Source organism: Homo sapiens, chromosome 4 (assembly GCF_000001405.40).
Source record: "Homo sapiens chromosome 4, GRCh38.p14 Primary Assembly".
Classification (NCBI taxonomy): domain Eukaryota; kingdom Metazoa; phylum Chordata; class Mammalia; order Primates; family Hominidae; genus Homo; species Homo sapiens.
Genome location: NC_000004.12, coordinates 131,094,182 through 131,166,270, shown reverse-complemented (window position 1 = coordinate 131,166,270; position 72,089 = coordinate 131,094,182). Strand labels below are relative to the sequence as shown.

The 72,089-nt window shown below is 34.6% G+C and overlaps 1 long non-coding RNA gene across 1 annotated transcript; it reads left to right on the top strand.

Moving 5' to 3' along the window:
• The first annotated feature begins 30,019 nt into the window (after positions 1 to 30,019).
• On the top strand, positions 30,020 to 61,567 carry LOC105377422 (uncharacterized). Its single transcript, XR_939196.1, has 3 exons — positions 30,020 to 30,099; positions 54,717 to 54,795; positions 61,430 to 61,567. It is a non-coding gene; the product is annotated as an uncharacterized LOC105377422 (long non-coding RNA).
• The last annotated feature ends 10,522 nt before the right edge of the window (positions 61,568 to 72,089 follow it).

Below are 72,089 nucleotides of genomic sequence, written 5' to 3'. Positions count from 1 at the left end.
TTTCATTTTCTGTTGACTATTCATCTTAGGTTTTGCACCAATGATACCCTGCATCAAACTTCGCATAAAAATCTAATATGGGGGCTGTTTAGGAGGCTTTTCAGTTTTTCTACTCCACTTTATAGGTCTTACCCAAGGAGCCAGGAACCCAATGTGGGGTCCAAGTACGGTAAAAAGTATATTATACTAATTACATACTTGGTGACCAGGGAAATAGCCACTGACAGTGCCTATAGATTTAGTGAACCCACTGTGAGCTGACTTTGCTGAGGATTCCATTTCATTACCTGAATACCATGTGCACTTGCAATGGTACTATAGAGTACTTTATTCTTTCAGTTTGAAAACAGATAAGGACAGGAACACTAGGCAAGGGATCATGATCTGCCATTGGATTAACTATCTTTGGCCTCCTATCAGTTTTGTTTAGTTTATTCTGATGTTAGAAGCTGAGTAATAACACTTTCTGGCTGCCATCAATTTTGTCCTGATTAACCATCTCCATTATCTTCTTTTTCCTTGAGCCCTGTGATGGTTGATTTCATGTGTTAAATTGGCTAGGCTTTCATGTACAGTGTTTGGTGAAACACTGATTGAGATATTGCTATGAAGGTATTTTTGAGATGTGATTAATTTTTAAATGAGTGTACCTTGAGTAAATGAGATTATTCTCTTTAATGTAGTTGGACCGCATCCAACCAGTTAAAAGACTGATGTCTCCCCAAGTGGAAAGAATTTTGCTTTCAGACCCAGGAATGTAACATTAACTCTAGCTGGAGTTTCCAGCCTACCAACCAGCCCTAAAAATTTCAGACTTTCTAGCTATAATAATAGCACGAGCCAATTCCTTAAAATAAATTTCTGTCTGTAGCTGTATATATGGCTAGATATAAATGCAGAAATTTATATGTGTGTATACACACACATGTACACACACATCCTTTTGGTTCTGTTTGTATGGGGAACTCTAATACGGGCACTTTTGGCTGCTACTCTGACCTTGTATATAACGGGTAAGCACCTCCACATGACCTCTGTTGTTTCAGTATCCTCTCATCCTTTTTGTTATAAATGAACCAACTTCTCTAATGGCCTCCTTTGTAATTAACCACGGCTTATAAAGGAGAAGCATTGCTAAAATAATGATTTGAACCCCTTTTATTAGGGCCTTATTTTGGCTTATATCTTGGGGCTTCCCATGTGACATTATTGCCTGGTGGCTTTTCTGCCTTAACACGTACTCTAACATGGACTGAACCTTCCATTCCTTCAGTATTCGTAAAAATTCTGGCTTACTCAACATTTTCCATGCTTCTTGGGGCCATGATAGCAACAAATTTACACTACCTCATGGAACCCTTGCCAGAGTGATAATCTTATATCTCAGAAGAGGGCTCCTAAATTAATGAATTCTCCCTCACCCACATTTCTGTTCCAACCTCCTAGGTTAAATACCCTCAAAATTTAGTTCCATGCATACTCTCGGTGCTCATGATAACCCATGCTAGCCAGGTTTTGCAGCGGTTTTGTAATACTTCTTTCCCAAACCCTCATCGAGTTCAGTATGTCCCCAGTTGCATAAAGCTGCAACTTCTCCCTCGTTACAAGCCTAATGACCAAGAGTGGGGATAGGGTCAGTTCCTTAGAGGGACATATATTGTCTCACAGTAGAGAAGACATTCTTCAGTTTACTTAGGAAAAGAGGTTTTTGAGTCTTAAGTGGAGAGTTGAGCCACTTTTCTAGGGACTGAAGATACATGAGAAATTACAATTTTGAGGGACAACTCAGATAGCACCATGCCATATGTTTGAGTCCCTTTATTTTCCAAGCAGACTTTGTACATTGGCATAAGAAAAATAACTTTTTTTGAGAGTTTAAATTTCTTTGGAATTCAGCTACTCTGATGATTAGGGCTAATCCCTAGGCTTTTTCTGCCCTTCAGCTACATGAGATAAAAGCCTCTTCTTAAATTGTCAAGAGAACTCTTTGGTTTTCACATAGGTTTTCATTTGCCTATTAATCTCTCTCAGCCTTTTGTTATCTTTGCCTAGAGTTCAGTGAAACTTAGCAAAAGACACTCAATTCCATTTTCTTTGCAATTACTATTTCCCCCACATTTTTCAAACAATTGATAAATCTATACCAGCTAGTGCATTCTTCTGCACAGGTGTGCTATGACAATTCATACTCAGTAAAGTTTTACAATTAGAATATCACGTTTTGTGAAGGTCTGTCTGAGATCAGCCTGCTAACAATGATGAGGGGCTCACTGCTAAGGGTAGTGCATAATCTAGATCTAACACCCCATCTTATCACGTGCTTTCCCAGACCACCTTTGGCACAAATGTTTGCAGATTAGCTTTTATGACAGGCACTACAATGAAGTATAATGTGTACATTAGTTTAATACCACATCATAACAAATACCACAGACTAGGTGCATTAAACAACAGAAATTTATTGTATTATAGTTCTGGAACTGGCTGGGCTGGTTTCTCCAGAGGCCTCTGTCTTGGCTTGCAGATGGCCACTTTCTCACTGCATCCTCTCTTCTGTTCATGTGGCACCACAGCTGTTTCTCTATGCATCCTAATTTCTCCTTATAAGGCCATTAGTAAAATTGAATTGGGCCCCACCCTAATGGTCTCATTTCAATTTAGTTACCTGTTTAAAAGACATATGTCCAAAGACAGTCACATTCTCAGGTACTGGAGTTAAAGCTTCAACATATGAATTCAAGAAGGACACAATTCAGCCCATAAAAGTGTGGAAGTTATTGCTTGAAATGTCTTTGGAATCAAAATATGTGGAAGGGAATGAAAAGAAGTGGGATTGGAAAGAAGGAGAATACAAATTGCTGCATTGCGGGCCTGAAGGATAACCTTAGATTGCCCCAGGAGTAGCTTTGAAGCAGTTTTAACCACCAGAGTTGTGCTGTATTGGGCCAAAGTTTCCAGGCTTTGTAGCCTTATTTAATCAGTTATGAGATGCATGGACCTCAAAAAGCACATGACTCTGCAGCTGAGGCATTGCCTGAAGGAGCTTAGGGGCAGAGACTACCTGCTGACAGCACTCCCAGCATTTGAGGCAAAAAGTCGCACTTTGTAGTAAAATATGGGTAGCATGTCATCTTCCCCGTCACAATCCTTCTTCCTCTAGGCTCATTCACATTTAAATTTAACCATATTATATTTCCAATTGTAATTTTTCATGAGAGAATCAAGTACACAAAAAGTTGATTATTAATTTTGAAAAACCCAACTTTCTTCCTAGATTTATACTACTTATAAGTATGGGGACATGAACTTCTCATGTTTTTGCAGGTAATTAAATTTAAAAATATGATATAATTTATTGAGCGATATTAGTCTAAAATTGTTGCAGGAAGTCCGGGACCCCAAACGGAGGGACCGGCTGAAGCCATGGCAGAAGAATGTGGATTGTGAAGATTTCATGGACATTTATTAGTTCCCCAAATTAATACTTTTATAATTTCTTATGCCTGTCTTTTCTGCAATCTCTAAACATAAAATGTAAAGATTTCATGGACACTTATCACTTCCCCAATCAATACCCTCGTGATTTCCTATGCCTGTCTTTACTTTAATCTCTTAATCCTCTCAGTTGAGGAGGATGTATGTTGCCTCAGGACCCTGTAATAATTGCATTAACTGCACAAATTGTACAGCATGTGTGTTTGAGCAATATGAAATGTGGGCACCTTGAAAAAAGAACAGGATAACAGCAATTGTTCAGGGAATAAGAGAGATAACCTTAAACTCTGACTGCCAGTAAGCCGGTGGAACAGAGCCATATTTCTCTTCTTTCAAAAGCAAATGGGAGAAATATCACTGAATTCTTTTTCTCAGCATGGAACATCCCTGAGAAAGAGAATGCGCACCTGGGGGTGGGTCTCTGAACTGGCACCCCTGGGCGTGGTCGTCTCTTATGGTCGAGACTGCAGAGGTGAAATAGACTCCAGTCTCCCATAGCGCTCCCAGGCTTATTAGGAAGGGGAAATTCCCGCCTAACAAATTTTGGTCAGACCAGTTGATCTCAAAAACCCTGTCTCCTGATAAGATGTTATCAATGACAATGGTGCCCGAAAATTCATTAGCAATTTTAATTTTGCCTGGGTCCTGTGGTCCTGTGATCTTGCCCTGCCTCCATTTGCCTTGTAATATTCTATTACCTTGTAAAGTACTTGATGTCTGTGACCCACACCTATTCGCACACTCCCTCCCCTTTTGAAACTCCCTAATAAAAACTTGCTGGTTTTTGCGGCTTGTGGGGCATCACGGAACATACCGACATATGATATCTCCCCCGGACGCCCAGCTTTAAAATTTCTCTCTTTTGTACTCTGTCCCTTTATTTCTCAAGCTGGCCAACGCTTAAGGAAAATAGAAAAGAAACTACGTGAATATCGGGGCAGGTTCCCCAATACAAAATATGACAATGTTATTTACAAAAAAAATCTCTAGCATGTCAATAGTTTAGGTACTAGAGAAAATCTAAATCAAGATGTAATAAAAACAGATATTTTATCTGATAATCAGCATAGTTAGAGGTAAAATATTTTCTGTCGTTACATAATACATTACTCATCAATTCTGAAATAGAGCTTCAAACAGCATGAATAATTTGTTTTCATATCTCTTTAAATCATTTTTTATTATCACTTGGCAGTTCTTGCAAGACCAATAAGCATTGAGTTCTCAATTCTGAAAACAGCAGGGATTTTGCTTGGAATTTCTAGTACATAATTAATGGGTCAGTTATAAACACAAAGCAGATTCAGTTTGTATTATCCAAAGACAGTTTGAAATGGCAGGTGTTTTAATGCTTCCTAACATCTCTAATAATTCTTGGCTTGATGCTTTAATGCCTGAAACTATGTACAATGAAAACTCATGTTGTGAAAATGCCACACAGACATTATAAGTCAGAGGCATATTTGCAAAGACAGCAGGAAACTAGAAAAAATAAAGTCAGTGTATTTCTAAATAACCTGCCTAGAGTATGATCTTAGCATACCCTAGCAAGATGAACATACTGGAAGTTCTGAAGAGAAATTTATTTTTTTATAATTAGTAGAAAAAAGAGATAAATTGCCTCATTGTTAGATTTATAATGATGTACATTTTGAATTATGGGGGATAAAAACAGGTTTCAATTTCATTGTAATAAATTGAATGCATTCAGTATTTGTGAATTTGAATTGTGTGATCATGAGTAGATGTGCTGTATAGCACCTTACCTTCAAACCTCTCAGCCTATTAATTCTCAAATATGATTTTTTAGCTTATTGCTTTTTAAAATTAATCTGTTAATCTTTTTTCCTTTTTTTTTTTTTTAAGGCACGATCTCACTTTGTCACTCAGGGTGGAGTGTGGTGGCGTGATCGCAGCTAACTGCAGCCTTGACCTCTCAGGCTAAAGCGATCCTCTTACCAAGACCACAGGTACACATGATCACACCCAATCAATTTAATTTATTCTTATTTATTTATTTATTTATTTATTTTTTTAGTGATGAGAGCCTCCTTATGTTTTCCAGGATAGTTTTGAACTCCTGGGCTGAAGCAATCTTTCTGCTTCAACCTCTCAAAATACTGAGATTACAGGGGTGATTGCACTCAGCCCAATTTCTAAATGACATCTCAATTTCATTTTTAACTTACTTTTTGAAAATATATTATTGGAAAGATTGCTCTATGATGTTTTTCCCAAATAAATGCTAAGTAGAGATGACTTAAAGTTTATAGATACAAAGTATATACATATAGTTGTTTATTGAGAAAAATTTGATGTTTTTCATCATAATGATTTATATAATGTTTAGCTGTAAAATATTCAGTGTCTCTGTCTATATGTCTATACAAACATAGAGGTGAATTCTTTCAAAGCAAGCACAGAGGGTATTTGGATGAGGTAAACTTTCATAAACATAAATGTGTAATTTATGATTGGTATATTAATTATAGGTTGCAAGCATATTTACTACCATTGGCTTAGACATAATAGTGGTAAAGTTACATGACTTCACCGACCTAAAATGTAATAACCAATAAGGTTACAAAATAGCAATGCAGGATCCATTGGTTGTGTTTGTTGTGGTTTAGTTAACATAGAAAAGTGAATGTACAAATTAAAATTTGCAATATTCCATAAGTAGCATCAAGACATCCTTTCACTTTAAACTAGCCTGAGTAAAATATACTATTGGACATTAAAATGAAAATTACTTTTCATACCAAGAACCCACATGCCATACAACTTTTGATCCTAAGTAAATTATCCTATTCAACATAACCTTCAAATGAAAATATAAATCCCCTGTAAATATATCCTTACTTGTTCCATTATAAGCTTCTTCTATATCCTATGGTGCTTCTCTATATGTTGGACACTTATTTCCTTAAACACATCTTGTCTGCAAATGTGAAAATATCTAAGCCCAATTAGATTTCAGCCTATGTATTTCAAAGGTTTAATAAAGAGCCATCTTGTTTGCTTAATCTTTGCATGAAATTGCAAATATGTAAAGTTACACTATTTAAGTGTTGTGCACATATATTGAGAATTACATTTTACTAACTGAGCAAGCATCAGTGAGAGAGAGAAAAAGATAACCTTTACTAATACATAACCAAATGGTCAAAGGTATGGATTTCAGCAGTTATAAAGAGCTATGGCTTCAGGTGTATCTTAGATGTTAAACTCTACTGAAGAAACAGCTCCTTTTTGGTTCTTTGCTTGGTTGCATGAGACACTAATTCTCAGCGCTGAAGATTATCTCACACTCCAGTGACTTTGGTGCCTTAGTGTAATCATCTGCTATGTACTTGTTCTGTGCTTCACAGATACACTGCAGGAAACAGAGCAGTCATAAAGGATAAAAAGCTATAAAAGGCTACAGGCAGCTTCATCCTAATACTTACCATTTTCTTTAGATTTCAAACAAAATCTCAAATTTTATTTTAAGAGTTAATTAAAAAAAAATCTGTAGATTAACATCTAGGGATTCTCCAAATCTGCCCCAACTCTTTTCTCTCACAATAAGTTCACTAGTTCTTGCCTGGTAAGACATTGTGGATAAAGATTTCAGATAACTTCTTGTTTCTTCAATTTTGATAGATGTAATTTAATTATAATGTGATAAAGAGGTTTGGAATTTATACTAGAATGGCACATGTAAATATGACTTTCCACAACATATTCTAAATTAGCGTATTAAAACAGTTGAAGACATTCAAACAAATATTCCACTATTATTCTCAATATCTTTATAGTTTACTAATAAAAAATTTTAAGTGGATTTTAAATAAAATATTCTTTGTAAGCATTTAAATATTACAAGATCAGTGATATGGTTTGGCTGTGTCCCCATTCAAATCACATAATATATATATATATATATGTATATAGTGTGTATATATATGTATATAGTGTGTATATATATATGTGAAGTAGATGGGAAAGTGTATATATATATGTCTCTATATATAGAAGTAGATGGGATCGTATATCTATACTTATATATGATAGTGTATATATAGTATATATATGTGTATATATATAGGTAGATGGGATAGTATATATACGTATATATATAATATATATATGTGTGTGTATATATATATACACACATACATACATACATACATACATGTTTTCCTTGCTCTTTCAGTTGAGAGGGTCTAGAAACAAGGACACCTCAGTAGCAACTAACGTTTGAACTCAGGTTTTGTTATCTAATATCATTTTCCAATAATAGGAACTAGAATTTCTTGGAGAAATGACTGATTCTAGACTAAAAAAGGGAATAGTTAAGATGAGCCAGAAAGTAAAGAAATACTTAATCAAAACCCACAATGATGAAGATATGTCAAAAGAACACAGGAACCAAATGAAAACATTCTCCATTCTTAGATGAATTTGAGAAATGATATAAAAACATAGTATTGGATTATAACCCAAAGTCTGTACTGATATTAGTAAATGCCTGAATAAATAAGTAGACAAACTGTCCATACAGAAAAAATCCACCTAATTTCTGTAGATACATCCCTCTCAAAAAAGAGGAACAACACTCTCTCTTCAGCATGGGCTGTGTGTGTGTAGGGACTTCTTTCTAAAAAGTCCAGTATAGAAAAAAAACAAAGGATCAATTCTACAGTGGAGAAACCTGACAAAATTATTTCAGCCAGGCCATCAAAGTCAACATCACAAGTCAGGTCAGTAACATATATCCTTGAGGTGATGTGATGAGATTGGCACTTTACCTCTCGACTCCTCTGCCTAAAAACCCATATCCCCAGTATAATCACAAAATACATCAGACAAACCCAACTGAGGTATATTCTAAAAAATACTTAACAAATATTTCTCACATGGATCAGGGACATAAAAAATAAGTAAAACTAGAGTAACTGTTACAGTCTAGAGAAACCTAAAGAAACGTTATGAATAAATGTATTGTGGTATCATGAATGGGATCCAGGAAACAAAAAGGGACATTAGGAAAAACCTTATAGATTGTAAACAGGTATGGACTTGTTATTATTTGTGAAAAGCCTACAATACTAATGCAATTTGTTAGCAATAGGGGACTCTGAATGAGGAATATATATAAATTCACTGTATTAGTTTCAAAACCTTTCTGCAAGTATAAAAGTTCTAAAATAACAAAATATTTTTTAAATTGCATAGATCTTGTCAAGTGGCCATCCAGAAGGTCATGATAATTTATATTTTTACTGTTTTTGAGAGGATGTATGTCTTTGCAACCTTGCCAATACTATTTTATTTTTTAAATGTTGTAAATCTTTCAGAAAAAAATAGTTAAAATTCACTGGTTTAGTGGGTATGTCCTTGAATTCTAGTAAGATAATTCTACTTTTAATACATTTTGTAGCCATTTCTATTTATTTTTATTGAAATAGTCACATATCTTTTGCCAAGTTCTCATTAATTTGATTGTCTCTATTTGCTAGGAGTTCTATACATAGTTTGAATTGTTAGTCTTTTCTCTATTGTATACTTTTCAAAAGTTTCCCAAAGGTTATCAATTGTTCTTTAATTTTTTATTAAAAACTTTAATAGTTTCCATGGCTTTAATATTTCCTGTTTTTATTTGCTTAAGAAGGTTTTCCCTAATCTTCTTAGGTTGGAAAACTTCACATATATTTTTCTGTAGAATAATTATTGACTTTTTAGTTCTCCTGGAGTAAATTTTTTGTTCATAACATATGATGGGGTCTAATTTATGGATAGGAAATTGATGTATTCTTTTTCCATTGTAATCTAAATGTTACAAACCTATATAAAAAAACTTTGTTTTGGCACTTTCTGTTTCTTTTCAGAAGTATATTTGTATTTGAATCTGGCAATTTCAGAGTGGATTAATGCTTAGCAGGTGTGATTTCATAATATATCTTTTTCTCTTGTAAGGTGTTTTTAATTGCATTATTTTCAAATATTTTTCATAGATATCAATAACAACATATAAATACTTACTTTATGGATTTTGCCTGTGATGTGGTAACTAAAAACTCATCACCAAACCTAAGGTTATGTAGGTGTTCTGTGTTTCTTTTGGTAGTTTGATAGTTTTGTGTTTTACATGTAGATTCCACTTTGAATTAATTTTTGTGCGAGTCATTTTTGAGAGTCATTTGTTGTTGGAAACACTATTCTTTTTTCACTGAACTACCTTTGTTTCTTTGTCAAAGATTAGTTGACTATGCTTGTGTGGGTTTATTTCAGGGATCCATGTTTTGTTCCATTAATATATAGATCTATACTTTCTCCAATACCACACTGTCTTTGTTACTGTAGATTCATTGTAAGTCTTGAAATTTTTGTGGTGTAAGTATTCTAACTTTGTTTTTTATTAATATTCTGTGTCTTATTCCAAGTCACTTACCTTTTCATATAAATTTTCAAATCAATTTGCTAATATATAAAAATAGCTTTTTTATTGCAGTTGGGTTTGTGTTGAGTCTATAAATCAAACTGACATTTTAACAATATTGGTTCTTCTAATCTATGACCACAAAAACCTTTCCATTTCATTAGATATTTGGAGTCTTTCATTAACATTTTACAGTTTGTGACATACGGATTCCATAAACATTTTGTTAGATTCATACCTAAGCTTCACTTTTGGTTGCCATTGTATATGTTATTGCTTTGCAGTTTAAAATTCTGCTTATTGTTGGAAATGGAAAGCAATTGACTTTTTGTATATTGAATTCTATCCTGTGACCTTCTAAAGACTCTCTCATTAGAGCCAGGTTTTTTTTTTCTCATCTAAGTTCTTTGAGCTTTTCAACATAGAAAACCATGCCATTGATGAATAGAGCTTTATTTATTTATTTACAATTTATATATTTTATATTTTTATATCATTTTACTTTTCCTACTGTACTAGCTATATATTCCAGTATAATGTTGAATAGGAATAACAAGAGAGTACATCCTTACCTTTTTCCTGATATTAAGGTAAAGAGTTTAGGCTTTCATCATTATGTACAATTTTTGTTGTCTGTAGGTTTTTAATATATTATTTTTTATAATAAGTAGTTCCCTTTTACTCCTAGTTTTTGAGAAATTGTCTATCAAGAATATGCAATAAATATTGTTGGGAGATTTTGCGGCATCTATTGATATAATCTTTTTTCTTATTCAGTCTGTTGATATGATGAATGGCTTTGATTGTTTTATAAATGTTGAACCAGTCTTGTATTACTGGGATTAACATTCCTTGGATATGATGTACTACCCATTTTGTATATCACTACATTTGTTCTTCTAATATTTTCCTGAGAATTTGTTTGTTTATGAGGAATATTGGTCTGATTTTTTTTTTTTTTTGTAATGACTTTTTCTGATTTTGTGTTGTAGTTAATGCTGGCTTATAAACTGAAGTGGGAAGTGTGTGTGTGTGTGTGTGTGTGTGTGTGTGTATTTTCTCCTTAAATGTGTGGTAGAATTCACCCACAAAATCATTTAGTCATAAGTTTTCTTTCTTTGAATAGTTTTAATTGTTACTTATATTTTGAGTAGATACGAAGATATTTAATTATATTTTTCTCCCTGAGTGAGTTTGGTAATTTGCAGGCTTTCAGAAAAATTGGTGTGTTTCATGTAGGTTATCAAGTTTTGGGGCATGGAGTAACTTGTAATATTTGCTTATTATCCCTTTAATGTCCATGGCAATAGTGATAAGGGCTGTTTTATTTCTGATTATGGTAATTTATGTCTTTCTCTCTCTCTCTCTTTTTTCTTTCTTGCTCCTTTTTTTTTCACTCTCCCTCCTTTTGTTAGCATAGCTAGAAGTTTATCAATTTTATTAGTCTTTTTAAATATTAGCTTTTAATTTTACTAATTTTCTTTATTGCTTTCTGTTTTCAACTTTATCGATTTATGCTCCAATTTTTATTATTTTATTTTGCTTGCCTCAGACTTAAATTATTCTTCTTTCTCCAGTTTACTGAAATATAATCTTTTGTTATTGTTCTATTATCTTTATTTCTTTAAGTATATGCATTTAATATAATAACTCTTTGTTTTCATTTTTGTCCACAGGTTTTGGTTTATAACTTGCACAGCCTTTGTTACAGTCTTTTGTATTAATGTTGGGTGTGTTAGTCCTCAGGGACGGGCCTCAGGAAATAGAATCTCTCTTACTTTCTCCTGACTTCCTTTCACCTGCCCTAAGGTAGGATTCTAATCTTCCTCCAGCTTTCTCACTGTAGGTATTAATGTCCTTCCCAGAGACAGCCCCACTCTATACCCTGGGGGAAGAAATACAGATATTGAGAAGCTTCCATGAAAACCCAAGAGGACTGAGTTCAGAAAACTTGCAGATAGCTGAACAAATGAAGGTCCCTGGAGAATGGCGCACCCAAGGAGGGCATAGAAGCTTCATGTCTTATCCCCTATACCTCACCCGTATCCTTTGTAATATCCTCTATAATAAACTGGTGAAAGTAAGTAAGTGTTTCCCTGAGTTCTGTGAGCCAGCTAATTAATCAAACCCAAACAGGTGGCCTTGGGAACCCCAACTCGAAGCTGGTTGGTCAGAAGTTCTGGAGGCTCAGACTTGTGACTGGTGTCTGGGTTGTTGGGTGTAGTCTTGGGTACTGAGCACTTCAACCTGTGGGATATGTCACTATCTCCCAGTAAGTAGTGTTGGCATTGAATTGGAGGACATTCAGCTGGTGTGCGCTGCTCCGTGTGTGGGAAGACAAGAGTCTTCTTCTCTGTTGATGATTGTTTGGGTGGTGTGAGAGTAGAGAAAAAACATTGTTTGAGAGTTTTTCTGAGACATCAGAGTTGACCTCTATTCATTATACAATGAATTTATCTCTTACAATTTTTCATATTCTAAATACCGTTTTGTCTAAAATTAATATATATGTTTCAGCCCTCTTTTATTAATTAGTGTTAGCATGGCATGTTTTTCTCTACTCCTTTACTTTGAACTTATCTGGACTTTTATACTTAAGTGGATTTGATGTAAACAACACATAAATAGCCTTATTTTCAGGGTTTTATTTAATCTGCTCTAGCATTATCTCTTTTTATTATTTCAGTTTACAAATTTTAAAATACATTTTATAATTTACATCATGAAGTCAGTTGTTCAGAGTGGTAAAAAATTTTGTTGTTATTGTTGAAAAAGGGATAGTTTTATCTTTTTAGAAGAATTGTTGAAATGGTATTCGTGGGGAATTGGTTTCTAGAGTCACCTGAGAATACCCAAATCCATGGATGCTCCAGTCCCTTATACAAAATGGCATAGTATTTGTAAAAACCTACTCACATCCTTCTGTATATTTTAAGTCATCTATAGCTTATTTATAATATCTATTACAATGTAAGTATTGTGTAAATCATTGTTATACTGTATTAAGAAATAATGACAAAAAATGTCTGTACATGTTTAATAGAGATGCAACTATCCTTTATTTTTTTCTAAATATGTTTGAATCATGATTGATTGAATCTGCAGATGCAGAACACACGGATACAGATGACCTACTGTAGAAATATAATCAACTGACTAACACAGCTCTGAAATTTAGTAGGAACAAAAAATAGTTCTTATTGTCACAATCAGCATGAGAATATATAATAATTTTGTGATATTTTAAGGAGGCAGATTTTCTAGAAGTTTTATGTAGGAAATACATTGATAAGGCATTCCTCTTTCTAGTTCAAGTAGGTTTCATTTTTTACCTCAGATAAGATCTAGTAAAATTTAAAAGTTAAAAATATCACATCAATTGCCTGTATAAGAAAACTACACAGACAATCTGCCAGAAAACAGTGTTTAAAGAAAAAGAGATAAAACTTAAAGATTGTTCACTTATAATGCCATTTCAGCAAATAAAGAAAATTAACAAAACATATCTGAAAATGACTATTAAAATCATGTACATAAATCGAAAATTTTGAAATTGCTGAAAGGGTACCAAAAACTGGCCAAAAACTCTATGCATGCCTTTGGAGATTTTCTTAGAAAAATATAACATGGGTCACCCACACAAAGGATAGAAACAGTTACATAATTTCTGAAGGGATGAAATGAGAACTAAATAAGAACAGAACATCTTGTAGCTACTGTTTTTCAGAGAGTTTTTGCCTTAGTGAAAAGTGTTCCAAATTAATTTTTATATAAGATTATAATTTTAACAAATCTATAGTAACACAATTATAGTTCTCATTCAAAGATTTTGATTAGTAATGCTCAACAAATTTTGTATTTAAAAAAATTCTATAAGTAAAAATATATCAGGTGTAACTGTGAGCTGATGGCTACATTAATGTGTTTCACTATAGTAATTTTGCTACAAATACAAATCTCAAAACATAAGTTTGTATATCTTAAATATACAAAACAAAGCTTATTTTAAAATAAATAAATTAATTAAAATATTATGTCAGAGCATTTTTAGGGAGGTGAAAATACTCTGTATAGTATATAATGATGGATATATGTCGTTATGTATTTATCCAAACCGATAAAATATACACAACCAAGAGGGAAACCTTATGTAAACGATAAACTTTGGTGATTATGATGTGTCAATGTAGGTTCATTAATTGTAGCAAATTACCACTCATATGGAGAATACTGGTAAAGAGGAAGGCTACTATGCATATGGTGGAGAGCAATGGGATATTTGGAAGGTCTCCATACCATCCTCTTATTTTTGCTGTGAACCTAAAACTGCTCTTCAAAAAAAAAGAAACTTAAACGAAAACATTACATCATTTATAAATTAATATATATACAATGCCATTTTGCTTTCTTCAAATGGTATCATAATCATCTTTACCATCACTATTACCATCATCAATATCACCATCATAGGTATTTATGTTGAATTCTGATCACATATTACATAGAGCTACAAGCAATTGCCATGCTTATAGTTAAAATTACTATCAGGGTGACTCATGCATGTAATCCCAATACTTTGGGAGGCCGAGGCGGGTGGATCACCTGAAGTCAGGAGTTCGAAATCAGCCTGGCCAACATGACGAAACCCCGTCTCTACTAAAAATACAAAAATTAGCCGGGTGTGGTGGCAGGTGCCTGTAATCCCAGCTACTCAGGAGGCTAAGGCAGGAGAATTGATTGAACCTGGAAGGTGGTGGTTGCAGTGAGCCCAGATTGAGCCACTGTACTCCAGCCTGAGCGACAAGAGCGAAACTCCATATTAAAAAAAAAATTACTATTTTTATTCTGATATTATGCTGGAGTAGATAAAATTATTCCAATCACACATGAGAAATCTGAAAACTTACAAAGCTTGTGTGATTTGTCTAAGGACTCATATACAGGGAATGGTGGAGACAAGGCCTATCTGACTCCAAAATCTGGCTCCTGAAGGGGTGCCTATAAGCCCTGTGCAACATGTCTCCCCATCAGTTTTTTTAAATAGAGAAATCCTTCAAAATATTAGAAAATATTTTTAACACAGAGATTAATAAACAATTTATAAAGACAGGTGAATGTTCAGTTTTCAGTTGCTATTAATTGTATGTGATCATATTCTTAACTCATTTTCAAATATGGATTATAAAATGTGTTTAATAAAAATAAAAAACAATGCAATTAACGAATTTGTAAGCTTTCTAGGAAAGTGCAAACTTGTATGCATAGCAATGATCTTCATTCTAATGTAAAGTAGTAAAATCGTACTGTAAAAAGTATGCATATTAAAATCCTCCAAAGAAATTAAACTGTTACTCTTTAGGGTCATAAGTAAACTAAAATAATCATTAGCTCTAGATGTATTATATCTGCAATTAATTACTTAACTAATTTATTTAATTACATTTACTTAAATATTACAAACATTACTTTGAATTATTATTTTATGTAAAAAAGGATGATGCAGTTAAATATAAAACAAAATTAGCTATAAAACACAAATATGTAATATGTGTGTCATGAAAAGTTTACATATACACATTTATTTTTAAAACGTTGTCAGAATAATATGCCTAGGTTTTCCTCACTTTCAAAAAGTATTTTGGTGAATAATCTGTAACATTCATTAATGAAATGATTTGTTATACAGTCAGCCCTCTATATACATGGATTCTTCCCCTGTGGATTCAACCAACTGTGGATCAAAAATATTCAGAAAATTAAAAAGGATGGTGCAGACTCGTTTTGTTATTTCTTCCTAAACAATACAGTCTAACAACTATTTAAATAGCATTTAGATTGTATTAGATGTGATAAGTAATCTAGAGAGGATGTAAAGTATATGGAAGCATGTGTGGAGGTTATGTGCAAATGCAAAGCCATTTAATATAAGGGACTTGAACATCCATGAATGTTGGTATCCTTGGGGATTCCTGGACCCAGTCTCCCACAGATATTAAGTGACAACTGTATTTCGCTTCAGTAATTATTCTAGGAAAGTGTAATTTATCTAATTGTTTTCAGCAAATTTGAAATAAAAATATTGACATTAAAATCACAAAATTTTATTAACAATTTATAGCTGTGTGATTTGCCCACATTACCCCATCGGTTTCTGAAACACTTGGTGTTTTAGACTTTCAATTTTAAAAATACTTGTAAAATGAAAAAGCTGATTAGGAATATGCAGCAAATCTCAGTTTCATAGTTTATTTTAGTGCCATTAATAGCATAAGTCTTTTGTTTTTTTGATTCGGGACTCTTTCTCTTAGAAATACTGCTGACTTCTTACTAAATCAATGTATAACCAACCATTTATTGAATTTCTACTATGAATTAGACGCTAGTAGATTCCACAGGAGATAACACAGCAGTTATTTTTCACAAAACATAACATAGTTTCTAAAATAGGGAAAGAAAAAAGTGTGCTTGAAATGTAAAACAAAATAATACACATAAAAAGTCCAAGTGTTGAAGAAGGAAAATACCTTAGCATTTTAAAATAAAGAAAACATTTCTTTTATTAACATATGATTGAGATCCAGAAAATTTCACAATTTGGCATTTTGTACACTATCTCTTTAAGTGTTATGATTTCCTCAACAAAGTGCTTTAATGTGGAATTTTTAGCTAAAATTTTTGTCTTAATGCTTTTAAAGATACTGATTGTGAATTTTTATGTTAATTTGAACAGAACAAAGAATGAAAACTGGCATATTGACTTCTTAGAATATGCTCACAAATGTAAAACGCTACTCTGTGTTCGTCCTACTTAACAATGCTCTGTCACACTTTCTTTTGTTAAAAGGCATACTATCTAAAATCGAACAATAAATTTCTATGCAAATAATAATAATAAATAACAAAGTATGATAGATTATATAAACATGGTGTAAAAAAATTAGTGCATGGACAAGTGTCATCTAATTTGAGCTCAGAAAAGGCCTTTGTCTTTCCTAGGGCTAAAAAATTAAAATTATTTTGGTGAGAGGATATTGTATTTTACAAAGAGGAAAAAATATGAGTACAAAGAGTAATGCTTCTTTGAGATAATGTATGACTTTATTTTGATCATTTTAAAATACAAAAGTGAAAAATATGAATTTATTGAACCAATGAATTTTAGACTCAGATTTAACTGAGTGAATTAAAATTTATTACTTTTGATAGAAAATGTCCTGCCATACAAATCACAAAAGTTTCAAAAGAGCTCACACTTTTATCTTCTGTACTTGAAAAAGATGATAGAAGAGCAGCTTTTGAAATTTATCATAAACATCTCAGGAGTCCACACTTCATTTTATGTCTGATTATACTAATATCTGCATGTTTAATACTGCACTGTGAGTAACAGATTGGTTTCAGAAAGCAAGAAATTAACAACAAACAAAGAAAATGCATTCAAATCCCTTGTCACTAAAATCAGTAAACTGACCAATTTTAAATATGAGTTGCTTTATTATGTAGTAATGAAGTTTATTTAGATTTTTGGCAACCAAATTACAGCTCAGGGGTTTATCAACCACTCTAAGAAGAATACACTTGCATTCTTTTTTAACTAACCCATTACTCTTCAGAAAGAAACATTTGCTATTGTTTTCTTGAATATTTAGTTTTCGAAACATTAGAGCTGTTCACTCTTCTCAATCTAACTGAATAATTAGATCTTTTGTTTTAGTACTTAATAGCAGAAAAGAAAAAACTGGCCTAACAACTTTTTCCTAGTACACATTTTCTTAAGAGAAATTAACACCATTATATTTTTTAATTCAGTTCTATTAAGCAAGCTCTACTAAATTCTAATTTTTTAGCATCACAAACACTTATTATTTCCAAGAGCTAAAAATCAGAGAAATAATAATTGTATAGTTTAAAGCAAAACCGAGTCCCAATCTACTCTGCTCATATTGTAAGGTTATCACATATATTTGATATCCTATTATGTCATAATTTTATGGAGGGTATGGCTAATGAGGATACAATATTTGAAATTATTTTTAAAGTAATATTGTAAAGAAAATCCAAGCAGGACCACTAAATATAGGCATTCTTTTTATATCGACTTTGTAGAGAATTTGATATCTATCATTGTTCTATATTTTTACTTCCTTGTTATATTTCTCTAAAGATGAAAAATTATTCTAGCCTTGTCAATCATTCCAACAGCGATAAGAGGGATGATCCCCTCTTCTCTCATTTTTCATTGTCACCGCCTTGCTTTAAACACTTAGCATCTCATAGCTATGCTATTGTCATGTGTTTTAATTGTTATCTGCATTTTTTAGCCACCTTTGCTTCTGTTTGCCAGGCAGAGAATTTCATCTTTGCCACCCAGAGTCAGGAGTTCAACCTCTGCCAACTTTGGCTAAACAAGAATCATTGTTACCCAGAACTCAAGAGAATCTCCTATGACCCTGCTGTGTTTGTCTTACTGATTTATAATCATAATGCTGTGAATTAAAATTCACATTACCTCTATTAATATCAATGAGGAAATAAAGTCATACATACAGTATGTGACCTGTCCAAGGATAACTACTAATTTAGCAGCAAATCAAACATATAAACACATAAAAAGACAACTTCAGTGAAATCGACTTTTTTAGATTTCACATATAAATATGATCCTACCAGAGGCTTGGGAGAGGAGGAGGGATGAGGAAAGGAGAGATGTTAATCAAGAGTATGAAGTTTCAGTTAGAAAAGATTTTTAATATTCTCATCACAAAAAAATATGGTAAATTGGTCAGGCACAGTGCCTCATACTTGTAATCCCAGGGCTTTGGGAGACCAAGGTGGGCAGGTTGCTTGAGTCCAGCAGTTGAAGACCAGCCTGGCCAACATGATGAAACCTTGTCTCTATTAAAAATACAAAAATTAACCAGGCGTGGTGGCATGTGCCTGTAACCACAGCTACTCGGGAGGCTGAGGCACGAGAATCACTGGAACAGGAGAGGCAGAGGTTGCAGTGAGCCAAAGTCACACCACTGCAATCCAAATTGGGTGGCAGAGAGAGACACTCTCTCCAAATAAATAAGTTGGCAAGGTATCTTTCTACAATGTATACACAGATATAAACATCACATTGTACCCCATATACATATGTATCAAAATATTATTTGTCAGTTAAAAATAAATAAATACGAAAAGGCAACTTTAGTATCTATCAAGAAATATAATTTAAAATAAATATTTTTAACTCATCAGATTGATGGGTTCAGAGTTTTTAAATATCTGGTTTTAGTGAACATGTGAAAAAATGAATATTTTCAGTATGTAGTAGGAATGGAAATCAGTACAACTTTTTTTTTACTTGCAACAGAATTTTTTTTCTTTATTTCTTTTTAAAAATAAATAAGACACAGGCGCAGAACGTGCAGGTTTGTTACATAGGTATACATGTGCCATGGTGGTGTGCTGCACCTATTGACTTGTCCTCTAAGTTTCCTCCACTCGCGCCCCACCCCACAAGAGGCCCTGGTATGAGTTGTTCCCCTCTCTGTATCCATGTGTTCTCAATGTTCAACTCCCACTTATGAGTCAGAACATGCAGTATTTGGTTTTCTGTTCCTGTGTTAGTTTGTAGCAAAGACATGGAACCAACCCAAATGCCCATCAGTGATAGACTGGATAAAGAAAATGGCACATATACACCATGGAATACTATGCAGCAATGAAAAGAAATGAGAGCATGTCCTTTGCAAGTACAACTTTTTAGAAGAAGAATTAGAAAATTCTCACAAAAAAAATGCTTATTTTTTTCATCCAACAATTCTACTTCTAGCAATATTTCTTATAATATATTCACAGATGTATATATGGGTTTATTTATGCATGATTAAAATTGTGCAATTTTATTTAAAGTAAAAAATTTATTATTTTGAAGCAGAAATTTACATAAAATATATTTTATATGTTTAAAAAAGAAACAATGGTTATACAATAGGCTTTTATAAATCTAAAAGCAAGTGGTAATATTTGAGATGTGAAGAGAAGTGAAAACGTAAGTACCCAATGAATAAACTTTCTTTTTATTCAACAGGATACACTTTATATTGTTTGGATACTAAAAGAAGTGTGCATTCCTTACTACTTTTTAAATAATTATACACGTGAATAAATTTCTAAGTAATAATAATAGACAACAAATATGAGAGCTTACATTACATGATTTATTTTTTTCTGTTATATTTCAGTATATTCATGCTTTGAGGTAAAATAAGGAACCTAGGAGTACACAACAGGATAAAATAAAGTTATATATATGTATTCTTGTATGTATACATTCTTATATGTATATGTATGTATGTTTATATATACATATTTATATGTGCATTTCTTTTAGTTTCCAATTCTTTTTTAATTTTTGTGTTTTATTTTCATAGGTTTTTGGAGAATGGGTGGTGTTTGGTTACATGAATAAGTTCTATAGTGGTGATTTTTGAGGTTTTGGTGCACCTATCATTTGAGCAATATTCACTATACCCAATTTGTAGTCTTTCATCCCTCACCCCCCTCCCACTCTTTGCCCTGAGTCCCTAAAGTGCATTGTATAATTCTTATGTCTTTGCATCCTCATAGCTTAACTCCCACTTATGACTTATGAGTGAGAACATATGATGTTTGGTTTTCCATTTGTAAGTTACTTCACTTAGAATAACAGTCTCTAATTCCACCCAGGTTGCTGCAAATGCCATTATTTCTTTATTTTTATTTTTATTGTTGAGTATTATTCCATGATACGTGTGTGTGTATCTATCTATCTATCTCACAATTTCTTTATCCAATCATTGATTGATGGGCATTTGGGCTGGTTCCATATTTTCACAATTGCACATTGTGCTGCTATAAACATGCATGTACAAGTAACATTTTCATATAATGATTTCAGAAAGTAGAACTACCATTTAATCCAGCAGTCTCACTAGTGGGTATCTAGAAGTGAGGAAAAGAAGTCATTATATGTGCATTTTTATACTTTTTATTATTAATATACAATTTATTATTGTATAAATTTATGAGGTACAAGAGATGTTATAATTTATTAATACTACATGGAATACTTATGTCAAATTAGTTAATATATACATCACTTCAAATACTTAACATTTTTTGTAATTTGTACATTAGCAAATTTGAAATGTACAATACTCCATTATTAACTACATTCTTCATGCTAAGCAATAGAGCTAAAAAATAAAATGTTTCTCCTCACAGAGTTTGGACCTTTTGATCATCATCTCTCCAACTCCCCACCCACTAATGCCATTTAATTCTCTGCTTCTATGAGTTCAATTTTTTTTTTTTTTTAGATTCCACAAATAAGTGAAAACTTTGTCTGTCTGTTCCTGGCTTGTTTTACTCAGCATAATGTTCTCTAATTCTATCCATGTTGTCATAAATGACAGGATTTCCTTTTTTGTTAAGACTGAATAGTATTCCATTGTGTATATATAAAATATTTATTTATCAATTCATCTGTTAGTGAACACATGCTGCTTTCATGACTTGGCTATTGTGACTAGTGCTGCAATTAATATCAGAGTGAGACATTTTTTCCACAGACTGATTTCAAGTCTTTGGGGTAAATGCTAATATTAAGATTCAGGGATTATATGGCAATTTTATTTTTAATTTTTTGAGGAACTTCAATATAGTTTTCCATAATGGCTGTAGTAATTTACATTCTCCAAAACAGAATTAGGGTAAATACTAGAATGCTAGAATTAGGTAAATACTAGAATTAGGATTCAGGGATTATATGATAATTTTATTTTTAATTTTTTGAAGACCCTCCATACAATTTTCCATAATGGCTGTATTAATTTACATTCCCACCAATAGTACACAAGGATTTCCTTTCCTCCATATCTTTGCCAACACTTGTTATCTCTGGACTTTTTTTATAACAGCCAATGTGATAGGTGTGAAATGATATATTACTGTGGTTTAATTTCTATTTCTCTAGTGATTAGGAATGTTGAACATTTTTTCATAAATGTAGAAGGTTTGTCAAAGATCAGATAGTTGTACATATGTGGCATTATTTCTGAGGGCTCTGTTCTGTTTCATTGGTCTAGATCTCTGTTTTGGTACCAGTACCGTGCTGTTTTGGTTACTGTAGACTTGTAGTATAGTTTGAAGTCAGGTAGTGTGATGCCTCCATCTTTGTTCTTTTCACTTAGGATTGACTTGGCAATGCAGGCTCTTTTTTGGTTCCATATGAACTTTAAAGTAGTTTTTTCCAATTCTGTGAAGAAAGCCATTGGTAGCTTGATGGGGATGGCATTGGATCTATAAATTACCTTGGGCAGTATGGCCATTTTCACGATATTGATGCTTCCTACCCATGAGCATGGAATATTCTTCCATTTGTTTGTATCCTCTTTTATTTCATTGAGCAGTGGTTTGTAGTTCTCCTTGAAGAGGTCCTTCACGTCGCTTGTAAGGTGGATTACTAGGTATTTTATTCTCTTTGAAGCAGTTGTGAATGGGAGTTCACTCATGATTTGGCTCTCTGTTTGTCTGTTATTGGTGTATAAGAATGCTTGTGATTTTTGCACATTGATTTTGTATCCTGAGACTTTGCTGAAGTTGCCTATCAGCTTAAGGAGATTTTGGGCTGAGACGATGGGGTTTTCTAGATATACAATCATGTCATCTTCAAACAGGGACAATTTGACTTCCTTTTTTCCTAATTGAATACCCTTTATTTCCTTCTCCTGCCTAGTTGCCCTGGCCAGAACTTCCAACACTATGTTGAATAGGAGTGTTTGTTTGACAAACCTGACAAAAACAAGAAATGGGGAAAGGATTCCCTATTTAATAACTGGTGCTGGGAAAACTGGCTAGCCATATGTAGAAAGCTGAAACTGGATCCCTTCCTTACACCTTATACAAAAATTAATTCAAGAAGGATTAAAGACTTAAATGTTAGACCTAAAACCATAAAAACCCTAAAAGAAAACCTAGGCAATACCATTCAGGACATAGGCATGGGCAAGGACTTCATGTCTAAAACACCAAAAGCAATGGCAACAAAAGCCAAAATTGACAAATGGGATCTAATTAAACTAAAGAGCTTCTGCACAGCAAAAGAAACTACCATCAGAGTGAACAGGCAACCTACAGAATGGGAGAAAATTTTTGCAACCTACTCATCTGACAAAGGGCTAATATCCAGAATCTACAATGAACTCAAACAAATTTACAAGACAAAAACAAACAACCCCGTCAACAAGTGGGCAAAGGATATGAACAGACACTTCTCAAAAGAAGATATTTATGCAGCCAAAAGACACATGAAAAAATGCTCATCACTGGCCATCAGAGAAATGCAAATCAAAACCACAATGAGATACCCTCTCACCCAGTTAGAATGGCAATCATTAAAAAGTCAGGAAACAACAGGTGCTGGAGAGGATGTGGAGAAATAGGAACACTTTTACACTGTTGGTGGGAATGTAAACTAGTTCAACCATTGTGGAAGTCAGTGTGGCGATTCTTCAGGGATCTAGAACTAGAAATACCATTTGACCCAGCCATCCCATTACGGGGTATATACTCAAAGGATTACAAAACATGCTGCTATAAAGACACATGCACATGTATGTTTATTGCGGCACTATTCACAATAGCAAAGACTTGGAACCAACCCGAATGTCCAACAATGATAGACTGGATCAAGAAAATGTGGCACATATACATCATGGAATACTATGCAGCCATAAAAAATGATGAGTTCATGTCCTTTGTAGGGACATGGATGAAGCTGGAAACCATCATTCTCAGCAAACTATTGCAAGGGCAAAAAAACAAACACCGCATGTTCTTACTCATAGGTGGGAATTGAACAATGAGAACACCTGGACACAGGAAGGGGAACATCACACACTGGGGCCTGTTGTGGGGTGGGGGAAGCGGGGAGGGATAGCAGTAGGAGATATACCTAATGTTAAATGACGAGTTAATGGGTGCAGCACACCAACATGGCACATGTATACATATGTAACAAACCTGCACGTTGTGCACATGTACCCTAAAACTTAAAATATAATAAAAAAAAAATAACCAAAAAAACATAAATGTAGAGGGAATTTGTGTGTCTTCTTTTGAGAAATTTATATTCAAGTCCCAGTCCGTTTATTATCTTGCTATTGAGTTGTTTGAGTTCCTTACATATTTTGGATATAAAATCTTTATAGGATGTATGGCTAACAAATAGTTTATTCTAATCTGCAGGTTGACTCTCTACACACTGCTAATTGTTTTCATTGATGTGGAAAAGCTTTTTAGTTTGATGTAATCCTGTTTGTCTGTTTTTGCTTTTGTTATTTGCTTTTTTTTTTTTTTTTTTTTTTTTGTTTGAGACGGAGTCTTGCTCTGAAGCCCAGGATGGAGATCAGTGGCGCGATCTCGGCTCACTGCAAGCTCCGCCTCCCAGGTTCAAGCCATTCTCCTGCCTCAGCCTCCTGAGTAGCTGGGACTACAGGCGCCCGCCACCACTCCCGGCTAATTTTTTTGTATTTTTAGTAGAGACAGGGTTTCACCGTGTTAGCCAGAATGATCTTGATCTCCTGACTTCGTGATCCGCCCGCCTTGGCGTCCCAAAGTGCTGGGATTACAGGCGTGAGCCACCGCGCCCGGCCTGTTATCTGCATTTTTGAGGTCAAATGCATATCATCACCCTGACCAAACACGACAGTATTTTCCTTTTTTTATTTTCATTGTTTGAAGGTGTACAGTTTGTGGTCTTAAATTTCAGACTTTAATCCATTTTGAGTTGATCTGTGTATATGATGTAAGATAAGGGTTTCATTTCAATCTTCTGTTGGTGGATATTCAGTTTACCTACCACTGTTTATTGATAAGATTATCCTTTGCCATTGTGTATTCTTTGCACCTTTGTAGAAAATCAATTGACCATACATATGTTGGTTCATTTCATGCCTCCCCATTCTTTTCCATTGGTTGATATATCTGATTTTTTTATTTTTATTTATTTATTTTTTTGCCACTACCATACTGTTAATAACCACAGCTTTGTGGTACAGTTTGAAATCGGAATGTGAGACCACCAATTTGGGGTTTTTTTTGCTCATGATTGCCTTGGCCATTCCTGGTTTTTTTGTTTGTTTGTTTTTGTTTGTTTGTGTCTCTCTGTGTGTGTGTGTGTGTGTGTGGTGTTACAACTGGCCTGATAATCCCATAGAACTGATATTTATGATTTCTTTTGGAAAAACATAGAAATTGACTCACTCAGTCTTAAAACTTGAGAAAGTTACAATTGTCTTATCTAACTTACTTTCTCAGGAAACCAACCTTCAGAGCTCCCAGATGGTATCAAGGTACTGAAACTTACCACCAGAACACCACATCTGGACAATGAGATGCCAGATCCCTCACCCATTATGATTGCCTGACTGACCACCTGCTGCCTATTGACAAATTCCTCTTTCTTACCCCTAATTCCCATACATGGTTACATTTCTTCCCTGCTATTTCAATTCTTAATTTTAGTCCATCAAGGAAATGGGTTTGAGGTTGATATCCCATCTCCTTGGCTGCAGCACCCAGTTAAGGCCTTCTTCCCTGGTAATACTCATTGTCTCCATGATTGGCTGTCTGTGCCAAAAGCAGCAGAACCTAGACCGAATCCCTGGTGTTTTTATAACAGTTCCATATAAAAGTCAAGATTGTTTTGTTCTATATTTGTGAAAATGATATTGAAATTTTGATAGGAATAGCATTGAATCTATAGATATCTTTGCATACTATGAACATTTAAAGAATGTTGTTTTGATTGGTGAACACAGAATATTGATCTATTTATTTGTCTTCCTCAATTTCTTTCTACAGTGTTATATAGTTTTTATTGTACAGTTTTTTTCACTCCACTAGTTAAATTTGTTCCTCAGTATTTTATTGTAGCTACTGTATATAGGATTGTTCTCTTGATTTATCTGCTGGATATTTTTGTTGTTGTTGTTAGTGTATACAAACGCTGCTGATTATCGTATGTTGATTTTGTATCCTGCAAATTTTCTATATTTCTTTATTACTGCTAATATGCTTGGCTGGAATTTTTTTGGTTTTTAATATATAAAATTATGTCATCACCAAACAGTGAAATGTTAACTTTTTCTTTTCCTATTTGAATGCCTTCTGTTTTTTTCTTGCTGAATTGCTCTGATGAGGACTTCCAGCCTTATGCTGAATAGAAATGGCAAGTGTGGGCATTCTTGCCTTGTTCCAGATACTACAGGACAGGCTTTCAATTTTTCATCTTAAGTATAATGTCAGCTATGGGGTTCTCATATATGGCCTTTATTGTGATGAGGTGCATTTCTAATACATCTAATTTGTTGAGAGTTTTTATTATGAAAGGATGTTAAATTTTGTCATATACTTGTTATATATCTAATTAAATAATATGGTTTTTGTCTTTTATTTTTTAAAACTGTGATGTATCACATTTACCAATTTATGTAGCTTGAACCATCCTTGCATCTCCAGAGTAAATCCCCCTTGAGCATTGATTTTAATGTGTTGTTGATTAAATTTGCTAGTATTTAATTGAGGATTTTTACATCTATGTTCATCAAGAATATTGGTCTGCATTGTCTTTTCTTGCAATGTTCTTCTTTGACTTTGGTATCAAAGCAATGTCAGCCTTGTAAAAAGAGTTTGGAATTATTACCCATCCTTGATTTTTGGAAAGAGCTTCAGAAGAATTGATATTAATTATTTGTTAAATTTGTGGTAGAATTAAGCCATGGAACCATCAGGTCTTAGGCTTTTTTTTAGAAGAGAGATGTTGTATTACTGATTGAATGTTCTTATAGATATTTGTCTGTTCATATATTCTAATTCTTCATGATTTAGTCTTGGTAGGTTGTCCATCTCTGGAAATTTATTCATAAGCTTATTCAATTGGTTGGTGTATAATTGTTCATAGTAATCTCTTATGATTTCTGTGTTATTAGTTGTAATGTCTCATTTTTTATTTTTATTTTATTTGTGTCTTTCTTCTTTGTCTTAATTTGTCTAGCTAAACTTGTCTATTTTGTCTATCTTTTAAAAAGATATTTTTGTTATACTGATCTTTTGCATTGTTTCTGTAGTCCCTATTTTACTTACTTCTATTCTGGTCTTTATTATTTTCCTTCTTCTGCTACATTTGGACTGTATTATTTTGTTCTTCTAGTTGTTTAAGGTTTAATATTAGGTTGTTTATTTTAGATATTTCTTCTTTTTCATGTGATATTTATAACTATAAACTTTCCTCTTTGAACTACTTTTGCTGTACCACATAAGTTTTGGTATGTTGTGTTTCTATTTTTGTTTTTCTCAGACATTTTTAATTTTCTTTTTAATTTCTTTTTGAATTCTTAACTGTTCAGGAGCATGTTCACTAATTTCCATGCATTTATGAATTTTCCAAATTCTTCCTGTTATTGATTTCTCATTTTATAACATTTCAGTTGGAAAAGATACTTAATGTAAGTTTAATCTTCCTAAATTTGCTGAAGCTTGTTTTGTTCCATAATACATAATCTATTCTGAAGAATGTTCTGTTTGTACTTGGAAAGAATGCATGTTGGCTGTTGGCTGGGATATTCCATAGTCTTTAGGTCTGTTCGGTCTAAAATGTTTCAGTCCAAAATATCCTCATTAACTTTCTGTCGGAATATGTCCATTGCTGAAAATGGGATGATAAAATTTTCTACTATTACTGTACTGAAGTCTATCTCTCCCTTCAGATCTATTAATATTTGCTTTATATATTTAGGTGTGTCAAGATATGTGTATACTTACAATTGTTATATCCTCTTAATGAATTGACCCATTCATCATTATATAATATCTTCGTCTCTTGTTTTTTTTTAATGTCTATTTTTTCTGACATTAATGTAGTTAATTCTATTTTTTTTTTTTTGGTTTTCATTTGCAGAAAATAACTTTTTTCATCTCTTCACTTTCCATCTATGTGTATCCTTAAAAGGAAAGTCTCTTGTAGCTAGTGTATATTTAGATCTTGTGATTTTTGTTTTGTTTTGGTTTTGTTTGTGTTTTTGCTATTTTTTGCTTTTTTTTATACTTTTCCCATGGTGTTGAAGATATTGCTTTTTTATGCTTTCTTTTGTAATTTTTTTATTTTATATATATATGTATATATTTTATTATACTTTAAGTTCTAGGGTACAGGTGCACAACGTGCAGGTTTGTTACATATGTATACATGTGCCATGTTGGTGTGCTGCACTTTTTTATCCATTCAGTCACTCTGTGTTTTTATTGGATAATTTAATTCATTTACATTCAAAGTAATTATTAATAAGTAAAGACTCACTGTTGCCATTTTGTTTGTTGTTTACTGGTTGTTTTATAAATGTGTTCTTTCTTGCTTCCTCCCTTGTTGCATTTCTTTGTCATTTGATGGTTGTCTTTAGTTTGCTTTGAATCATTTCTATTTTTGTTTAATGCTTCTGCTGAATATTTTTCCTTTGTGTTTACCATGAGGCTTACATAGAAGATCTGATACTTATAGGACTATTTCAAACAGACAACAACTTAACATTGCATGAAACAACTCTACTCTTTTACTGCCCCTATTATACTTTAGCATTTTGATGTTAGAATTTATTTTAACTCTTGTGTCCTTGCACTGTCATCTACAAATCTGAGAAGAGGACTTCCTCTACTTTCCCTTTTAAGTGTCCCTTTTCAGAGATAGACCTTTACTACTTAGTTTAGTCTATTATTTAGGAAGGATCAACTAGTAACAACTTTGGACAGGCAGAGCATGTTCAGATTTCTCTAGTTGGCTGGGTTGCTGCCTTTGCTCTCATGTTGGTGAGCTTGTGGCTGAGCTCTGCTGACTGGTGAGGCCATTGACTTGGCTGTGCTATCAGGCAGAACTGCTGGGTACTGTAATTGCTTCTGGTCAGGCAAGTCACAAGATGTATTCCCTGGCCAAGCAATTTCATGCTTTAGAATCTGCAGCTGGGCAGGACTGCAGACTGAGACCTGAAGTTAGGTGGAGTCACTGCTTAAGAGAGACAGGAGCAGACGCTACGCTCCTTAGAAATGCATGATTAAAATGGTCTCCCTGTTAGGGTGGAGTAGTGTGGTGGGCCTTTGGCTGGTTTGAATCACTGACTTACCGAGTCTAGTATGTATAGCCCCTGTGCTTTTCCAAAATTTGTGGAGGTAGACATTTCCCTGCTTCAGTAGAGTTGTTGAGTGCACTTTTTGGCTGAGTGGAGCTGCTCCTTGACTTTCTGAGTCAAATCCATCTAGGCCCTATGCTTCTCTAACATCCACAGAGGTGGGAGATTTCCTGCCTGGGTGGGCCCATTGGGTGAGCTCTTTGGCTGAGTGGAGGTGCTGCTTGACTTCTGGGACCAAGCAGGACTAGTCCCTATTTTTATTCAAAATGCACAGAGATAGAAGTCTCCCTGCCTGGGCAAAGTTGTTGGGCAGGATTTTTGGCTGAGTGGAGCCTCTGCTTGATTCCTGGGTTATCAAGCCAATCTATTCCTTATGCTTCTCTAAGATGTAAGGAGGTGGAAGTCTTCTTTCCTGGGCATAGTTGTCTGATGGACTTTGATGGCTGAGCAAAGTCACTGCTTGACTTCCTAGGTCAAGCCAATCTAGCCCATTTGCTTCTCTGACATGAGAGGAGATGGGTGTTTTCCTATTTGTGAGGATCATTGTGGTGGGTTTTAAGGCTGGCTGGGGAGTCTAGAAGTTTACCAACTCAAGCTAGTTTGAACTTCCACTGTGCTTCTGAAAGCATCTAGCTTAGCTTTGCAAGTGGCTTAAAAGATTGGCTGGTATCTATGATAGGGCACCACAGAAACACAGAGATACCACCAAGATCTATGTGTGCTTGTCACTATTAACTCTGTCTCCTTTCTTTATTTCTTCTTGACTCTGAGTGGCCTAGCCATGCAGTTTCTCTCAATTTATTTTGTGAAGTGAGACTAAAGTGAGCTTCCTACAAACATCCTGGAATGCTGGAAACAATGGCTGACTGTTTCTGGTTCTCTTTTCTCTCTGCAGAAACTGTGAACCCAGGGAAATCCTCTTTGTCTGGTGTTGTGGCAACTTGGAGGAGGGGAAGCGAAGATGCAGTCAGAGTGAGACCATTTTTTTTAGCTCCCTAATTTGGATTTTATTCAGTTTTCTAGACCATATGAGTGTCTCGGGCATGTTTCCAAGTGTCAGGGTTTTCAACAGGACATTCTAGTCTGTGGATAGTTGCTAGTTAAACTTTCTGTGTAGAGGTTGGGAGTTCAGAACTTCCTATTCCATGATCTTGCTGACATCACTCTATACATTCTTGTGTATATGTGACTTGTGTGTGTGTGTGTGCATTTATGTGTGTGCATTTGTATGTATGATATCTTGCTGACATCACTGTATATATTCTTGTGTATATGTGATGTGTGTGTGTGTGTGTGTGTGTGTGTGTGCATTTGTATGTGTGTCGTATTAAGGCCTGAACTTCTTAGATATACAGTACCCAGAATGACAATGAGTTGAGAAATTCAACAAATGGCACATTGGTGCCTAAAAGAATGACATTTCTTCACATGAATAAGCCTTTTATTACTAGTGATATATCCTAGCTCATTATGGAATGAGGTCAATTAATATCATTTATTTGTATATATTTATTACTATTTCTGTAAAGATCAGAAGATTGCATGCAAACTGCTATAAATCAAACATATATTAATGCTGAACATAGAATCTTAAGTCAAGTGAAACTACACTCAAAGTAAACTAGAAATTATAAACATTCATCATTTCAAAATTAATGTATAATAAAATTACGACTCTTTTATACTAAACAATCTATGGATATCAATAGCAGAGTTCATGTTCATGGATAATTTATTTTAAAATTCTAATAAAAGCTGTGACCACAATAGTATATGTGTAACATCAATTAATATAAATGTATTAAAATATTTAAAATTATATTTTTAAAATTGGAGCTGTTTACATATACTGATTATACATTGAATCTTATTAATATACTTGACCTCTAAAATTTAGCCTTCTAATCCTGAAAATAATACATTTGATTATTTCACATTTAAAACTGATAATCATTACTTTCAAAATTATGACATAATTTTATCACTTACTATTTCTGTACAAGTATAACTATATTATATATCCTCACCACAATTTTAGTCTTTATTAATTGGCAGATGCTACTTCTAATATAATTTTCTAGGTAAAATAAATGAAAAAATAAAACTCTAGTGAATTTAAGAAAATATTTCTTAAAAAATCATAGAAGATAAAGGAGAAAATATGTCATTTTTGGCTCTCTTAAAACTTTCCTCTGGGTTCAAGTTACTATCTGATGTCATGTCCTTGCTCCAAATTAGCTTTATTTTCTCTCCTCTTTCTCTGTATTGTTATTATATATCATAACTTCGTATGTTATAAACCATACAATACAATTGTATGGCTACAGTCTTATGCAATTTTTTATTGTTGTAACTTAGTTCATAGAAAAAAAAGAAGAAAAATATGACTATACCGTATTTTATATCTACCTACATAGTACTCCTTACTGGTGCTGCCTACTTTTTCAAATAGATTCCAATTGTTCTCTGACATTATTTACTTCAATATTAGAAATAACTTTCAATATTTATCCGAAAGCTAAAGTGCTAGCTACAAATTATCCTAATTTGTTCATATTTGGTATTTTCATTTCATTTTCACTAAATCTGAAAGATAATTTTTCTGGCTATAGGGTTGTAGATTGACATTTTTTTCTCCTAGTACTTTGGCTACATTGATCTATTGACTTCTGAGCATGATTGTTTCTGAATAAAAAGTTAGTTGTTGATCTTACTAGGATTCCTTTGTATACAGTAAGTATTTTATTTCATGCTGCTTTAAAGACTTTATTTTATTTTCGGCTTTCAACAGTTTGAATATGATCTATCTAGGTATCACTCCCTTTGCATTGATAACATGCTTGTGGTTGGCTGGACTTCTTGTTTGTGCATAATGCCATTTTCCATCAAATTGGAGAAATTTCATCCATTACACTTGTTAATAATTTGCTTCACTTTTCTCTCTCTTCTGTCTATTTGGTATTCCCATTATGCATATTCAAGTTTGCTTAAAGCTGTCTCTTATTTATTTAAGGTTCTGTTATTTTTTTAAAATGTGTGCTTCTGTTTTTTTTTTTTTTTAATCATCTCTATTGCTGTCTTGAGTATTGAGCCTTTCTTCTGCCAGGTCTTATCTTTAGTTAAGCACCTGTAGTGAATTTTTCATGTCAGTGGTACTTAGTAACTACAGAAAATGAATTTTTAAAGAATATTTATGTATTAATATTTTCTAGTTGTGTAACTATCATACTTTTTGTATTTTTAATTTTTTAAGACAGTGTTTTTTGAGCATATTTACAATGACTACTTTGAAATATTTCTCTGCTTAGTCTATATTTGGACATCTTTTTTGTGTGTGTGAGATAGAGTCTCACACTGTCACCAGGGCTGCGGTGCAATGGTGTGATCTCAGCTCACAGCAAACTGCCCCTCAGGTTCAAGTGATTCTCATGCCTCAGCCTCCAGAGTAGCCAGGATTACATGCATGTGCTACCACACCTGGCTAATTTATGTATTTTTAATAGAGATGAGTTTTTGCCATGTTGGCTAGGCTGCTCTCAAACTCCTGGCCTCAAGTGATCTGCCTGCCTCAGTCTCCCAAAGTGCTGGAATACAGACATGAGTCACCATGTCTGGCCTATTCGGACATCTTCGAAACTAGTTTCTATTGCCTGCTTGCTTATTCCCGGATATAGGTCACACTTTGTGTTTCTCTACATCTCTCATGGTTCGTTTTGTTTGTTTTTTTTTCCTGAAAATTATATATATATATATATATGTAAATTTTATTTATTTATTTATGTTTTGAGACAGGGTCTTACTTTGTCACTCAGGGTGGAGTGCAGTGCCATGTTCATGGCTCACTGCAGCCTTGAACTCCTGAGCTTAAGTAATCCTCCCACCTCAGCCTTTCAAGTAGCTTGGACTACAGGGTTATGCCCCCATGTGCAGTTAATTTTTTTTGAAGAGACAGAATCTCACTATGTTGCCTAGGCTCATCTTGAACTCCTGGCCTCAAGAAATTCTCCCACCTTAGTTTCCCAAAGTGCTGGGATTACAGGCATGAGCCACTGCACCTGGCCAGAAAATTATATATTTTATATAATGTAACAACTTTGAATTCTCATCTCCCTGGAATTGTTGTTGATTTTTTATATTTTTTTATTTAGTTTTTACAATTACTTTATCCAACTAATTCTGTGAAGCATATTTTCTCTATTAAAAAATAGACAATGTACTTCCTTTACTTTCCTAATGCTGTTATAACAAATTATGACTAGTGTCTGTTTTAAGCTATTTTGTGTTGCTATACCCAAATATCTGAGACTGGTCCTGGAATTTATTTGGCTTATGGTCCTGGAAGCTGGGAAGTCCTAGATCAAGGGGCTTTGTCTTGTGAAGGTCTTCTTTTGGTGTCATACCATGACAGAAGGTGGAAGAGCAAGAGAGCACACATACAAGACCTGTGAGAGGGAGAGAGTAAGAGGGAGCCAAACTCACTTTACAGCAAAGCCACTCTCACAATAGCTAACCTACTTTATGATAATGACATTGAGATCCCTCATGACCTAATCACCTGTTATTAGGCCCCACCTCCTAACACTGTTATATTGGGGATTAGGTTTCCAACACATAAATTTTGGGGGACACATTCAAATCATAGTAGTGGCTTAGAACAACATAAAATAACATAAGTTAATTATGTTATAGTCTAGAAGTCAAAAGTGCAGATTCATTCTAATGGACTAAAATCAATTTGTTGGTAGATATGTGTCCCTTCTAAAGTGTCGAGGAACAGATCTATTTTCTTGCCTTTTCTAGCTTCTGTAGACTGTCTGCATTCCCTGGCTCATGGACTTACCCTTTACCTTCAAAACCAAAAGCATAGCATATTCCATTCTCTTAGCTATAAAATTGGGCTAAGTTTTAAAATTACTAAATTAATTTTATACTAAATGAATACTAAATCATCTGAAGTTATTTATAGCAAACTAACTGTACACTAAGTAAAAATGAAGCTTTTTTTGATAATGTTTAAAAATCTACAGATTTATAGTTTTTAAAATTCAGAAAATCACCATTCCTTGTTACAAATCAATAGAGATAAATCTCATTAATTTAAATTAATTTTCTCAATGATGGAGGTACAAATTTAAGTGTTAGACACAAAATATATATGTAAGGATCCTTTCCAGCTTTAGTATTCAGTGTAGCTAACTCTGAATGTAGAATTAATATTTTAACCTGCTAACTATCCTAATACCCAAGCATTTTGCCTGTTTTATAATAACATTCATTCTTCCAATACCAAAATTTAATTTAAACATATAATTCTGATAATTTTGAGCTATATATGACAGATTTATATCACTAGGTACATGTACGTACCACTTTAAATGGCACAAGAGCTTAAAATTTTGCTACAAGGCTCACAGCTTTACCAATATTTGGAAAGTTTGACAGCAACCTGTTTAAGTGCTGGTAGGGTTGCAAAATTCAAGGAGCTGTGAAAGTCTGAGATTGAAAGCATTTCCTATGAACTGCTGGGGGAAAATTGAGCAGTTTCACACACCTCAAATACAGAAAGGAATTGTAAGTCTTTGGTCACAGGCAATATTATTCAGTTGCTAAAATGCTTTTTTCTTTTAGCTGAAATGCTTTTATTTTTCAGCCGAGAGAGGTGGTTTTTCTAGTTATTTGTGCATTCACATTGCTATTATGAACTACTACGTCCTTTTAAAGAAATTTATATTTCATGATTAACATGTGTTAATATAAACAATGATTTTAAAGTTGCATTTAAATCTGTAAACATACTTCTTTTACTGGAGATGTGGAAAAATATTACATTTCCTTTTTATTTTCAATTTTTAGTAAAGCATTGAGATTCAGCTTGGAAATAAGCAGCATGCATTATCACGTATCTCTTCAAATCTTCTCTGGAGCATGCCTGCACATGCAAAATGTATTTTCCAGGGTACCCTTTGATGCATGAAGCACATGGGAAAGTGCTATTTAGCTCTTAGAAATTCTCTTCATGTTTTCTCTAAAGCACACAAGTTACAGCATTTCAATGTTAAATGTTTGGTATTGGTATAATAGTGTCTTTCCTATTAAAATAAAAAGCTATTAATAAATAAGTTCTTCTTTAAAGAAAAAAGTGAACAAAAAGCCAGTTTTAAAATCAGAGTTTGATGAATATTCTTTATATTTCCCAGAGACACAAATATGCTCATTTTGTAGTTCTAATGCAAAATCTGATCTATTGCTACTCACATGCTACATTACGAAGATGCCTGCATTTTTAATGCTGTGTCTATCTACCTACAGGCTAAAATGTATTCCTTAGAACTCAATTCGAATCTTAATTGTCTAACAATCTTTGAATGATTTTAATTTTTTTGGTACAAAGGGGACTAAAAATAGAGTTATAGACTGTACAGCCAACCTGTAATGAAAATGGTTTGTATTCCATGAAAGCTTATTTTAAATTTCTAAAGTATTTTAAATATGCATTGGTACAGCATATACAAATGTGGACATTCATAAGATCTATAGGAAATTGTGGATAATGTATATGTTGGTAGATTCTAAGTTTAGTAAACATTACCTGAAGATACAAATAATAATTTTCTGCCAACCACTGAATGTTGTGGGTGCTGTTTGTCATTTGTCTTTAATCAGTAGAATAATTTGAGTAAAAGACAGACTATCAGCTCTGAAAAAAGAGAAGCAAATAAATGCAAATTGCATTACCTAGCCCTGTGCCTGATGAATTTTGTCAATTTGCAGCTCAGAAAAATGGAGTGAAAGGTGCAATATGAAGATTCATTGTGTTGGAAAGGTATGGAATGATGTTTGTGCTGCCAATGTGGCTGGTGCTTAAGCAGCAAAATCCTAGAAAAGGGAACAGAGGAGTGACCCTCAAAATCTGCATGTAATTTTACTCTTGATTATTTTTTCCTGAATTCTAAGCTGGATGTATTGTACAGGGCAAAGTTTCAAGGCTGATATCACAAAGAAATAACTACAATCCTAAGAATTTTATTAGATGTCTCAGCATTTGGATTAGCCAGGAAGACAAAAGCTGGAGTTCCAGATCATCCGAGATGGAAAGGCTCTTGGAGTAAATAAAACTACAAGATTTAATTTGCTGTCATGCTAATTATTGAGAAACCCCACATTATTTTTAAGAATGCAATAAAAAGTTATTTAGGATAAAGGAAAATAATACTAAATGAAAACCTAGATCTGAAGATGGGAATGAAGAACACAAGAATTAGTAGGAGTATGGCCAATCTGTAACCTATTAATTGACCCCCTCAAACACCACCTAGATCTATGTACTTGGAGTTCCTATCATGGTACTGCTTGATGTAAAATAAAGGCTGCTGGCTGAGGCCTGAAATCCCAGCACTTTGAAAGGCCTAGATGGGAGGATTGCTTGAAGCTAGGAGTTTGAGACCAACCTGGGCAACATAGCTAGATCCCATCTCTACAAAAAATTTTAAAAATTAGTTGAGCATGGTGGCATATGCCTGTAGTCCCAGCTATTTAGGAGGCTGAGGTAAGAATATTGTTTGAGCCTAGGAGTTCCACGCTACAGTGAGCTATTATTGCACCACTGCCACTCCAGCCTGGGTGACAGAGTGAAACTCTGTCTCAAAAAACATTTAAATAAATAATAAAATAGATAAAAATGATTCTATACAGAATCTTTGTATATTGATAATTCTCACAGTCAGTCAAAGCTGAGAACTGCAGACGATTAATGGTAGGCGTTCAGAAACAGAAAAGGTTACTGTAGAGTGAAAGAGGTAACAAGTTAGGCTTGGAAGGACAGGTAGAGAGTACATGAGGAGAGTGTAAAGAAGACAAATAGTCAAAAAAAAACAAATTATAAAATAGCGATACTTTGGGTTTACAGGATTTTTAATACAATCTGAATAGAGAAACAGATTCACTCAGGGTAAAAGAACTGAGAGCTGGATTGGATTAGAGGCCCCATTGAGGAGTTATTTCTACATACAGAAATTCTGCATTTTCAATATGTATATCTTGATACTGTGAGAAACAGGTTTAATCAAGGGATTTTTTTAAAGCATATACTTATCAAAGACTGACTATAATCTGTATATATTTTGTGTTCCACCTACATATGCTGCTATTTTCATAATTATACACATTTTTGTAGTCTTTCCAGGCCGTTATAACAGAATACTACTGATATGGCTTGGCTCTGGGTCCCCATCCAAATCTCATCTCAAATTGTAATCCCCACATCTCAGGGAAGGGGCCTGGTAGTGGGGAATTGAATCATGGGGGGAGACTTTCCCCTTGCTCTTCTCATGATAGTGAGTGAGTTCTCATGAGATCCAGTTGTTTGTAAATGTGTAGCACTTCCCCCCACCATCTTCTCTGCCATAGTAAGATGTGTTTGTTTCCCCTTCATTTTACACCGTGATTATAAATTTCCTGAGGCCTCCCAGTCACACTTCCTGTTAAGCCTGCAGAACTGTGTCAATTAAACCTCTTTTCTTCATAAATTACCCAATTCCAGTAGTTCTTTCTGGCAGTGTGAAAACAGACTAATACAACTATAGACTAGGTGACTTAAAAACAAAAGAAATGTATTTTTCATAGTTGTGGAGGCTGAGAAGTCCAAGATCAAGGTGTCAGCAGATTCAGTGTCTGGTGAAGGTCATAGCAACTATCTTTTTGCTGTGTCCTCACATGGCCGAAGGAGGAAGGGAGCTCTCCAGGGTTTCTTTTAAAAGGGCACTAATCCCATTCTTGAAGGCTCTATCCTCACAGCCTCATCTAATCCTAATTACCTCCCCAAATCCCACTTTCTGAATACTATCACATAGGGTTCCAACATAGAAATTTTGGGAGAGCACAAGCATTCCATCTATGACATTCCATCCCTCCACCAGCTCCCCAAAATTTATGTCTTTCTCACATGTTATCAATTCAAAAGCTAAATCCAAAGTCTCACGTAAATATTGTCTAAATCAAGTATGAGTGAACTCAAGGCATGATTCATCCTGAGGCAAATTGCTCTCCAGCTTGAGCCTGTGAAATCAAACAAGTTGTATGCTTCCAAAATACAATGGTAACACAGGCATGAGAGACATTTATATTTTAAAAAAGATAAACAGAAAAGAAGAAATGAGTGACACATTCCTGAACAAGTTGAAAACCGAAATCAAATTGGAATTTGAGTTGACTCAAATCAAATTGGAATTTGAGTTGACTCAAATCAAATTCTATTAGATTGAGGCTCAAGACCCTGGCTCTACGTTCTGTACTCTGGACCTGATGGGGTTGAAGGTCCTGCCTTTCAGACCTGCGTACGGCAGAGGTCCTGCTGCTTGGACCAGGCTTGGATCAAACAACCAGAGCTCTGTCACGGAGCCCTCACCCCCGTGGCTCTAGGCAGCACTTCCAGATTTGATAACAGAAGAGGAAAAGGCCATATGGTGAGGAAAATAGGGGAGCTAAAACAATGAGATGTGGTATGGTAGGTTGTGGAATGAGGAAAGCCTCTGAAGCTGGAAAAGGCAAACAACATATTCTATCCTGAACCTTCTAGAGAAATTATCAGCCTAGCTCGCACCTTTATTTTAGCCTGGAAGACTTACTTTGAACTTCTGTTTTCTATGACAATAAAAAATTATCTGTGTTGTGTTAAGCCATTAAATATGTGGTACTATGTTATAGTAGCCATAGGAAACTAATAAAAGTGCCTTAAAAATTAAAACACATTATGCACTGTTAAAAGAGAAACATTTAAAGTAGAAGAACACACTAAAATTTTAAGTAAAATAAGAAAATATATACTATGCAATATGGTTTGGCTCTGTGTCCCCACCCAAATCTCATCTTGTAGCTCCCATAATTCCCAAGTGTTGTGGGAGGGACCCAGTGGGAGTTGACTGAATCATGGGAATGGGTGTTTTCCATGCTGTTCTTGTGATAGTGAATAAGTCTCATGAGGTCTGATGGCTTTAAAAAATGGGATTTTGCCCATTCAAGCTCTCTCTCTTTGCCTTCTACCATCCATATAAGAGGTGACTTGCTCCTCCTTGCTTTCCTCCATGATTGTGGGGTTTCCCAAGCCAGGTAGAACTGTAAGTCCAATTAAACTTCTTTCTTTTGTAAATTGCCCAGTTTCAGGCATGTCTTTATCAGGAGCATGAAAATGCACTATCAGGAGCATAATTGATATGAGTCGAGTGGGGCATTGCTGAAAAGGTACTCCAAAATGTGGACACGACATTGGAACTGGGTAACAGAGGTTGGAACAGTTTGGAGAGCTCAGAAGACAGGAAAATGTGGGAAAGTTTAGAATTTCCTAGAGACTTGTTGAATGGCTTTGCCCAAAATGCTTATAATGATATAGTCAATAAGGTCCAGGCTGAGGTGGTCTCAGATGGAGATGAGGAACTTGTTGGGAACTGGAGTAAAGGTGACTCTTGTTATGTTTTAGCAAAGAAACTGGTGGCATTTCACCTCTGCCCCAAAGATTTGTGGAACTTTGAACTTGAGAGAGATGATTTAAGGTATCTGGCAAAAAATATTTCTAAGCAGCAAAGCATTCAAGAAGTGACTTGGGTGCTATTAAAGGCTTCAGTTTTATAAAAGAAACAGAACACAAAACTTCAAAAAATTTGTAACCTGACAATGTGATAGAAAAGAAAGTCCCATTTTCTGAGGAGAAATTTAAACTGGCTGCAGAAATTTGCATAAGTAATGAGGAGCTGAATGTTAATCATTAAGACAATGGGAAAATGTCTCTAGGGCATGTCAGAGACCTTACAGGCAACCCCTGCCACCACAGGCCCAGAGTCCTAGGAGGAAAAAATGGGTTTCATGTGCTGGGCCCAGGGTCCCTCTGCTGTTTGCAGTCTAGGAGCATGGTGCCCTGTGTCCCAGCCACTCAGCTGTGACTAAAAGGGACCAAGGTACAGCTTGAGCTATTGCTTCAGAGTGGAAGGCCCAAGCCTTAGCAGCTTCCACATGGTGTTGAGCATGCGGGTGCACAGAAATCAAAAACTGAGGTTTGGGAACCTCTGCTTAGGTTTCAGAGGATGTATGGAAATGCCTGGATGTCCAGGATGAAGTTTGTTGCAGGGGCAGGACCCTCATGGAGAACCTCAGCTAGGGCAGTGCAGAAGTGAAATGTAGGGTCAGAACCCCCACACAGAGTCCCTACTGGGGCACCACCTTGTGGAGCTGTGAGAAGAGAGCCACTGTCCTCCAGACCACAGAATGGTAGATCCACAAATAGCATACACTGTGTACCTGGAAAAGTCACAGACACTCAATCCCAGCCAGCCCATGAAAGCAACCAGGAGTAAGGCTATACCCTGCAAAGCTGCAGGAGCAGAGCTGCCCATGACCATGAGGATCCATCTCTTGCATCAGCATGACCTGGATGTGAGACATGGAGTTGAAGGAGATCATTTTGAAGTTCTTGGTTTTTTTTTGTTTTGTTTTTTTTAAGATGATGTTTTCCTCTTGTTGCCCAGGCTGGAGTACAATGACGCAATCTCGCTCACTGCAAACTCCGGCTCCCAGGTTCAAGCAATTCTCCTGCCTCCGCCTCCTGAGTAGCTGGGATTACAGGCATGTGCCATCAGGCATGGCTAATTTTTGTATTTTTAGTAGAAATGGGGTTTCACCAGGTTGGCCAGGCTGGTCTCAAACTCCTGACATCAGGTGATCATATCCCCTCAGCCTCCCAAATTGCTGGGATTTCAGGCGTGAGCCTCCGAGCTGCATTTTGGAGTTTTAAGATTTGACTGCCCTCTTGGATTTTGAACTTGCATGGGGCCTGTAGCCTCTTTGTTTTGGCCAATGTCTCCCGTATGGAATGGCTGTATTTACCCAGTGCCTGTATTCCCATTGAATCTAGGAAGTAATTAATTTGCTTTTAATTGTACAGAATCATAGGCAGGAGGGACCTTCCTTGTCTCAGATGAGACTTTGGACTGTGGACTTTTGAGTTAATCCTGAAGTGAGTTTAGACTTTGGGGACTATTGGGAAGGCATGATTGGTTTTAAAATGTGAGGACATGAGATTTGGGAGGGACCAGGGGCACAATGATATGGTTTGGCTCTGTGTCCCCACCCAAATTTCATCTTGTAACTTCCATAATTCCCACATGTTGTGGGAGGGATCTGGTGAGAGATGACTGAATCATGGGAGCAGGTCTTTCCTATGCTATTTTTGTGATAGTGAATAAGTCTCCCGAGATGTGATGGCTTGAAAAAAATGGTAGTTTGACTGACAAAGCTCTCTCTTTGCCTGCTGCCATCCATGTAAGATGTGACTTGCTCCTTTTTGCCTTTCTCCATGATTGTGAGGCTTCCTCAGACACATGGAAATTAAACCTTTCTTTTGTAAATTTCCTAGTCCTGGTTATGTCTTTATGAGCAATGTGAAAATGTACTAATACACTATGAAACCACAAAAAAGGAGAGTTCAAATCAGAGGACATGCCCTGCAAAAAGAGGATTATTTCTTAATGAATTAGGGTAATTCGTTAGGAATAAAAATCATTTTAAATGTATCTAGTATCAAATTTGAAATGCATAAAGCTAACATTGATAAAGGAAAAACCAACCCTCAATTATAGTTAGCAATTTTAATATATCCTTCTCTGTATTTAATAGAGCAGTAGTAAAAAATAAATAAGGATAGGAAGATTTGAACAAAACTATTAATAACTTCACCTTATCGGTTTGCATTGAACATAATATTTAAAACATATACTTTTCTCATAAGTACATGTTAAGGCACATAGCAATTCTTACTAAATTTTCAAGACTTAAAATAATACAGAGGAAGTTTCCTGAATTAAATTGAAAATAAATAATATTTATAAGTGGAAAATTTTAAAAAGTTCAAAATTAAGCATAGTATTTGTTAATAAATCATAGGCCAAAGAAGAAATTAAAATAAAAATTAGTGACTGTTTTGACCTTAATAATAATAAATAAAATAATATTAAATAATATAAAAATAATAAAAATAACAATGTTTTGAAATATATAAGAAGCAACCAAGTTTTGAAACATGTAAGATGCAACCAAGGCAGTGTTAATAGTGATTTTTATAGTCTTAAGTGCCTGTATTATGAGGGAAGAAAGATTGACATTTAAGAAATTATATTTTTATCTCAAGAAGGTAGAAAAAGGAAAAGACTCTTTCTCTATATGGTCTTTGTAATTTATTATAAAATGCTATTGAAATGCAGTGGGTGCAAGTATAATCTGTCCTATAAATGGGTCAGTTGTGTCAATAAATTTTAACAGTCATACAATAAACAAAATTTAAGTCCCCCAGATGGTGATTAAGTATAAAATTAATGAGAAAAGCAATAAACATTTTTATGGAAGAAAACATAAAAGCTTATCTTGAAGAATTTATGTTATGATAAAATTAATTTAAACATGTCAAAAAAGCGCCAACTTTAGAATAGAATATTTATAAATTGAGTTTCATTAAAATAAAGGACATGTGTTCATCAAAAGATAATGTCAAGAGAATGAAAAGGTATAATCTACAGAACAGGAAAAGGGTTTTTCTTTAAAATACAGGGTTTTGTTTGTTTGCTTATTTATAAAAAGCATTCCCACAAATTAACAATATAAAGAAAAACATTTAAATTTTACATCCCAAATTGGACTAAAACATGGCAGAAACATATGCAAATAGGCATGTCATACATGCAAAGATGGTTAAACACCATTATTATTCATATAAATGCAAATTTTAAAATGGCGAAATACCACAGTACCTAAAATTATAAGGATAACGCCCAAGTGATGGTGGTAAGAATGTGGACCAAATGGAATTCCCATACTTTCCAGATGAGAGTATAAAGTAATACAGCCCTTGTAGAAATCTGTTTGAGTGTGTTTATTAAACTGAACATAAACAACTGAACATAAATAGTGTTTAGAGTATACTAAAAACCAGTAATTCTTCTTCTTATTAGATATATTCCCAGAAAAACAAGAACTGTGAATAAACAGCAAAAGTGGGAGGAGATATTTCACAGCACCATTATCCACAATAGCATCGAACTGAAAGTAATCCAATTCCACATCAACTATAGCATGATTTTTTTAAAGTGAAATATTCCTACAGTAGGATACTACACATACACAATTCAAAACAAACTATAAATCATTTAATATAGATGCATTTCACAGAGTTAATATTGAAAACAGAAATGCCCAACACAGGACGTACATTTTATTTACATGAAGTTCAAGAGTAGGTAAAACCTGAAGCTATGATGTTAGAAGTCAGAATACTGGATACAATGTGTGGTTACCAATGTACAAACTGGTACACAGAGGCTATTTTGCGCTGATAATGTGCCATAATTTTATAAAGATTTAGTACATTCCTCCTGGTCATGATTATTTCCACATCTCATAACTGTAATGTTTTTTCTAAATTATATATTTTTATAGGTTACCACAAATGTTTGATATATATACATATATATAAATGTCACATAACAGATATACAGATGTTTTGATATATGCATACATTGTGAAATGATTAAATCAAGTTAATTAGCATATTCATCTTCTCATATACTCATTTTTTTGTGTTGAGAACATTTAAAATCTACTCTAGTAGCAATTTTTAATTATACAGTATGTCATCATTAACTATTGTCACCACATCTCCTCATTCTCATCCACCCTAACCCTGGGAACCATCATTCTATTCTCTATTTCTATGAGCTTCACATTTCCAGATTCCACAGATAACTGAGATCATATAGTATTTTTCTCTTCACCTGGCTTATTTTACTTAGAATAATATGAAGTTCTAAATGAGAAATTAGTTAAGATAAAGAAACAAAAGGTATACAAATTGGAAAGAAAGAAATTAAATTATCTCCCTTTGCAGATGCTGTGATCTTGTATATAGAAAACATTAAAGACTCCATGAAAAAGCTGTCTGAATTAATTCAGCAAAGTTTCAGGATACAAAATCAACTTACAAAAAGCAGTAGCATATTTATACAGTATAATCTACCTGAAAAAGAAATCAAGAACATAATCTCATTTACAATAGGATAAGAAATACATAGGGACAAATTTAACTAAGGAAGTGAAAGAACTATATACTGAAAACTGTAAAACATTGACTACAGAAATTGAAGACAACAGGAAAAAATTAAAAATCTAATGTTGATGTAGTAGAAGATTTAATAATGTGAATACGTTCATACTACCCAAAGAGATCCACAGAGTCAATGCAATGTCAAATTCCAATGACATTTTCATAGAAATAGGAAAAACAATTGTAAGTCTATACGGATCTGCAAAAACCCCTAATATCAAAAAAAACTGATCAACCAGAACAATGGTGGATGGATGTATCACACAACCTGATCTCACAATTTACTACAGATTTATAATAATCAAAACAGCATGATATACATAGAGATATCTATAACATGATAGAAAGCCAAAAATAAAATCCATACATCTACAGTCAATTTATGTTTAAGAAAGATGCCAAAAACACAGAATGAAAATAAGTATTTTTCATGAAAGAGAAAGACTATGAAAGAACATAACAATTGCTACGTATGTCAATAATTTAAGTGTTTATAAAATAAAAAAAGATAATAGATCAAAATTGTAATAGTAACTCAATCCATCTATGTTGTAGGTAATACCATTTTCCCATTTAACATATAAAAAACTAAGGCATAGGAATATTAAATATAGATGAGATATATAGTCAGCGGCAGAGTCAGGATTTAAACTGTTGCATTTTGGTGCTGGAGTCTATGCTCTTAGCTATTATTTGCTCTTTCCTTTCTCAGTCTTCATTTCCCTTCCATTTTACTGTCATTCAAGTTTCATTTAGAACTATTTCACAATTTATATTTTTCTGTAATCTTGTTCATTTTTATGCCAAATACGCTAATGTATTGTTATCAAAGATGAATATTTAATACAATTTTAAGTAAAATTTTTAGTATCTTTATATCTGCCTCCAGTTTTATCATGTAAATACATTGTATAAAAATTACCAGCTACATAAAGTTGTGATAAATTTACATTTTTATTAATAATATTAGTAGCAATAGTAGTTGAGATACTTCATAATATGGTGGAAATGTTACTTTATTTAAATAACACTTTGTGGTCTTTCTACATACTATTTTGTTACACTCTATTACAAGTAAATTTACTAAACGTCTTTTGTCACTCCTTGATATACTTTTCGTTGCTATTAGCTGTCTGTACTGTGCAGCTCACAGAGCGATTATAGTATTCCCATTATTTAATGTACATGAAGGCAGTCATGATTATGATTGTGAGTAGATCATGATTATGGCATAAAATATAACAACTTATTACAAATACTATTATTATATTAAGAGCTGCTTCATTATAGTAATCTTGATTATGAATGGAGATATTTTCTTTTTAATAAAAAATATTATACATATATATGTGTATATATGTGTGTGTGTGTGTATGTGAGTGTGTGTGCGTGTGTGTGTGTGTTTTATAATACAGATAGGGTCTCACCATGTTACCCAGGCTGGTCTCAAACTCCTCAGCCCAAGTGATTCTCTGGCCTCAGCCTCTCAAATTGTTGGGATTACAGGCGTAAGCCATTATGCTTAGCATAGTATTATCTTTTTAAATTCCCGTTTCTCCTCCAACATTATCTTCAAAACCAGTCAAAGGGATTGGTACTAGATCTGACAGGGCATGGTAGAACTGAATGGGAGGAACTTACCTTGTCATAGCTCAGATGAAGATTAGATGACAGCTGTGCAAGCTAGGGCCCTGATGTATAATTTGACATATACTTTTAACTACAAAATTTTTTAATGTCATATTATTGTTAAATATTTCACAAGTTTCTCTGTCTCAGAAATAAATAAAAAAAACTTTTCTAAAGAAGGACTATTTCAACCTGGGGGACCCATTTTTAAATTATTTAAGCAAAATTAATTGGTAGATAATTTATAAAAATAAGAAATCGTCAAATTCCTTAGGGGTGGAGTTTGGCAGAGAAGTGATAAGTGAAGAACTCACAATTGCCTTGGATTGTGCATATACTAAATTTTTATTAGAGTCATATTATTCTGATAGCTATGCAGGAGATTCAAATGTCTTACCACTGGAGACAGTCATAAATAGGCAATACAGCACAAGTTTTCACATAATGAGCATAAATATCCTTCCAAAGAGAAAATCATAATCTAGCCTGCTCTAATCAAGTCTGCATTGTTGCATAAAGAATGCTAAGCAGCTGAGTATGAGGAAATTTTGTTGAAAGAAAACCAGAGATAAATTATTTTGTAATGTTTTTCAAAAACCACTTTCATTCCTAGCTATTCAGCTAAAAGTAATTATAAGTTATAATTTATAATTAAGAGAGTCTGTATTCTTACTAATAAAATTCTGAAATGAATTAAAATAACTGGAGATGTATCTTCTTTCTATACAGTCAAATCTAAAAAGATTTTTGTGAACTTCCAAATGTACTAATAAATATTGACATCTTTTAAAGCATAGAATTTTTAATATTAACTTCTCATTTGTATAAAGGTAAAAAGGGATATTTAATGTGAAGTTTACTCTTTTATTCTAAAACAAAAATAGATATCTGACTCCAGAAGATACTTAGCAGAATTTTATTTGTAAGCGTGGTCAGAATTTAAAAAAAAAAAAAGCCCTTTAAACAGTAAGAGGAAATCTCTCCTATGAGAAAATCTTTCTCTTACTCTCATTTTTTTCATGGACATCAAAATTTGATATCTACAGTAGTTGGACAGATATTAACTTAGGCCTTTTCAAATCTCTCTTTCAAAGAAATATAACAGAAAGCCACATGTTGTGTACCTTGAATAAATTTATATTCTTGTTAAGCCTCTTTCAGGGAAATAGATGTTACTAACATTTATCCTGCTTATAGATAAGTTAAATGAGGCACAGGACACTTTATTTCATTTACACATTTAATAAAAATTAGAAATCTCTGAGGAATCTGGTGAGGTGGTAGAATCAAATCATATTTAGTAACTAAAATTGAAAAGGTATAGTAATTTACTAGATATAAGGATTAAGAGAATATAATAGTTTATGGTATTCAGAATTGGGACTGGGGCGGTTGGGTTTTTTGTGGTTTCATTAACCAAGAGAGGAAATAGAGGATGGGAAAGCATGATATTCTTGATGAATTCAAAGGTTGAGTGAAGAGTGCTTTGTTTATGTGAATGCCTCAATGAGTTTTAGTGCTGCCATGACATCAAGTAACAAGATTATGCCCAAATGTGACATTCCTTTTGACACCAGTTAGCATCCACAAGGGCTGGGTAGTGAAGGATCAGGAAGCTGGGGGTAAATTTGATTATGTAAATGTTGACTTTGCAATGCCAGCAAAACTTCTAGTAAAGATGACCAGACAGCAGCTGTTCAAGGGGAATATTACAATACTTTCCTTACATTAAGAGCATAGGCTTTGTCATTACACAAACCTGTGTGTGAAAATAAATAGCTTTTGATATGATTCAATTACTTAACCTCTTTGAAACTCGATTTTCTCATCTCCAAAGAGAAAAATAGTAGTGCCTAGTTTAAAAGGTAATGTGAAGTTCAAATAAGAAAATAAATTTAAAGTACTAATGCCATATATAAACTTCTAGATCATAGATTTAGATTGCAAATGGTTATTGACTTATGAATCATCATAACATAGTCATTGTTTGAAGTCGGAGAGTAAATGAGGTGATTAAGAGGGAATACGGGTTTAAATTCTTGGAAAATCAGGCTCAATATTTTGGTCTGAGCTGAAGAGGATTCTACAAAGGAAATCAAAAAGAACAAAAATTGAGTTAGAAAAAAACAATTAAGAAATAAGTAACTGGGAAGGACACTATTTTATGAGTGTATAGATATACACTTTAAACATATATTTATAATGTTTAAAATTAATATATAAATAAATATATATACAAATTTTATATACATAAATACTAATACATATAAAATATTATATATAATATTATATATATATAAAAAATGTTTAAAGTGTCCCAATTTTACAAAGCAGCCAAGCAATAAAGGCACTGAAAATAGGGAATCCAGTGAAAGGAATTAAGGGATCACTGGTGTCATTTGCCAATGGATTGCTTTGAATGGAAAGCAGCTTGCTGTATGTTAGAGAATGGATAAAACGGAATAGGTAATGAGTGGAGTCTTTTCTATGAAAGAACTTGGATACAAAAAGGAAGAAAGAATAAGGTGATGATTGGAGAGAGGCACAGCATGAAGATGTGGTTTTTGTATGTACTCACAAGTGTGATATCAGAAGGGAAAAGTTAAAAGTCCAGTAAAGTGAGATGATGCTACTCAGAATAAAAGAGTACATTAGACAAAGATCACAAATGGAAGTAGTAAATAGGAGACTAGCAGAGAGAAGAATTCTTACATTTCACCTAGGATATATTTATATTTATGGGAAGATTCACCTCTTTTTTTTTTTGTTTTGCCTCTGAAGCAAATCATCTGCTGAGAATGTGGGTTATGAAGAAATATAAGAAGCTAGCAGAAAGATCAGTGTAGTTCTACCACTCTCAAGGAAACTTACTTATATATATTGAAATTTACTTATTTTAATATTAAATCTATAATAACTATGATATTTTAATAACTATCACGGAAATCAGTTCCAGTTTGAATCATTGTTCCTGAGGAAAAAAATGATAAATTTTATAAATTACTTATTATAATTTTGAATTAACCATTTAAGGCTTTTCTTTTCCGTATCATAGACTAACAGACTCTATTGGTTCATATCTATTGGCATTAAATAATGAGGTGAACTGAACATATTCAGGTAAACTCAATTCAATTATTAATAAAATAATATGTATCTTACAAAAATTAGTGGATTGATGAATATAAATACATTCCTCGGTGCATATTTTGTAGTTACAAATGTATTTTTGTGATTGTTTTCTTGTAATTTTTAATTCTATATTCTAATCCTAATATGTTGATCAGGTCCAAACCTGATATTGAAAACAAAATACAAGATGAGCAGTATCTTCTATTGAACATTATATATTTATTAATATTTCCAAATTTAGGCAGGCATAAATGAACATTGTAATATTGAAACATACAGATCTGACAATTGTTTTACTGAAACATAAATAACATAATATGTTTAGTTAATTAGTCAAAATGAAGCATGTTTTTCAAAAAGACATACTGTGAAGCACAGAATAAGACAAATTCAGTTAGAAATATCCACTAATGCAAAAAGAAGCTGTTTGAAATTCTGTTATAACCTTTTATTTTTATGCAATTCCAATTCTGTCACCAAATCCATACATATGATTCCTCTCTGTCAAGGCATACACAAACACCTGAGCATGATTCTAATCCACTCTATAGCAATTGCAATAGATATGTTTTTAGAAATAGTTATGAATGGCACCTATATTTCTCCATTAAACCAGCCAGTTCAAAAGTAAATTTGGGTTGAAATATTTATTGGACTGCTTAGCTTTTAAGAAACAAAGCACAAAAATTTTATGTTTATGTATACTGGCCTGTAACACTGCAGTTTTTTTTTAATATTTGATTTTTTTTCTATGTATGATACCCAGGGATTTATTTTTGTTTGCTATATTGGTATATGTTTTGAAAATATATTTTCCAGTTTATTGATAATAATAAATACAAAGGGACCACCTTTCTGTCTTACTAAAATTATTTTTATCAGAAATCATGTTTTACGGTATTTAAAAATAGTGTAATCTATAAAATTTTTAAAATGTTAAAAATAAATTCAGGTTACTTTTGCCAGTTACCTTTTGTTTATTTCTAAAAACAGAAAAAAAGTATTTAAATATTAATCTAAATAATCTGCAGATTATAAATGATGATGATAGACATGGATTTCTGGATACCCAAACGTTAAGTACAAAAACAGTTATTACATATTTATGAATTTTTAAAATCTGCTCAAATATAACACTGTATTCAAAGAAAATACCTTTGTCTACATTAGGGATGTTTTTAGAATCCCATGATACATGTTTGTTCTGGCTTAAAATAACAAACTGATTGATGGGCTATCATTATGTGAGTCAGGGAACTGGAAATCCTAAACACTTATTTCCCTCTTTTCTTTCATTGTTAATTTCTAAATCGGCAACTTTTCAACAATTGTGTCTAAAATGACATAAAGCATAATATTTGCAAGGGTTAAAACAAGGACATTCTTTGAAATTGTATGTTTACATAAGAGGAAGTTTAAAATAGAATTACTATCTTTCACTGCATTATAATCTCCTACCTCTAGTACTTTTTATATGTATTTTGTTATGTAATATTTGGTGCTGATTTTTATTTAGATACTATTATATGGAATTAGCAATAATTCCATTTAGTTCATTTTAACTATGGAAGGGAGATAGAAGAAATAAAGAATAAGTTATCATTAATTTTTTTTTTTTTTTGAGACAGTGTCTCACTTTGCCACCCATGCTGGTGTGCAGTGGTGCAATCATGGCTCACTGCAGCCTCGACCTCCTGGGCTCAAGTAATCCTCCCACCTCAGCCTTCTGAGTAGCTGGAACTACAGGTGCACAACACTATGTCTAGCTAACTTTTGTATTTTTTGTAGAGATGAGGTTTCATCATATTGTCCAGGCTGGTCTGAGCTCAAGCGATCCACCCTCCATGGCCTCCCAAAGTGCAGGGATTACAGGCGTGAGCCACCGGGCCCTGCCTAGTTATCATTCTTGTAGAAGTCTGAGCAGGACAAAAGATAGGAAAGCCTCTTTTGTTCCATTGCGGCCAAAATTTGGAGATCAGAAGAGTTAGGGAGGCCAATCAGGAGCTAAGTTTGTTTACCTTGGCATCCATATGATTTGGGCTCTTTTTTTTAGTGCTATTTATAAGTTCTGCATTATATATAGATAAGATTTTTCAATTTTCCTGGAAAAGCAAACATTTTTAGAGCAGTTATTCAAAGTACCTATGTTGTCCCGAAATATAGACATTCTTTTAATTTAAAATGTGTGTTATGGGAAGAAAAAAAACTGACTTCTATGGCTCTCAGATTCATTCTACAGTTTTTCATAACATATTCACTAAGAAGTAGTTATGTATCCACAGCTCTGAAAACATTTTATTAGAGCTAAGTAGTTCCAGAGACATTTGTCAACTTAATCCCCAGGACAGTGACTAAGCTGCTCCCCCTTACTGTGGTGTAAAATGTCCCCTGGGATCCTGGGTCCTAAAACCATGTACCCTATAAGCTCATAATGTGAATAATTAGAGTTCTATAGTGAAGATAAATGAGCTTATAAATGAGAAGAATATTCTCTTTACTGAGAACTATACTAGAAGTCTGGGTTTAGAACATTCCTTGAAAAGCCAAAATATTAGAATGATGCCATGGTTTCAGCCACTCTACAGCATTGCAAAAAGGCTAGAATTTTTTCTATAATTGCAAAGAGACTCAGATTCTTTCTTTGAGTAATTTATAATTTATTAAGGTATATAATTAAATAATACACATACCTATAAAGTCAGTGACAGATATATACAAACACATAAAATATGCAGTAATAAACCTTTTAAATAAATATAGTTGCAGTAGGCCAAGTAATTAATAAAGCATAAATAACAGAGGACAATAATTATTCATTTGTTATTAGTATTGATAATAATGTTATTGACAATGAGACATTGTAATAAAGTTGGAAAAATTCTATCTTGATAGAGTAATGAGATATGATATGAAAATTCATTAATTATCAGGTTAATTGAATTTGCGACGTCCCTGACTTTCCTCATTACAGGAGTGAACAGAAAACTCATGAGTGGATCTCATTAGACCATAGTAAATATATTTAATTTCCAGGGACAAAAGTAACAGTATTTTTTCTCATGCAGCTGCAATGCAGCTCACTGAGTGCAGTTTGATGTTCATTGGACATAACACATTACTTTCAGGTTGACATTATTGCTCATACATGTTATAATAATGCGAAAATATATAACATCAATACATGTTGTTTGTTTTTCTAGTCTCTTTTTCTACCTTATATTACCAAAAAAATGATTTTCAGATGAAAAAAGCAAACTTATTACTTGTACCATATTTACTTTGGGCTGAAAGTAAATATTAGACTATTCCTAGGTCTGGAAAGTCAAGCTTCAAGAATATGAAAGTCTGATTTGACTCACTGCATCCCATCCCCCAATTCCATTAACTGAACTGCCCATATGACTTTGCCTTCTTTTTAAAATATCTAAATAATAACTATGCTTCAATACCCTCTTTCCAGACTTTTTGGTAGACAATTTTATCATTGAAGGCTCGAATATCTCTAATATCAATACATTATGTGACTTCAAATTAATTAGTCTTTATAATGTTTTTTATATGCCAAGTAGGAATAATATGTTTTTTTCATTCCTATGTTAAATATTTTTGCAATTATATTGAGGCCTAAGAGACTTTAACATTGTGCTTATCTTAACTCCAACTGCCACTTTCTATGTGGCTTTTCTGAGGCTCAGCTTATTTTGGAGTTCATAGGCAAAAAATACCTCCAAATTTTTGGCTCACACCTGAGTTTTCTTCTCTCCAGGACTTTGACCCCTCAAATATTTACTGTACTAGAAATCCTTCATGCTTTCAAAAATGTATTTCTAAAATAATTCCCACCTTTCCTAGTTGTACTCTAATTGAGTTGTTTTTTTCCTTTGTCGACTAATATTTGTTTAAAAAAATAAATTAGAAATACTTTTTCCACTTATGAAAGTTCATTAAAGTTCCCGAAATTATTTAATCTTCGTTCTTCAAGAACACTATTTCATATCTTAAATCTCAGAGAGCCCATGCACTCCTTGTGGGCTTCAATTAGATGTCCACAGTGTTGGGCCGTGAGCGATGGCTCATGCCTGTAATCCCAGAACTTTGAGAGGCTGAGGCAGGTGGATCACCTGAGATCAGGAGTTTGAGACCAGCCTGGCCAACACGGTGAAACCCCGTCTCTACTAAAAGCACAAAAATTAGCCGGGCTTGGTGGTGCGCGCCTGTAATCCCAGCTACTCTGGAGGCTGAGGCAGGAGAATCGCTTGAACCTGGGAGGCAGAGTTTGCAGTGAGTTGAGATTGCCCCACTGCACTCCAGCCTGGGCAATAAGAGCAAAATTCCATCTCAAAAAATAAAAAATAAAAATAGATGTCCACAGTGCTCTCCTTTCTCAATGATAACATGCATCACATGTCTTCTTGGTGTCTGGGCAGACACAGCCAGGCTTCAGCAACTTTTCCTGAGACTCAGATGGGGCAGGGCTTCGTGGAGGCCAGACCAGGCATCTTTCATGCCATAAACAACCACTAGTGCAGACATCCTGAACTATCCCAGCCTTAGCAAATGTGTATTCTTGGATTGCTCTTTGAGGTAACACTAGTGTATCTTCAGCATATAAATAGCACTCACTAATCCATACCACATTAAATTTACTACAAGTTGTGGCCATATTTTATACCTTGTTGAAGTTTTGGCATGTGAAAATGAAGCTACACAAATCAGTCAGAAAATCAATCATGTTATCTGGAGATAGAAAATAATTCATGTATATTAAACTTGTAGCACAAGCCATCATTATCCATTATGAAAGGGAAAATGTTTAGAATCATTGACTCCATTTTTTAAATGAAGAAACTGATATCTACAGGAGTTAATTCTTTTCAGGGACTTAAAAATGTAATGCCAATTACTGAGCTAAAATTTCAGTTTTTAAATCATTTACTATTTTAGTTATATAAGAGCATTGCCAAAGAGAAATTCACAACATTAGAGATTAAAAATCTTCTAGGGTAACTCCTTAATTTTAGAAATAAGGAAACCAAGACCCTGAGAGGTACATTTGAGCAACAGAAAACTAAAACTTATTTTACCTGTTTCCTATATCAGACAGAGCTTGTTCCTTTGAATCTATCTTTTGAAGAACAAATTTAAATCCGACTTGATTTTTTTTCTAGAACAACTTTATGAAAAAGTGTGTAAGTGTTAACAAAAGTGTCATTAAAAATAATTAAGAAAATTGTGTGTAGGCCAATTACAATAAATAAATAACTTGAAAGAGTGAGAAAAAAGAATGAAAAGACAACTTGATAATGAAATAATAATACACACTGCAGGAAAGCCAGTTAATTGAAGGTTTGTCATGACCAGTGAATGCTACTTGTAAATCCTCTTGAGAAAATAATAGCCTGCTAAAAGAAGAAAAATAATCAAGAGAACAAGATTGCAGAGAAGTATAAATTAGCATATATTTGATCTATGCATTGTCAAAATATAATGATCTTCTTAGCTCATAATAGAAGACAACATATCTAAATGGACTGGTTAATTTAATCTAACTTATTGCTCCAAAATATTATAGCAGCCCTAATTAAACTTTTCCTGTGTGTATCAGGCCATCTCCTTTTCTAGACAGCTGATAAGCAGTTTCATTTTAAAATTACACCCGTTTAGAGAATGCCCCATCTTTGCTTTTCTTCAGAATTTCCATGAGTGAGCTGTCATACAGCAGCAATGTAGAGTGTTAGAGGACATGTCAGAACTCTGAGATAGCTACTCAGGTAAGTTTCACTTATTTTTACTTCCTGTTGACCTCCCTGAATATACCATTTTCACTGAATAATGGAATTCTGTTAGGAACATCAAACAATGTGGAGGGACAAATCAGATAATACTTAATTCATATTAGACAGTAAAAAGAAGCATTCATTCATTTTCAACTTGAATCTTGTTTCTATTATTCGGGTAATTGGTGATGGCTGTCAGTAATTCCTGACACAAATATGTGTGTTTTTCCTATTAAGATTAGTCATAAAAATTGTGGGAATCTTGTGAGCCAGAAGTGGACCACATTTCAAAGCTTTATATAGGGTAGCCTGGATTCTGTGACTAGCTTTTTCCTGCTCTTGGCTACACTTTCCATAGGGATTCTTTAGTTCCTGGAGTTGTCTGCTCTAACTACAAACACAGGAATCAAAGCAAGGAATATCTGCTGGTTTCAAAGTTCCACTGAGTTGAGTATGTGATCTCCTCTGGTCAAACTCCATTTATCACATGCCTCACTGGTATAACCCAATGGCATCTGGTGTCTTCAGGAATTCAAGTTAGCTCAGAAACTTTGAAAAAGTCAGTATCCCTTCCTGTAGGTTTGGACTCCTTTCTCCATTCAAAAATCCATCTTTGAATGCCCTGAAGTCAAGTCAAAGGTAAACAGAAGGCAAGTTATGGTAAAAAAAAAAAAAATGTGGTTTTATATTAGCATACTAGGATCTGTCCTCAAGCTAAATAAACTGCTGTTTATTGGAGGACCTTAAGTCGAAGAGCTGACTCAAATCTGCAAAAACGGTGAGAAACTCTGACTTGGTGGTTCATTTTCTTCCTGCAAATACTTTCTTCATCTACTTATACCAAATGATATATGGCTCTTCAGTGTCCTTTATAGAATCTTACAATTGGTATTCATGGACATATACTCACACACACACACAAACACACATATTAGAAATATATGGTAACCCATGCTGGCATGCTGAAAGCAGAATTTCTGGTAAGTGCTACATTAATAATTGAAATAATAGGATAAACACCATGTAATAAAAATAAAATACACACAAACTCTGATTCCTAATTATATTTTTTCACATTTTAAATAATATAAATTAGCAATTTTCTAAAATTTTTATTTGCTTAATCTATACTACCGTACCTGATAAGCTATAGGAACAGGATAGGACAGCTATCTGGAGTCTAAGTAGCATAAAATACTCCCTATCAGTGTACTGCTCCTGTAACACATAGATCAAAATCATTTTTCTGTCTTCATTATCAAGATTCAAAATCTTTGGAATGTCTAATTAGTTTAGTTTTAGCAAATAATTCAGATAGGAAAAGCTAAGCACCTTCATTCTTGCATAAAATGGGAGAGCAGTAATTCCCTAAATGTCTCTTGTCTAAAAACATTTACTGGATTCAAGATGCTAAAGTGAAGGAAGTTAATAAAGGCTCAGGATAATTAAGCGAAAGAAAACTCCCCATTCTCACTTGAATAAAGTTACTTAAAAATAATTTATATTTGACACATATTATTTGTACATATTTATGTGGTACAATGTCATGTTTCAGTACATGTATACATAGTGTAATAATCAAATTGGGGTGATTACCATATACATTACTTTAATCATTAATCGTTTTCTAGTCTTGACAATATGCAAAGTCTAGCTGTCTTCTAGTTATCTTGAAATACACAGTACGTAATTATTTTCTATAGTCACCCTACCATGTAATAAAACAATGAAATTCTTTCTAACTGTAAATTTGTACTATTGACCAGCCTCTCTCTCCCTCTCCTCTCCTTCCCCCTACCCTCCACAGCCACTAGTAACTACTATTCTACTCTTTTTTTTTTTTTTTTGAGAGGGAGTCTCGCTCTGTCCCCCAAGCCAGAGTGAAGTGGCGCAATCTCTGCTCACTGCAAGCTCCACTTCCCGGGTTCACGCCATTCTCCTGCCTCAGCCTCCTGAGTAGCTGGGACTATAGGCGCCCGCCACCACGCCCGGCTAATTTTTTGTATTTTTAGTAGAGATGGGGTTTCACAGTGTTAGCCAGGACGGTCTTGATCTCCTGACCTCGTGATCTGCCCATCTCGGCTTCCCAAAGTGCTGGGATTACAGGCGTGAGCCACCACGCCCAGCCTCTACTCTACTTTTATGAGATCAACATTTTTAGATTTCACGTATGAGTGAGATCATGCAATGTTTGTCTTTCTATGCCTGTTAAGTGACAATTATGTTATTTCACTTAAAAATGTCTTCCAGATCCATCTATGTTGCCACAAATGACAGGAGTTCATTCTCTTTTATGGCTGAATCGTATTCCATTGTGTGTGTGTGTGTGTGTGTGTGTGTGTGTGTATACCACATTTTCTTTATTCATTCACCTGTCAATGGGTATTTAAGTTGATTCCATATCTTGGCTATTGTGAACAGTGCTGCAATAAACATGAGTGTGCACATGTCTCTTCCACATACTGATTTCATTTCTTTTGAATGCTTACCCAGAAATACGATGGTTAGATTATGCGGTAGTTCTGTTTTTAATTTTTTGAGGAATTAAAGAGTCCAAACTTAAAGGAATGGATACTGACGTTTTCGAGGTTTCCATACTGTTTTCACAATACAAAATAATTTATATTCCTACAAGCAGTGTGTAAGAGCTCCCCTTTTTCCACATACTGGCCAACATTTTTGTTATTTTTTGTCTTTTTTTATAATAGCCATTCTAAATGAGGTGAAGTGATACCTGACTGTGTTGTTGATTTACATTTCTCTGATGATTCGTGATGTTGACCATTTTTCATATATCTGCAGGTTATTTGTATGTCTTCTTTAAAGAAATGTTTATTCAGGTATTTTGCTCATTTTTAACTGGATTTTTTTCTGCTTTGAGCTCATTGAGTTCCTTATATAGTCTGTGTATTAACTCCTTGTCAGATGAATATTTGAATATATTTTCTCTCATTTGGCAAGTTGTCTCACTTTAGTAATTGTTTTCTTTATTCTGCAGGATCTTTTTAGCTTATGTAATATAATTTTTTATTTTGTTTCCTGCATTTTTGAGGTCTTATTCAAAAAATGCTTGCCCACTTCAATTTCATGAAGTATTTCCCTTATGTTTCCTTCTAGTAGTTTTATAGCATTAGATCTTGCATTAAAATCATTAATTCATTTAGAGTTTATTTTTGTGTATGATAAGAGATAGGGGTCTGGATTTACTTTCCTGTATGTAGATACTCATTTTCTCAGCATCATTAATTGAAGACACTGTCTTTTCACCAATGTGTGTTCATGGAGCATATGACAATAATTAGTTGGCTATATAAATGAATTTATTTCTGGGTTTCCATTCTGTTTTATTGGTATATGTGTCTGCTTTTACGTCAGTACAATTTTGGCTACTATAGCTTTGTTGCGTATTTTGAAGTAATGCAATGTGATGCCTCCAGCTTTGTTTAGTTTGCTCAAGATAGCTTTGGCTATTCACGGTTTTGCATTTTCATACAAATTTTGGAACTGTTTTTTCTATTTCTGTAAATAATGGCATCAATATTTTGACAGAGATTGCATTGAATCTGCAGATAACTTTGGATAATATGGACCTTTTAACAATATTATTTCTTTCAATCCATAAACAAGAGATATCTTTCCATATAAATGAAAGGAACACAAATAACTGTGTCCTTTTCAATTTCTTTCATCAATGTTTTATAGTTTTCATCATAGATATCTCTCACCTCCTTGGTTAAGTTTACTCCCATTTTTTTTTTTGGTGGCTATTGTAAATAGAATTGCTTTTTTGTTTTTTTTTTTTAGATTGTTCATCGTGGATGTATAGGAACACTACTGACTTTTATATATTGATTTTGTATATTGCAATTTTACTAAATTATTTTATTAGTTTTAACTGTTTTTTGGTGCAACCTTTAAGGTTATATATATATGTATAATCATAAAATCATGTCACCTAAAAATAAGAACTGGCCGGGCGTGGTGGCTCACGCCTGTAATCCCAGCACTTTGGGAGGCTGAGGTGGGCAGATCACGAAGTCAGGAGATCCAGACCATCCTGGCTAACACGATGAAACCCCATCTCTACTAAAAATACAAAAAATTAGCCGGACATGGTGGCAGGCGCCGGTAGTCCCAGCTACTCAGGAGGCTGAGGCAGGAGAATGGCGTGAACCGGGAGGCAGAGCTTGCAGTGAGCTGAGATCGCACCACTGCACTCCAGCCTGGACAACAGAGCGAGACTCCATCTCAAAAAAAAAAAAAAAAAGGAACTATTTGACATTCTGCTTTCTGATTTGGATGCCCTTTATTTCTTTCTCTTGCCTGATTGCTCTGGCTAGAACTTCCAGTAGTATGTTTAAAAAAACTGTTGAAAATGATCATCCTTCTCATTTTCCAAATCTTAGAGAAACAGCTTTCAACTTTTTTCTCATTCAGTATAATGTTACCTGCAACTTTGTCATACATGGCTTTATTGTATTGTGAAGCATTCCTTCATTGCCAGGCTTGTTGAGAGTTTTTATTACGAAGGAATGCCAAATTTTATAAAATGCCTTTTCAGCATCTATTGAAATGATCATATGGTTTTCATCCCTGATTCAGTTAATTTGATGCAGATCATTTGTTGTTCTGTTGAACCATCCTTGCATCTCTGTGATTAATCCCATTTGATCATGGTAAATAATCCTTATTATGTATTGTTGAATTAAGTTTATTAGTATTTTGTTCTGGATTTTTGCATCTATGTTCATCAGAGATATTCTCCTGACATTTTCTTTTTTTGTTGTGTCCTTGTCTGGTTTTGATATCAGAGTAATGCTGGTCTCATATAATGAATTTGAAAGTATTCCTTTCTCTTCCATTTTTTGGAATAATTTGAGTAAGATTGCTTTCCATTTTTCTTTAAAGGTTTGGTAGAATTTAGCTGTAGAGCCATCATCAGGTCCTCGACTTTTATTTGATGGGATACTTTTTTATTACTGCTTTGATCTTGTTATTCATTATTGGTGTGTTCACCCTGAAATTTCATCATCATCTTTTCTCATTTTTCAAGGCTATAGTTAGGAAAAAAGTATTTTTAGTTTATTATATAAGTCAATATACCTCTCTTAATCTCTTAGCAAGTAAACTTAATTCACAACTTCTTTTTGTCTGATTCTTCATGGGCTACAACTATATTTTGTCATTTAGAGTAATCAACAAAGGTGTCTAGGTTATCAAGATCATAAAATTTTGCTACCAATAAAAGAGAAGCAAAAATTCAAGGGCTATCTTCATCAACAGCAGCAGAAGAATTAGCATTTTTAAAAAACAGCAATTTTGAGCGTCTACTAAATATTCTTTAAGGGTATTACATACTTTTTTTTGTTTTATTCTCAGAATAGTCCTATTAAATAAATACAGATAAAGAAATTGGGATTTCAAGATAAATGGACACATATGTTACATCAACTGTGTATGACACATAGCTAGAGTTACCTACATAATTATGTGTAGCTCATAACATACATAATTTGCACTCCCCAGCTAATGTGTTTTGTAAGTTAGTTCAGCAATTTTTTCATGAATAATTAAACTTGATGGCTCTGCAAAAAACACTCAAAATGTTTGCACCCCCAGTAATAATGTCAGATACTATATTGAAATATATATGTATATTCATTAAGAACTATACAATTTTCTTTAATACAGCAAATTCCCAAACATTTTATTAATAAAATGGATTTAGAAATACAGATTTGAAAAGCCAAGGTAGTTTTTAAAGTCATATAACTATTGATAGCACATTATGAAGTTTATTTATATTTATCAATATAATATATATAATATATACATATATACATATTCATATATGTACATATTCATATATATATACATATACATATACATATATTTGATAGATGGGGTCTCACTTGGTTGCCCAGGCTGGTCTCTGGTCTTAAGACTTCAGGTCTCAAGTCATCTTCCTGCCTCAGCCTCCCTGGTAGCTGGGATTCCAGGTGCATGCCACTGAGCCTGGCTTCAGTGTCATATTTGCTAATATGTTTAAATATTTTACACATTTTTGCCTCTTAGTAAAACTCCATTTGTTTCTTAATGATGTTAAAAGAAAATAAATTTTTAAAAAATCACAAATTCTTAGGAGCTAAGCACATTATCTCTACTCTTAGGCAGTAAGTAAGACAATTCTCTGATATACTAAAGATCTTCGGTAAACACAAGTCAGTTTTCAATAAGAAACATTTACCCCTGAAATATCCAGTCACACTTAAAATAATATGTGCCCAAATGTAGTTTCCTCCCTAATAACATAAATGGATTTATACTTATAAAAAATATTTCTGAATTATTGAGGATATTTTAATATAGGGTCAAGTAGTGAATTGTTTTCAAATGAACTTTTTATTGTGAAAATAATAGTCCACAGCACCCATACTCTAGTATAAAACCAATCTTTTAAATGAACTTTATAAAGAAATACTTTGAGAAATAGAAAGTACCTATCACTGAATTTTGAGAGTGGAAATTCTGTTTTATTAATCATTAAAACATGTTAAGAACCACTGGCTTAGCTAATTTCATAGCTGTTGTTTAGTGTTTTATCTTATTGTCTCGTTTCTTTCCACAGGAAGTGTCAACATTTCAAAGCCGTATTCATCAACACTATCATGCAAAGTAAACTCACATTAACAGATATTGAAAAACATTGAAACTTTTCATATTATCTGAACTAAACATTGTAGAATGAATAGAAGTACAATTATGAAAAGTTAATTTTAAGGCCGGGCGCGGTGGCTCATGCCTGTAATCCCAGCACTTTGGGAGGCCGAGGCAGGCGGATCACGAGGTCAGGAGATCCAGACCATCCTGGCTAACACTGTGAAACCCCATCTCTACTAAAAATACAAAAAATTAGCCGGGCGTGGTGGCGGGTGCCTGTAGTCCCAGCTACTCGGGAGGCTGAGGCAGGAGAATGGTGTGAACCCAGGAGGCTGAGTTTGCAGTGAGCTGAGATTGCTCCACTGCACTCCAGCCTGGGCGACAGAGCAAGACTCCGTCTCAAAAACAGAAACAAAAAAAGTTAATTTTAAAAAATACAAACAAAGCTGAATTTCCAGATCTTTTTCTATTCTAAATTCTATAAAAATTCTAACTTTACTCCTTTTTTTTCTGCTGAATTTACAGTTAAATATTAATATGATTACACTTGCTCTGTTACTTCTTTCCATTCATACTGTAGTACCAGTGTTACTTAAAGGTCACACTTGGCTGGGCACAATGGCTCACACCTGTAATCCCACCACTTTTGGAGACCGAGGCGGGCGGATCACCTGAGGTCAGGAATTTGAGACCAGCCTGCCCAACATGGCGAAATCCCATCTTTACTAAAAATACAAAAAATTAGCCGGTGTGGTGGCCTGCAATCCCAGTTACTCAGAAGGCTGAAGCAGGAGAATCGCTTGAACTCCGGAGGTGGAGGTTGCCATGAGCTGAGATGGCGCCACTGCACTCCAGCCTGGGCCACAAGAGCAAAACTCCATCTCAAAAAAAAAAAAAAAGTCATACCTAATGAATTACTAGTATTTTATAATACATTAATATTGTTTTATAATAATTTAAATGTAAGTTTTAAATGAAAGTTGTTAGTGGTTTATATTATAAATAGAGAAACACGGTTTGTCTACTTCATTAAAAAAACTTCTATTTTGTCCTTTTTTCAGGAGTTAATTTCTTATTTTCTGTTCATATACTTAGAAAAGTCAATTTGACTTTCAAAAATATTAAAACAACTGTAATCCCATTACTTTAGGAGGTTGAGGCGGGTGGATCACTTGAGGCCCAGAGTTTGAGACCAGCCTGGCGAACATGGCAAAACTCCATCTCCAGAAAAAAATACAAAAAATTAACTGAGCGTGTTGGCACACACTTGTAATCCCAGCTACTCAGGAGACTGAGACATAAGAATTGCTTGAACCTAGGAGGCAGAGGTTGCAGTGAGCCAAGATTGTGCCCCTGCACTCCATCCTGAGTGACAGAACAAGACTCTGTCTCAAAAAAAAAAAAAAAAAAAAATTAAAACAAGCATTTGTGACATGGAAATACAATGAGTTGACTAAAGCTGTTCTGATACAAAATATTGCTTGACTGTTAGACTTACACATTGGGAGATAATCCTTTGTGAGTCTCTTTTGTTTCTTTTGTTTCTGAATGTCTTCTGAAGAGTTAATTATTTATAAATTTTGTTCCAGACTCTCTTTTCAAGGACCATGTATATCAATGGTCTTGGAAGATACAAATAGTAACTCCTCATGCAGATTTGTTTCATTACCAGAACAATATTCATAATGTCTACATTATCTATGTAATGTCTATAATAACTTTATAGATCATGTCTATATTAACTTTTGAGAGAAAGTTTGGGAAGTTTGGTTATCAGCCACCTTGGAAAACTGATGGTCTTCCAAACTTGGAACTCTTCAGTTTTGATAAAAACCTGTGTGTGAAGCATCCCCATACACCCATCTTTTTATTGCCCTCATTAAATGTGGGGGACCAGTAGGACGAATGTGGACATTAAGCTTAAGCTGATGGTGGTGGCTGCCCATCTGCAGCAGCCACTGCAGTGATGGCATTGGCAGCAAAGGAGGTGCCACCAGGGCTGTGCACCCCATGGAGCCAGTGGAACTGGGAACAGGCAGGAGTCCCACCCCCTACTGAGCTGGCAGGGCAGGAACTCCACATTCCCAATCACAGCTTCAGACACCTCACCAAGGTTCCAGATCTGGGCATCTCTGTGCTCTCAGGAGCCAGGGAACCACCCCCTGTCCCTACAGGCTCAGAAGTGTCCTCTCCTGCTAGCTGGCCTTTCCCCACTCCTGGTGCCTGCTCTAATTTTGTAGCAAAGGTGGAGCTGATCGCAGGGGCTGTTGCAACCTGGCTGTTTGTGCATGCACTCAGGGTGGTGCTGATTTGCCAGCTCACCTCCCTCCTGCCGTGGCCCCCTTCAGACTTTGGGCACTGATGAGTGTGGGAAGGAGGCCACGGTGGAGCTGAAGGTGGCTTAGTTTGGGCCTGCATGCATCCCTCAGCAGGGACAACCTGGACACCATGATGGTGACAGGAGGCAGACAGGTTCCTGGGCAGAAAGGAGTGGATACCCAGTGAAGCCCCAACTTCAAGCCAGGGAAGACCTGAAGACTGGCGGCCAGGCTGCCAGTTTCAGGTGAAGTCCACATTCATGAACCAATCAGCATTTACTTCCTCCCTTCTGAGTCCATAAATACCCTGGACTCAGCCATTGTATTAGTCCATTTTCATGCTGCTGATAAAGACATATCCGAGGCTGGGCAATATGCAAAACAAAGAGGTTTATTGGACTCACAGTGCCACTTGGCTGGGAGGCCTCACAGTCATGATGGAAGGTGAAAACATGCCTCACATGGTGGCAGACAAGAGACAAGAGCTTGTGCAGGAAAACTCTCATTTTTGAAACCATTGTATCTCATGAGACTCATTCACTATCACAAGAACAGCACAGGAAAGACCCGTCTCATGATTCAATCACCTCCCACCATGTTCCTCCCACAACAGGTGGGAATTGTGGGAGTTACAACTCAAGATGAGATTTGGGCAGAGACACAGACAAATCAAATCATTCCACCCCTGGCCATTCCCAAATCTCATGTCCTCACACTTCAAAATCAATCCTGCCTTCCCAACAGTCCCCCAAAATCTTAACTCATTTCAGCATTAACTCGAAAGTCCACAGTCCAGTGTCTCATCTAAGACAAGGCAAGTCCCTTCCGCCTATGAGCCTGTAAAATTAAAAGCAAGTTGGCTACTTCTTAGATACAATGGGGTACAGGCATCAGGTAAATACAGCCATTCCAAATGGGAGAAATTGACCAAAACAAAAGGACTATGGGCCCCATGCAAATCTGAAATCCAGCAGAGCAGTTAAATCTTAAAGCTCCGAAATATTGTCCTCTGACTCCATGTCTCAAATCCAGTTCACACTGATGCAAGGGATGGGTTTCCATGGTCTTGGGCAGCTTGGCTTTGCAGGGTACAGCCTCCCTCCCATCTACTTTCACAGGCTGGCTGGCATTGAGAGTCTGTGGCTTTTCCAGGCACATGGTGCAAGCCATTGGTGGATCTACCATTCTTGGGTCTGGGGGATGGTGGCCCTCTTCTCACAGCTCCACTAGGCAATGCCCCAGTAGTGACTCTATTACTCTGACACCATTCCCACATTTCCCTTCCTCACTGCCCTAGCAAAAGTTCTCCATGAGTGCCCTGCTCCTGCAGCAAACTTCTGCCTGGGCATCCAGACATTTTCATACATCTTCTGAAATCTAGGTGCGGTTTCCCCATGTTGGCTAGGCTGGTCTTGAACTCTTGGCTTCAGGTGATTCACCTGCCTTGGCCTCCCAAAGTGCTGGGATTACAGGAATGAGCCAGTGTGCCTAGACACAAACCTCAATTCTTCACTTCTGTGCACCTGCAAGCTCAACAACACATGGACGCTGCCAAGGCTTGGGGCTTCCACCCTCTGAAGCCATGGCTCGATCTCTACCTTGGCCCCATTCAGCCATGGCTGGAGTGGCTGGGACACAGGTCACCAAGTCCCTAGGCTGCACACAGCACGGGGACCCTCAGCCCGGCCCACAAAACCATTTTCTCCTAGGCCTGTAGGTCTGTGATGGGAGGGATTGCCGTGAAAACCTCTGACATGCCCTGGAGACATTTTCCCCATTGTCTTGGGGATTCACATTCAGCTCCTTGTTACTTAAGCAATTTTCTGCAGCTGGCTTGAATTTCTCCTCAGAAAATGGGTTTTTCTTTTTCTATTACATTGTCAGGCTGCAAATTTTTTGAACTTTTATGCTCTGCTTCCCTTACAAAACTGAATGCTTTTAACAGCACTCAAGCCACCACTTGAATGTTTCGTTGCTTAAAAATTTCTTCTACCAGATACCCTAAATCATCTCCCTCAAGTTCAAAGTTTCACAGATCTCTAGAGCAGGGGCAAAATAATGCCAGTCTCTTTGTTAAAACATATCAGACTCACCTTTACTCAAGTTTCCAACAAGTTATTCATCTTCATCTGAGACCACCTCATCCTGGGTTTCATCATATATCACTATCAGCATTTCGGTCAAAGCCACTAAACAAATCTCTAGGGAGTTCCAAACCTTCCTACATTTTCCCATCTTTTTCCAAGCCCCCCCAAACTGTTCCAACTTGGCCTGCTACCCAATTCCAAAGTTGCTTCCGCATTTTCAGGTATGTTTTCAGCAGCATGCTACTCCTGGTACCAATTTACTGCATTAGACCATTTTCACGCTGCTGATAAAGACATACCTGAGACTGGGCAATTTACAAAAGAAAGAGGTTTATTGGACTCACAGTGCCACATGGCTGGGGAGCTCCACAATCATAATGGAAGATGAAACATGTCTCACATGGTGGCAGACAAGGGAAGAGAGCTTGTGCAGGTAAACTCCCATTTTTAAAACCATCAGATCTCATGAGACTCATTCCCTATCACAAGAGCAGTGCAGGAAATACCTGCCCACATGATTCAATCACTTCCCACGGAGTTTCTCCCACAATAGGTGGGAATTGTGGGAGTTACAATTCAAGATGAGATTTGGGTGGGGACACAGTGAAACCGTATCAGCCAGATTCACACAGACATTGGGACTACCTGCTGCAGGAAGGAGCTACCCACTACGAGTCTTCTCTTCACTGAGAGCTGGACACTCCCCTGGCCGACCTGCCTGCAGAAAGAAGCTATCCACTTCAGGTCTCCTGAGAGCTGTTCTGTCACTCAGTGGAGCTCCTCTCTGCTTTGCTCACCCTCCAGTTGTCCACATACCTCATTCTTCCCCGACATGGGACAAGAACTCAGGTCCCACCAAAAGGTGGGACTGAAAGAGGTTTAACACAAATAGGACTGAAACACACCCCTCGCTCGCCACATTGTGGTGAGAAGAGAAGAGCTCACAAGAAGGAGAGAAGAGCTGTGGCCCTTCAGGGAGCCCAGACCTAAGGGCTCCCTGAGCCAGGGCTGTGACACCCTCTTTGGGGCTCTGCAGCTCCTGGCATCTCCAAGCTTCTGGGTACCACTGCATTCCCTGGTGCCCACAGTGGAAGCTGTTTACAGTACACCTGGTTCAGCTGTAGCCTCACACAGAGCTGGCACAAGGGCTGACACCTGGAGCTGCCTGCCCCGTCTCAGGTGGCACACTTGGCTTTGTGCAGAGGTCAAATCCCACGCTTACTAACACACCTCTTGCCACTCTGTGCCTGGCACGCCCTTGGCAGGTATGGGATCTGGGCCAGTAGTGTGGGCCAAGCAAAACCTGCTGTGGAGACTGAGTGAACAAACCCATGGGCCCGAGCAAAACTCAGGCAAATATGCTATTGGCCACAGAGGTTTCTGGCTGGAGAAGCGACACCCTAAGGATCCTGTGACAAAGCTGCCTGCTTTGCTGAGAATGGTAACATTCTTTGTCTCTAATCTAGGTTTCATATTTTTTGTCAGAATCTGTGAAACTGTGGAAGGCTGACTTGTTTTTTTGCAAGCAGAGTGAAAACTCAGATATATCATACTTTCTGATAAAACCCTGAAACTATTTTTTGTACTCATTTGATTCGTACAAGTTTTACCTTAAGTATTTCATTCAAAATTGATGGATTACTTCTATTCACCCTATCTGTAATGTTCTTCTGAACAGAAGATTCAAAATGACAGTGTAGTTACAATTAGTTATAATATACTAATGTAAAACAAGTGAAAAGCAATAGAATAATGTTATATATATTTATGAAATATTCTGTCAATGTAGGTGTAGTTTGATAGTGTAAGTTTGTTGAACATTATGTGATTCAAATAAAAGCTAGAAGTTGCATAATTGTTGAATGAATGAATGAGTGGTAAACGGAACGCTTTTTGGCATTTCGAGTTTTGTGGGAAATTACATAGCTCAACAGTAAAGGTGCGACTTAGAGCTCTACATTCCTAGTGAAAAGGACAGCATGTCAAAGGCAGTGAGGGGGTAACTGAGCAATATAATTCAAATCGATTAATTTGAAAATTGTGGAAAATTAAAATTAGGGGCACTTTATCTTTTTGTATTATATATAAATGTTAAATTTTATATGCAAGAGCCTATTTTAAAAACCTGATATTATGGTTTTTGTGATTTGGTATGATTAGAACTATGAGATTCCTAACAATTCTGAAGAAATAGCAAATATAGTGGAAAAGGGCACAATTAGAGCTCTGACACAGTACTTCAAATGTTAAGAAACTGAGCTAACAAATTAGGCTGATGGCCCCAAAACAGGAAGAAATAATAACTTTTTGAGAAAAGGGTTTAAGCATTGTTTATTTTTCTTCCTAATCATTGTCATTGGCAAGGCATGTGGTCACTGTACATCCAAGTCTCCATATTTGTAAAAAAAAAAAAAAGTCTGCTTAATTTATTCCATAGAATGATTTTGAGGCTCAAATGAACTAATACTTAGCATAGCACTTTGACTAATTTAAAAAGATATAAAGGCTATAAATATTAAACTATATAATTAAGGATTTATTATAATTCCTGACATGTGCAAAGTACTTAATATTACAGTTGTTTTTGGTTACTCTATCATATCACCTTATTTTTGCTTTACTATCACACATATATTTAAGTATTTTTTTCTCCAAACAACCAATTTCAGCATTTCACTTGTCTTTGTATCCTTTTTCTTCTGCATCTGTATGTCTAGATGGAAAACTGCATCAGAAAAGTAAGCATGCTTACAATTTTCATATACAGATCACTAACATCCAGTATCAGAGGACTACCTAAAACATTATAAACACTAAAGACATATTGCCAAAATAATTTAATTTTTACATCTTTAAAGAAGAATTAAACTAGTGAAATGGATTAATTTTGCTTACTTTTTAGCCATAGAGGTTATTTTCTGAAATAATCCTGGTAAAAGTGTTTTATTAAATAAAAGAGTGTGAAATAATGTAGCTGAGTTTTACTAGTTACTTTTACAAACCAGAAATATACAAAATTATAATATATTTTAGAGCTATTGTACTTGTGAACTGTAATGCTTGTGAACATGTATCTGTAAAGTTATAAAAATTTTAAAAATGATAAAAATTCAAAATTAAGAAAGATACAGATTTAATAAATTTACAACTGGTGCCACATTTAGAAACACAAGAAATAAAATGAATCGACCTATATTTTAAGCATACTTCAAGTACATTTGTACTTGAAATGTGAATACTACGTGAAGGAGGAGCTTTCACTTTTACAACAGTAACAAATACTTGCTATGTTCTGGACCCTCTGCTAAGTGCTTTACATGCGCCAATTATTTAGTCAATTGGTGAACATTTAAGATAGATACTACCACTATTTTTATTTTCTATATCAGGAAACAAAACTGCAGAAAAATGAAGTATATCTGCTAAGAATATACAATGACAGAATTAGATGTGAAAACAAAGACTTCGGTTCAAAAGCTTCACTCTTAACCACACTTTATTGTTTTAAAATGTTAGCATTTATTATATAATTACTATAAGCCAGATACTGCTGTAAGAACTTAGGGAATTGTGATTTATCCAACTCCACAATAAACCAATGAGGTAGAAGTTAATAAAATCCCCCTCAAGAAGTGAAGAAACTATGGCATGGAGAAGGTAAATAATGTATTAAATGTTGATTGCTGGAAATTAGCAAAGTTAAAATTCTCAATCAACAATCTGGCTTCATAGAATTACATCTTTACCATGACACTAAACTTAGTTGCATGCAGTTTAAGTGAATTTTACTGGAAAATTTTTAAAGAAATGTAGCTAAAATGCCAATAGAAATAATTGAGTCACAATTTCAGCTTAATGTATCTTCTGCTCAATTTTTTTGTAAACCTAAAGTTGCTCTAAAAAGTAAGATTTATTAATTTAAATTAAAAATACCTGGATAATGTATACAATGAAAAAATAATTAATTAAATAATCACCTCTTTCTTTCTCTTACTTTTTTCTCATTTTTTCTCTCAGTCTTCTTCATTTTAATCTCGACGACACAAAAGCATCTAACTACATGCAATTAAAAAGAATCCATATTTGTTTCTAAAGGATACAATGTTAATTATATGTTCTCCTAAGTTTAATTTTAATTGTACTAAAAAAAATCTTAACATTTTGAATATTTATACAAGTTAGCTATATTAAATAAGTTTTTAATTTAAAAGGTTGAGTGTCTTTAAAAATTTTACATTAATGACAAAAGTGTAAATCAGTTACAGTGGAAATATTTAGATTTGCCTAAGTTGCAGGGCACTAAATACAAGACATTTAATGTTATTTTCAATTATTTGTCACAGTTAGAGGACTAGGCAGTTTTTTTTTTTTTTTTTTTTGAGACAGTCTCGCTCTGTTGCCCAGGCTGGAGTGCAGTGGCCTGATCTCACCTCACTGCAAGCTCCGCCTCCCGGGTTCACACAATTCTCCTGCCTCAGCCTCCCAATTAGCTGGGACTACAGGTGCCCGCCACCAGGCCCAGCTAATTTTTTTGTATATTTAGTAGGGATGGGGTTTCACCATGTTAGCCAGGATAGTCTTGATCTCCTGACCTTGTGATCCTTCCGCCTCGGCTTCCTAAAGTGCTGGGATTACAAGTGTGAGCCACCATGCCCTGCCCGATTTCTTTCACCATTTATAAATGCAAAGTTAAAGTTAATGCTGTATAATAGTGTATTTAAGAAAGTTGGGCACTTTTGTTATTTTCCTTTACTATTTTCTATCTTAGATATGATAAAAATGAGACATTCCTAAACTCAAATCACATAATTAGTAATACCTTAAATATCTAAATTAATTGTAGTGTAGATAGTTAACTGGACGCTTGAATTGACCTTAGAGCAATATTAAAATTATAATTTATCTATAATTATTTTTAATTTTTAGCTCCCTCTGTAGCCTGTAAACATTATCAGATTGGGCACTATTACCATTTTGCTCACTAAATAAGCATTTTTCTAATTAAATGCTTCTTCTGTTTATTTTTACTAGAAGGTGTTACCATTATGTAGACATAGGAGCAGACCTATTGTAATATTTAAATAAACAAATAAACTAAAAACTAGGTATGCCAGTTAAAGACATCAGATGTCCTATGAAATTACATATAATTGTTTTGCTATTAACTATAATTTACTAACTATTTGGACATCTACAGTATCAAAGAGCAATCCCTGATAAATTATTAGGATTCTAAATTTCCTAAGTATTCCCTTCATCTTCAGTAGCAGTTTGGATTCTCTAAGTATACTGTTTAAAATAGTTTATGTGATTGAGAATGGACAAGATATGGAGTATTAGATTTGTTTCCCCACTCTAGGTTTTATATACAAGCACCTTTGTTTTGGAAAAAATACATCAAAAATAAAATTATTTTCCAGTTCTTCTTTGCTCTTTCCTGACAAATGTAGAGAGTATCACCTCTGTGTTTTCACAATTATGGGTAGACCTTTCACTCCTCGCAACCAATGAGTTACACTGGAAGGATGGTAAAAAAGGGTTCATAAAAATTATATACAAATACATTAAAAGTTTTAAACTAAAACATACTTGATACCTTGTACTCTGTTGACTATTGTTCTAAAAAAATTAATGCTCACCTGGAACCTGAGAATCTGACATTATTTGGAGATAGAGTCTTTGCAGAAGTAATCGAGTTAAAATGAGATCCTACTGGATTAATATAGGTCCTTATCCAATGAATGATGTCTTTACAGAACAAGGAAATTTGGATAGACACAGGGGGAGACGGCCATGTAAACATAGAGGCTGAGATTGGAGTGAAGCAACTTGAAGCCAAACAAAGTCAAAACATGAAGTCAAACGATAATTAGGGGAAAAACATGTAACCCATCCTCCCTCAACCTGTAGAGTTGACACAACTCTGCTGACACCTTAATTTTAAATTTTTAGCCTCACAATTTGTGAAAGAATGCATTTCTGTTATTTTAAGCAAGCCAGTTTATGGTGGCTGGCTACAGAAGCCCTTATAAACTGATGTAGTACTTTATCAATCACTTGGTAAGTTATTACTAGTAACTGATAAATTATAAATTATATTCATTTATTAATCTCTATAGCTGTATTTTTATCTTTTATACAGGTCACGGCATTTTCTTTTTGTATGGGTAGTCTTCTCAGAATTTACCATCACCTTGTCTACATAAAACACTAAAAATATGTT